The 59,483-nt window shown below is 31.8% G+C and overlaps 6 protein-coding genes and 1 long non-coding RNA gene across 12 annotated transcripts; 2 read left to right on the top strand and 5 right to left on the bottom strand.

Moving 5' to 3' along the window:
* The first annotated feature begins 4,280 nt into the window (after positions 1-4,280).
* On the top strand, positions 4,281-11,404 carry LOC131169206 (uncharacterized). Of its 2 annotated transcripts, none has more exons than XM_058129071.1 (14): positions 4,281-4,646; positions 4,977-5,138; positions 5,205-5,321; positions 5,404-5,488; positions 6,591-6,699; positions 6,815-6,882; positions 7,013-7,138; positions 7,216-8,270; positions 8,576-8,776; positions 8,888-8,948; positions 9,609-9,722; positions 9,924-10,037; positions 10,116-10,205; positions 10,885-11,066. In XM_058129071.1, exons 1-14 carry the CDS (start codon positions 4,549-4,551, stop codon positions 10,909-10,911), a joined length of 2,427 nt encoding a protein of 808 aa, XP_057985054.1. In that variant the 5' UTR covers positions 4,281-4,548; the 3' UTR covers positions 10,912-11,066. The 2 variants fall into 2 exon arrangements, with proteins under 2 accessions (XP_057985054.1, XP_057985053.1); XM_058129070.1 differs by lacking the exon at positions 10,885-11,066 and adding an exon at positions 11,135-11,404 and having other exon boundaries at positions 4,288-4,646.
* Positions 11,405-15,552: 4,148 nt separating this feature from the next.
* LOC131169745 (uncharacterized) lies at positions 15,553-16,450 on the bottom strand. Its single transcript, XM_058129069.1, has 2 exons — positions 16,084-16,450; positions 15,553-15,938 (listed from the first exon to the last, which is right to left on the bottom strand). Exons 1-2 carry the CDS (start codon positions 16,164-16,166, stop codon positions 15,665-15,667), a joined length of 357 nt encoding a protein of 118 aa, XP_057985052.1. The 5' UTR covers positions 16,167-16,450; the 3' UTR covers positions 15,553-15,664.
* A 5,809-nt stretch (positions 16,451-22,259) lies between these two features.
* Positions 22,260-25,945, top strand: LOC110670350 (alcohol dehydrogenase class-3). The gene is made up of 9 exons (XM_058129068.1): positions 22,260-22,427; positions 22,528-22,664; positions 23,287-23,333; positions 23,420-23,745; positions 24,569-24,651; positions 24,776-24,851; positions 25,150-25,307; positions 25,384-25,545; positions 25,648-25,945. The coding sequence occupies exons 1-9, from the start codon at positions 22,394-22,396 to the stop codon at positions 25,762-25,764; spliced, it is 1,140 nt and encodes a 379-aa protein (XP_057985051.1). The 5' UTR covers positions 22,260-22,393; the 3' UTR covers positions 25,765-25,945.
* A 190-nt stretch (positions 25,946-26,135) lies between these two features.
* LOC131169744 (uncharacterized) lies at positions 26,136-26,932 on the bottom strand. Its single transcript, XR_009140654.1, has 2 exons — positions 26,712-26,932; positions 26,136-26,596 (listed from the first exon to the last, which is right to left on the bottom strand). It is a non-coding gene; the product is annotated as an uncharacterized LOC131169744 (long non-coding RNA).
* Positions 26,933-27,531: 599 nt separating this feature from the next.
* On the bottom strand, positions 27,532-30,710 carry LOC110670288 (receptor-like kinase TMK4). Its single transcript, XM_058129063.1, has 2 exons — positions 28,223-30,710; positions 27,532-28,046 (listed from the first exon to the last, which is right to left on the bottom strand). The coding sequence occupies exons 1-2, from the start codon at positions 30,429-30,431 to the stop codon at positions 27,658-27,660; spliced, it is 2,598 nt and encodes an 865-aa protein (XP_057985046.1). The 5' UTR covers positions 30,432-30,710; the 3' UTR covers positions 27,532-27,657.
* Positions 30,711-34,393: 3,683 nt separating this feature from the next.
* On the bottom strand, positions 34,394-37,810 carry LOC131169743 (uncharacterized). 4 transcript variants are annotated; one of them, XM_058129066.1, is made up of 8 exons: positions 37,595-37,810; positions 36,608-36,820; positions 36,320-36,511; positions 36,037-36,237; positions 35,835-35,915; positions 35,390-35,525; positions 34,866-34,977; positions 34,394-34,761 (listed from the first exon to the last, which is right to left on the bottom strand). In XM_058129066.1, the coding sequence occupies exons 1-8, from the start codon at positions 37,697-37,699 to the stop codon at positions 34,743-34,745; spliced, it is 1,059 nt and encodes a 352-aa protein (XP_057985049.1). In that variant the 5' UTR covers positions 37,700-37,810; the 3' UTR covers positions 34,394-34,742. The 4 variants fall into 4 exon arrangements, with proteins under 4 accessions (XP_057985049.1, XP_057985050.1, XP_057985047.1 ...); XM_058129067.1 differs by having other exon boundaries at positions 35,393-35,525; positions 37,595-37,808; XM_058129064.1 differs by having other exon boundaries at positions 34,885-34,977; positions 37,595-37,806.
* Positions 37,811-40,301: 2,491 nt separating this feature from the next.
* LOC131169741 (RPM1 interacting protein 13-like) lies at positions 40,302-44,210 on the bottom strand. Of its 2 annotated transcripts, XM_058129062.1 has the most exons (4): positions 43,352-44,210; positions 41,777-41,863; positions 40,686-41,668; positions 40,302-40,593 (listed from the first exon to the last, which is right to left on the bottom strand). In XM_058129062.1, exons 1-4 carry the CDS (start codon positions 43,676-43,678, stop codon positions 40,572-40,574), a joined length of 1,419 nt encoding a protein of 472 aa, XP_057985045.1. In that variant the 5' UTR covers positions 43,679-44,210; the 3' UTR covers positions 40,302-40,571. The 2 variants fall into 2 exon arrangements, with proteins under 2 accessions (XP_057985045.1, XP_057985044.1); XM_058129061.1 differs by having other exon boundaries at positions 40,302-41,668; positions 43,352-44,209.
* Positions 44,211-59,483: the final 15,273 nt, after the last annotated feature.

The raw sequence follows: 59,483 nt of genomic DNA, 5'->3' as shown, positions 1-59,483 counted from the left end.
ATAAATGTGAGGAAAGCTTCTAGAAGCTTAAGGACTATTTAACTACCGCTCCTATGTTAACTTTGTTATTGAATGGAGAAGGGTATAAGTGTACTGTGATGCTTTTAGAGTTAGGTTGAGGTGTGTCTTGATGCAGCATAGTAAAGTAGTGGCTTATGCTTCAAGATAGTTAAAGAAGCACAAGCAAAACTACCCCACTCATGGTATGGAAATGGAGGCTATAGTCTTTGTATTAAAAATCTAGAGACATTACCTCTATGGTGAAATGTGCGAAATATACACCAACCATAAAAGCTTAAAATATCTTTTTTAATAGAGGAATTTAAATTTGAGGCAGAGGAGATGGATGGAGTTCTACGCAGCTGGTTACATAAGACAGGCCGGAGTTGGTACAATTACCTCATGGCAAAAAGTAGACTAAAAGCTCATAATATCACGAAACTAAAAAGTACATGTGCTTTTATCACAGAGAAAAGTCTTGCTAACGCTTCAATTGTCAAATAGGATAAGCAATGATTTCTGATAAGGTGCATGCAAAGCTAGTTATTTCAGAAGGATGCTTCATGAAATATTATATGACAGAAAGTGTAGATCTCCTTTGTATTGGACAGAAGTTAGAGAGGTGAGAGTACATGATTTAGATCTGGTGTAATACACTTCGGAGATGGTTCCTTTGATCAGGAAACGTTTAAAGACAACTTTTAGTAGGCAAAAAAATTATGTAGATCCCTATGGTTAAAGTCCTATGGAGGAGTCAATTTGTGGAGGATTCACTTATGAGTCAAAGTGGGATATGTACAACAAGTACTCATATTTATTTGATATGTAATTTTGTGTCCTTGTTCTACCTTGTGTAAAATTCGAGAGTGAAATTTTTTATAAGAATGAAAGAATGTAACATCTCAAATTTTTAAATAATTATTTTATATGTAACTATATGATTTTTTACTGTTTTGGAGGGCCCAGGAGGGGCCATATGATGTTGATGAGATGTGGTTATGAGAATTTGAGATTTAGAAGTATTATTTGGATCTTTTTGCTGGTTGGATAGGTCCTAGGTATATGGAAAATTCTGCTGGATTTTCAGCAAAACTTAGGATTGTCCATTGATTCTTTAAGATTTTATTTTAAGTAAATATTGATAAAATTTTTTTATATAATGTTTAGGTGAGCCGGGTCAGCCTTTCTCCTCCGCCCAGCCGCCGCAGTGACTTTTCGGTTAATTTGTGAGTAGATATTGATTTTATTTATAATTTCAATATTATTATATTCAAAACATATTCATGCATCATTTATATATATATATGTATGTAGTAAATATTAGGCACGCTTTATATTGCATTTGTTCTTGATGATATTGCTGTGCTTGCTGTCTTATGGCAATCTGGAGCTCTGTGTGTGAGTGAATGTGTATATGGATATGGGTTGGATGGGTAAACGCAGCTGGAGCTTAACTTGCTGGGACTCGATCCTTATTATGAATAAGTCAAGGTAAGCACGCCTTTGAGTAGATTTCGCTGGCCCCCGCATTTGGATATTAAAGAGAAAGTCCGGCTTTGAGTTGATCTCGCTGATAGAGGTTGAAACTAAAAGAACTATATAGGGGATCAGCTCCCATAAATATATATGTGTGAGTGTGAATGTGAATGTGATACACGGGTGTGTGAGTGTTCCAGATTGCCTTTGATATGATTATGATTTGCTTTGTTTGAAATATGTGAAGATGGTGCATTTCACTCTTAGGATGCACTAGACATAGATAGTTATAGAAATTGTAAGTAAAATCAATATCTTACTCTATGAGTCGAACGCTCACTCCTGTTCATCATATTTTTTCAGGTTACAGGAAAGCTTATTCTTGTGTTTAACCTGCTTCCTACCTTGAAGGTCTACTAGCTGTTATTTCTGTATCATGTATTGTTAAATTTGAAATCTAGATCTTCGCATCTATAGAACCATTTTATTTAGCTTAGGACTGTAAGATTATTTATTTTGGGGTTGTAAACTTATTAATCTATGTATGTATAAATGTGTAGATGGATGACTTGTTGGATGAGGGAGTTGGACTCCCATTTGATTTTATATTGATTGGTGAATGATTGTAAGGGTGAGCTAGGCTCCCCAAATAGTTTTATTTTGATATTACAGGTCGAGTGAGTTAAGAATTCCCTATTGAATGGTCCATGCTATAGCCGGACTCTGTCCTGTTGAATTCTTGGTATTGGGCTCAAAATATGTGTTTGATGGATGGGTTAAAGATTAGTTGGGCTTACTACGGGTTTCGGAGGCCTTATGCTGATCCAAGTCTTAGTGTCGGTCTGGTCCGTGGGATAAAACCGTGACATAGACCTTGGAAGTTAGAACAAAAAAATTGGTAAATCACTTAAAAAAAAATTGTTAGTATTTACTTTGAAAAGTGTTATTTATTACTCCCTTAGTCCATAAATAATAGCTGCATTTGGTCTTTTATTTTGTTTAAAATTATTTACCACATTTAGAAGATTAAGGAGAATTAAATTTTTTTTTTCTGATTTTACCATTTATCTTAATAAAATATAATAAATATTTATACAATTTTCTATAAATAATATTATCATATTTTTTTTAATTAAACCGGCTGTTTGTTACGTTGATATTCATTTTTTCAGATTTTCAAAAAAGAGTAATTAAATAAATTACTATTATTTTTTTTTATAAAAAATGAGATTATTCCATTATTTTTTTAATTACTATAAAAACTCTAAATATAGCTATTATTTATAGACAGAGATAGTAGTTTTCAACTAACTAAAATAAAAAAAATTGCACCTTAATGTTAGGTCAAAATACAAATCCAACATTTCTAAGTTTATAAATTTCAAATTCTAAAATTTAAGTTAAATATTTGAAATCCAAATCCCAAATCTAAATCTTAGAATTTAAACACAAGCATATTGATTTTTATGAAGAAAATACAAACCTTAATAATATAGCAAGTTCTCTTATAAAGTTTATTTTATATGAGCCAATCAATCATTCACACATATTAACATGTATTTATTTCATGAACTTATAACTTTATATAATATAGACATTTTTTTTTTCTTTTGCACTATATTTATACTTTTTAGATCATTACCATTCTTTTTTTTTGCAATAATATTAATAGAATTAAATAAGATAATATTTAATATGTTATATAAATGGATATAAGAAGTTTTGATATTTTAAATGACAAAATAATTATATAATTTAATTAACTTTAAAATAATAAATATAAAAACTAAAATTATTTATATACTAAACTTACATGTGCAAACGTACAAGTAATTTTTTATAACTAAATTCGTAATTTTAAATTCAGAATGATTGATTAGAAGATGAATTAAATTTTAAAATAGTTTAAATTTATAATCTTATCAAAAATATTATATAAATTATCATTAATTTATGTATTAAAAATAAATAAATTATTTTTAATTAATTAAGTAACAAATTAATTTAAAAATTATCATTAAAACAGAAAAAAAAAATTTAATATATATATATATATATAAAGTAAAAAGATATTTGAAAGAGTTTGACACATGATATATTTTTTTTTGCGTATTATAATGTAGCTAATATATGATTATCATTTATAGTACTATCATATAAAATTTTTTATTATATATAAGTTATAAATTATTTAATAATTATTTTATTAATACTTGTAATAAGTAGTTATTATTTTAAAATAATTTATAATATATTAACATATATTAATTACATATATTTATATTTATATTATATATATTAATTATTTTTATTATAAAATATTTATTAAAAAATTTGATGAATACAAGTGATAAAAATAAAGTTTGAAATAATTAATAAAAAATTTAAAAAATTATATTATTTTTATATATTAAAATAAAAAAAAATATATAAATTAAAATTATTAATAATCATATATATTAATACAAGTAATTTCTCAATATATATATATAAACCGTATATAAATAGGCATTTTGTTAGTTATAATAATTATTTTAATAAAAAATTTATATAAAAATACAAAAAAAAATAAAAATAAAAAGCCATCCTATAAAAAAAAAAGTGAGAAATTTGATTTACGTAATGATAAACAAGTTTTATTACAAGTTTCTTTTTTAAAAAAAAAAAAAAAAACTGTTTTATTACAAAATGGATAAAAGGAGATGACGCACACGCACGCGGCAAAAGTGCGTTTAGGAAAGGAAAGGGCATCTTCGCGAAGAGGTATTATGAGAAAAATGCAAAATCATATATTATTAATTTATTATTTTTATTATTATTATCTTTCAATTAATCCTTCTTGCTCTCCGCTGAGCTTTTGGATTTAGGTCTTCTCGCATTTTCAAATCCAAAATTCAATCTCTATCCACACCTGACTTGATCCATCCTTCTTCGTTTTCTTCTTCGTCTTCCGAGGCTTAATCTAAAGCAATCAATTAGGGTTTTCAATAATCTGTTGCTCTTTTCTTCAATTCTCTGCCATTGGCGACCTCGTCTTACAGCTTTTACTAGTTAACTTTAATTCCTAACTTTATGAACTTCAATTGTGAAAACAAGGAAATGACGGGTCGTTCCTTATCGCATGATCGAAATTCTGTTCAATCCCATGCTTCTAGTAATTCGCTTCGAAGGTCAGATATCTAATTTGGTTTTTAGATGCTTTGTTATTCGGCTAATCTTCTTCATTTTGTTAGGATTTTTGAGATTTCTTCTGTATTTTCTATCCGATTGTAGTGATCATTGTGATTAATGGTCTTTTGCTTTGATTATAAGGAGCACTTCAGATCATTTGTAATTTTGTTGATGCTTGATGATAGAGAAAGGGAAATTCAATAGATTCAATCTCAAGTTCTAATATTAGCTTCATTGGAATTATGGAACTTTTTGAATGTTCATTCATTCGATTGTAGTCTGTCTCTGATTTCGTGTTATCTGTTTATTTTTCTTTGTTATCTTTTCAGTGGTAGAAATGCTTTGTGTTTGTTAGTGCGGAGAGAGATTTGTCCCAAGACAAAGCATGTACCCAAAAGGCAGTGGGGAGAAACTTCTCGATGGAATGCTAATTCTTCGTCTCTGCCCAAAAGCGAACCGGCAAGAGATGCAAAACGTGGTCTTATTTCATGGTACTTACTGTGCATCATAAAATTGGTGTTGTTTCATGTTCGTTTATTCACTTGTTTATATTTTAGGGTTGAGGCTGAATCATTGCAGCATTTATCTGCCAAGTATTGCCCCCTAGTGCCTCCTCCAAGGTCAACTATTGCAGCAGCATTTAGTCCTGATGGGAGAAAACTTGCTTCTACTCAGTAAGTTTTCCTACTTTCTGTTGTTTTTTTTATTCACTCGTGAATATGTTTTTGTACCTAGCTTGCTTTTCAATTCTTGCAGTGGTGATCACACTGTGAAGATAATTGATTGTCAAACTGGAAACTGCTTAAAGGTGTTGACTGGTCATCGGAGGACTCCTTGGGTGGTGAGTTGGAAAGTAGATTTTGCCAAGTGAAGCACTTGTTAGTTATCAATTTGCTAGGTCATTTCCATTTCTGATCAGTAACTTAGCTAAATGGATGGTAATTGTGATTTGCTTGAAGATAAGTCTTAATTCAGTTATTTGACATCGGCCAAATATAATTTTTCAATATTTTGCTCCACTTAGGAATATATTGTCCTTAAAAAGCTAAAATAATGGGACATGTCTTTTTTACCTTGCTCCTTCAGCTTTAGAATTTCTAGCATGTGAATTGTGAAAACAATGACCAACAGGCAAGTGGTTATGTAGTTGCCTCGTAGTGCGGATTGGTAGAGGTTCATATTCATGTTTCTCTCTCCACTGTTTTCCTATGGGGGGAAAAGACCACACTAGGTGGCATTTTTTATCATCTGAGGTCTCAGTTTAAAGGTCACGAGTCCATATGCAGTGTCATTTTATGCAGTAGAATTTAGTGGTTGGCTTAATTGTGCATTTTTGCTTATTCTATTTTCAATATATGTTCTTGCTTATGCTGATGTTATTGTATGTACCCTTGAGTTGGTAACTATTGAGCTTAATAATGGTATACTTTGAACTTTCTGTTCTATAATATTTTCTTGCACCTTTTGTTTATTAAATACGTCTAATTTACTCACATATGTTCGGAGGTACCTTTGGGAAAATTTTATAATTTTATCACTTGTGGGTAGCTCCTAGTCAAACGAATGAATAGGTGTTCAATCTTTACTCCCCTTTCAGTAGGTGCTTTTGAACAGTTTTTTGAATACGTGGGAGATTTGCTGGAACTAGAAAATGTTTGTAAATCTTTTCATGAACTGCTTCTGTGGCCTGGCTTTTATAATTGTTCATTTAGTAGGATAGTTGTAATGTCTGACTGTTTGATGATACAAACAGTTTCAATTGTGGCTGAGCCTTCTTTTCTATTTGTCAATCTCTCTCTCTCTCTCTCTCTCTCTCTATATATATATATATATATATATATATTTCTCTCGTTTCCCTCATACTGAGATTTCATTCCTGCTCATCTCAATCCAATGCATTTTTTCCTGTTGGTAAATTACTTATTAAAGTGCTCCTGTTACAGGTTAGGTTCCATCCATTGCAGCCTGAAATTCTTGCTAGTGGGAGCTTGGATTATGAGGTTCGCTTATGGGATGCAAACACATCAGAGTGTATAGGATCTCGTGATTTCTGTAATTTCTACTCCAAATCATGTTTGGTTACTTTTATTTTTTTTTCCTGTATTTATTTTTAAAGCATGTATGACTTGCGGTGAACCTGTTCTTACTGGATTTGTTCCTTTAACAGATCGTCCTATTGCTTCCATTGCTTTCCATGCTGAAGGGGAATTGCTTGCAGTTGCATCAGGTCACAAGGTGTTGAATCTTACTTTGTATTGTAGTTGGTCTTGCTTGCTTCTGTCTTTTCCTTTCCTCCCATTATGTTGAAGATTGGGAGACATTAATTTGTAGATTAACATTGCATTGGCGTTTGATCATGTGTCAGTTGTACATATGGCACTACAATAGGAGAGGGGAGGCTTCCTCACCAGCCATTGTATTGAAGACAAAGCGTTCTCTTCGAGCAGTGCATTTTCACCCACATGCTGCTCCGTTTCTCTTGACTGCTGAGGTAAATAATTCAAAGGGCATTTAATTAATTGTTTATTCTTACTATTATGTATATTACATTATTGGACTGATATGCAGGTCAATGATCTTGACTCTTCAGATTCCACGATGGCACGGGCAACATCTCCAGGCTACCTAAGATATCCTCCTCCTGCTGTTTTTATGACAAATGTTCAGTCTGGTGATCGTGTTAGTTTGGCTGCTGAACTACCTCTCATGTCGTTGCCTTTCTTATTCATGCCTTCATTCTCTATGGATGATAGTAGAACAGATGTAAATAGACATGTTGGTTCGAGCATAATACAAGTTGAATCATCTGGTTCAAGGCAATTGCAAACAGATGCAAATGCAGCTGATAACTATGATACTTCAGTTTCTCCCATGGAGACTTTCCCTGCAGTTCCTTGCAGTTCATATTCCAGTAGAGAAGGTACAGTAATTAATTCTTTTCCTACTGGAACGAGAAGTGGTGTTGCTGACTCCACAGTAGATGCCATGGAGACTGATGAAATGCAGCCTTTAGGAGGAAATTATACTGACCCAGAAACTTCTGCTGGTGCTAATAGTACAGTGGATGGAGTATCTGGAAATATTTCAGTTAAGCAGCATTCCTCAGAGGTTGGGCAACTTCATCAATACTTATCCACTAGAGAACCAACTTGGTGGGAGCTACGCTTTTTGCAAGGATGGTTAATGGGTCAAAGCCAAGCTGGTGTTCCATCAGTGCTTCCTCTTAACAGTGGTGGTCGTGACTATTCATCCCAGTTTACAGGTTCCTCCTCAACATCTTATCTTTCTAATTACAATATGGAGACTGCAGTGGCTACTTTAGCAATGCCTGCCAGCACTAGCCTATCTGGGGTTTCTGGGAGACCCGGCTTGCAACATAACTATTCACCTTTCCGCTTTTCTGGGGAGAATACAGCAGCCGTGAACATGCAACATGATGGCGCTGATACTCAGCCCATATTTAATAGAATCCAGTCTGAAATTGCCACATCACTGGCAGCTGCTGCTGCAGAGTTACCTTGTACGGTAAAGCTCAGGGTTTGGTCACATGATATGCAAAATCCTTGTGCCCCACTCAATGGCGAAAGATGTCGTTTAACCATACCTCATGCTGTCCTATGTAGGTATGTGCAAGGTTATGATTTCCCTTTATAGATCCTTGATTACCTAAAATGTCAGGGTGTTTCAAATTATCTGCTGATTTATATTAAAAGTAGATCTTGTGGTATGCTCTGACATGGCTGGGGTGTACTCTAGGTTCTTTAATGCATTAAAATTTTTGTAATTGCATCTCGTTTTGAATTTGTTTTCAAGACATATAAACCTCAGCATGGCCAAGTATTGTATTGTTATGTTTTACAAATTCTTTTCTGGGTGGACCCTTCAATATGCTTACTTTGTCAGCTCTGGGTTGCAATTGTGTTTGCAGTGAGATGGGTGCTCATTTTTCACCTTGTGGAAGATACTTAGCTGCCTGTGTTGCTTGCATGCTTCCTAATATGGAAGCTGACCCTGGATTACAAACTTTAGTTCAACAAGATACTGGGGCTGCAACTTCCCCTACCCGACACCCAATCTCTGCACGCCAAGTTATGTATGAGCTTCGCATATATTCCCTGGAGGAGGCAACGTAAAATTAATTCCAACTCCAACTCATATTATATGTTCATGCGATTTTGTACTCTTCTTCTGAAGGATAGTTTATCTTATCTATAATTTTTTCTGGTTTTCTTTTATGCAGTTTTGGTTCAGTTCTTGTATCCCGAGCAATCAGAGCTGCTCATTGTTTGACTTCTATCCAGGTCTGTGGCTTGTTGGTAGACGGAAGTTATTGTCCTTGTTTGATTTGTGTGTTGACTAGACTATTCATTTTCATGATATTAACTTCTTGATGTGTTCTGTTATGCTGTCACCACAATAGCCTTTCACCATGATGCAATTTCTTTTTGGCCTTATGTTATTGTGTTCATATATCGTGCATAGTAAGATAAAAGCTTGACCATACTCTTTTTGTTGGCTTATTTCTGACAGTGTATTAGATTCCTCTGCATTTTTACTTTTGTGCTTTCTAAACTCATTTGTATTTAGTTAGAAAAAGGAATGCTGGTGCTGGTGTTAATTCTGGTATATTTGATTGAACTGGTAATCAACTATGGACTTGTCATTTGTGTTAGGTCAAGGAATATTAGCCATGCCTATATATTTGGGGTGTTCTTTTTTGAGGAAGAGGAAAAGCTCAGTATGCTTGACGCTTTGTTGGCTTAGATGCTCTGATTCTGATTTCCAGAAAATATTGGGATGCGTGATGTACTTCTGTGTGCTCAAAAAGTAGCTTTGAATATGTTGTTTTAATTCCTTTGGATTTCACTAATTATGCTTGTGTGAATGTACAGTGTTGTTTTAGTCTTGATTTGTCATTTACTATTTTAGGTTTGTTGTCATTCTTCATGTTGTGTGTGCAGTTTTCACCCACTTCTGAGCATATATTGTTGGCTTACGGCCGACGTCATGGATCCCTTCTTAAAAGCATCGTTATTGATGGGGAAACAACATCTCCTATTTACACAGTTTTAGAGGTGAAAATTCTTTTTCTTGCCCCTTTCCACATAGTTTGTTTTATAACATGGCGATGTGTTCCCCCTCTCTCTGTTGTTTTTTTTTGGGGGGGGTGGGGGGAACCAATGCTTATGCCATGAATGCATCATAGTAGAGTGCTTTAACTTGATACCTTTTTGGCAGACTTGCTTCTCTAATTATATCCGTCTCCAATTGTTCAGGTTTACAGAGTTTCAGATATGGAACTGGTGAGAGTTCTTCCTAGTGCAGAGGACGAGGTCAATGTTGCTTGCTTTCATCCTTTTGCTGGGGGAGGTCTTGTTTATGGAACTAAGGTGCATTTTTTTCTGAGAATTTTCTTTTTCATCATTCTATATTCTTTAATTGCATTTCTCTTTTTGTGTGAATTTCAGGAAGGGAAACTTAGGGTCCTCCAATATGATGGTGCTCATGGTGTGAATTGCACTGGACCAAATTATTCTCCAGAAGATAACTTGGCTGAGGTAGGATAATCTGAAAGGTTGCTGCATTTTATTTATTGTTAATTTTCTTACTGCATTCTATTTTTTTCGTTCCTCAACACATGCACAAACACCAATGCAAGAAAATATTGCATACTTTTTTTATGATAAAAAAATAAATGTATAAAATGCAAGGGAAGTATTTCAGAAACAAGTTGTGTTTGGTTAGGCTGAAGTTCCATGATAACATGTTTAAAATATTGTAAGCAATTCTTTTTTTCTTTTGGAAAAAGAGATAAATATAGACTACAAAGAACATTTATTGGATTATAAAAAAACACTTTCTGAAGATCTGTATTTTATTCATTTCTTGGTAAGGTTGAGGCTAGAGTAGATTAAAAAAAATGCCCCCCACACTTTCCCCAGAAAGGAGGGAAAGAGCAAGATACATGAAAAATGTTCTTTCATGGATATGGAAGTTTTTATTTGACTTGAAAAGTGGACTAGGGTTACCTAATGTGCACCCTCTTGTTTTTATCTTGCTCCCATGCATAGTTTTGTTGTTGATGGTAGAAATATAATAAACATTCAAGCATTTAGATTATCTAACTCTAGCCGACCCCAAATTTTTTGGATAAAGGCTTAGTTGAGTTGAGTTGAGTTAGATTATCTAACTCGAGACGAACTACTAGTTTTAGTTATGATTTGTTACTGATTGCAGGTTCAGACATATGCAGTGGAGGGTTAGAAACCCACTGTCATGCTTCCATTGTGTGAACCGTGAAAATCTAAACCTTGTTTCATACCAAATCCAAATTTGAAATATTGGCGGATTAAATATTGTCAACGTTTGCCATAGTTTCTACACATGCTTCATATGACAGAAAAAGAGTCTTGGCTATGAATGATGCACAAAATTTAACATATGGGCGAGTTTGAGGGCACTTGACCACGGCCTTCGTTACTGACAGGAATCTTGATCATACTGGTTTGAATCAGATGTGACTGGTGGGTTCTTCACTTATTCCCAACCAGTCTCCAACAGCAAACCCTAGAAATGTATTCTAATTTCATGTTCTGAAACTGTAAAATATTGTGGTCCGGTAATGAACTAACTCAAGTTTGCTTGCTTTCCCATTTTCAATCCTACTTTTCATCTTTACCATTGAATTGTTAATTCAATCAGCATTTGGCATTGAATCAAAGTGCTAAAAAATGGGGTGCATGATTATACATCCATATAGATGCGGACTCATTTGTTTGAAGGGAAATTAATATTTAACATTTAGCTAGTATTCGGTGTAATTGAATTTTGTAAAATTTATTTATAAATATAAAGTTTTAATATTTAATTTAAATAAAAATTAATTTAAAATTTTTAATAATTAATTTTATGAAATTTATTATAATTAAATTAAATTTTATTAAAATTATTAAAATTTATAAATAAATTTTAAATTTATGATTATATATATTTTAAGTGATAAAATTATTTTTTTATTATATATTATTTTATTTTATTTTAAATATAAAATTTATTTAATTTAAAGTAAATTTTATATTTAATATAAAATATATTAAAAAAATTATTTATAAATAAATTTTATCATGAAATTTACTTATAAATGAAATAAATTTTATTATAAAATTAAATTAAATAAGATTTTAATTTTTTTATTTTAATGAAATTAAATATTTAATTTTTTTATTTTAAAAAATATATTATTTAATTGTAATTTTGGTTTTGTTCTGATTAATTTAAATCAAAATTTTTTTTAACTAATATATTTATAGGAGAGAAATTAATGTTATGAGGACTATATTTCACTATTTAGAAAATAAAGAGATTAGGGATTGAATGAAATGTAAATCAAAATTGAAAGAATTAAATAATAAATAAAATAAAAAAGTTTATTAATGTATTTTTCAAAAATAAAAATTAAATAATTAATTTTGTAAAATAAAAAATTAAACATCCAATTGAATTGTTTAACCAAAAGCGGATCCTGAGGCCTGAGTTGAGGATTTGAAGAATAGATACGGAATATTCCTCTGCGCCGAACTTACAGTTGGCAGTGTTGAAGCTGACCCCAGTGAGATGGCAACCCCCAACAACTTCTTTTATTCTGTTGTCCTATTTTAAACCCTACGTCGGTACGTCCTTTCGCTTTACCGGGCAATTTTTATAATTAGTCACTAAATTTTATTTGTGTTTTATTTTTATTTTTAATTTATTATTAAAAATATTTTATACTTTATTTTAATTTCACTTTTTCTAATCTATAATAACATATTTTTATATTAAAAATTTTTTCAAACAACAATATAAGGTCTCCAAATGTTATTTTAACATTTTCTGATGAAGATTAAATTCTCATTTTTTTAAAAAAAATAAATTATTATAATAATATTAATATTTTTATAATAGATATATTGTAGTAAATTTTTTTTAGTGTAAAAGAAAATGAGATAAAAAAATAATTTTATTATTTTTTTAATTTATAATTATATTATAGTAAATTAGAGAGATTTATGTAAAATAAAATTTAAATTTTTTAAAAAATAGATTATATTACTACAAAATAAAGTTCAATAATGACAAATTATAAAGCTTACTTGGTCATAGCCCATTATTTCTTTTGTATGACTGTTGAATTAGTGTTTCCCTGCATTCAAGGTCCTGTATTTAATTTTCAACCATAGATAAGTCGTATTTTTTTAATGATTTAATTTAATATATTTAAAAAAAGTTTGAATAATATGACGAAAATTGCTATTAGGAGTATTTCACTCTATAATGAACAATTATAATTCTGTAGACTAAGAGATACCTATTAATTATTAAAAAAAAAATATATGAATAACATTTTATATATAGATAGGCTAAGATGGGAGAATTTAGAGTAATCATTCTCATTCTTTTTTTAAAGATTGAAATTTTTTATGTTATATTTTATTTTTTAATGTACAAATATTTTTTAATATTTTGTCCTTTTTGCTCTCATTATTTAATTAAAAAATCACAAGTAATTAATAAAAAATAAGTTATTTATTTTGTCATAATTATAATTTATTTTCTGTCTTACCCATTTGTATAAAAATAAATTATTTATTTTCCCTTCCCTTTTCTATTTAATTTTTAACATCTAAAATAAGATAAACATTTATCCTTCTCTAATCTCTTCCATGATTATATATATATATATATATATATATATATATATATATATATATATATATATATATATATAAATCAAGAAATTAAATTTAAATATTTTTTTAGATTTCTTTTAAAATAAAAAATTTGTAAAAAAATTTAATTAAATTATAAACAATTAATTTATTTTTTTTTATTTAAACATAAGAATTAATTAAAATTTTTAATTACATTAAATTCTTGCATTTTAAAGTAAGGGATTAAAAAATTTTTAAATATAAATTGAAAAGAAAAATTTCATAATTAATCTCATGCAAGTAAAATAAAAAGTTAGAAAATCAAAGTCATGAGCATTATTCACCTTTTTTTTTTTTTGGTTGCGTTTAAAAAAAAAAAATCCCTCAATTATTTTTTATTTTATACTTAAACGTCATTTGGCTAAGGACAAAAAGCACTTTCCCTCTCTCAATTGAACAAATGGGGTAAGTTATATTGTTAAAGTATGTAACAGTAATATATTTTAATTTTAACTTTTAATATAAATTATATAAAATATTTTAATTTTTAATTTTAATAACATAAAATTTCTTATAATTATTTTTATTAATATGACATTTATTAAATTAAAAATTTATGTTTCCTCAACACTAATGAAAAGAAAAAATTAAATCATTTTCTCTATTCACTGTCGCGATGATTTAAATTATATAAATTGATATTTTAATAATTAATAATTATATATCTAAAGCTACCAACCTATGTAAATATAATTTTTTTTAATTTTATAAATAACATGCGAGTATAAATAATTTAAAGAACAGTACTAAAAATTATAAGAGAGATTTATATTATATAAATTAAAAATTAAAAATTTTATATTATAAATTAAAGTTTACATATCGATAAATTATTACATCTTATATTAAAATTGTTTTCTTGATTTACAATTGTATAGGAAAATGATTTTTTTTTAAATTAATGCAGATTACTTATAAATATTAATATATTTATTAAAAATCTTAAGAATAAAAGTATAATTATTTCGCAAAAAATATATGAAACTGTAATTATTAAAATTGCGAGTTTATTTGTATAATTTCATGATTTTATAAGTTATAATCAAGATGTATAAAAAAAATTAAAATTCAAGTAAAATCATATTTTTAAATAATAAAATTAATATGAAATTAATACACAGGACTTTATATATTTGAAATTTAAAATTTTAAAATATTACTTATTAATTTATTAAAATCATTTTTTATTTATTTTAAATATAACAATAAACTAACACTTATATTACTATATAATTATCATATATGTATTTTGTTTTTTATATTATTTTTGAATAAATTTTACTATATATATATTAATAAATTTCAAATAAATATTACAAATAAATTAAAATAATTTGATTATTAAACTTAACAAATATATTAGAAAGTTCATTTTCATAAGTTTTTATAAGAGTATGAATATTTTAAAATTATTTTATATCATTGAGTTATCATTCTCATCAATTACTTATTTAAGAAATATTTCAAAATTATTCATTTTAAATATTATAAATTAATGTAAATAAAATAAAATTAAAATGGCTTCATACAAAAATTTAATTTTAATATATAAAAAATGATTAAAAATATCACTCACAAAAAGGATACAGTTAGAAAAGTTATTTCTTTTCCTACACTAACATGTGATTAAAAGCAATAGTTAATTATGAAATACTTTAAAAAAAATTTAATTTTATTATTTAATATTAGTAAATTCACATTTTAATTTTTTTGATAAAATTATATTTTTTTTATTATACATCAAGTTTTAAAATAATTATTTAGATTAAATTTAAACTTTAGTTGTATATTAATTTTAAATTATTATTTTATAAAACATTTAAATAAAAAAAATTCTATTTTTTTTTACTATAAATGTATAGAAATAATACTTCTAGGTAAATTTCATGAGAATTTTTTTATAATTATATTTTATAAATAAAGAAAATAGAGAATTGACCAGTCAAAGGAACATTGAAAGATTATTCTAAGGAAAAGAAATATTAATTGGTTTGAATGTGACATGCATTGACTAGGTGTTTTCTTTCCCTTTCTTTGACCAGAGAGAGAGAGAGAGAGATCACTCCTTCCTTCTAAACCAGAAGAGAAGAGAGAAAAAATCTCAACAATACAACTGAGAGAGAGAGAGAGAGAGAGAGAGAGAGAGAGTTGAAGCTTCAGTAATCAAATTCCAAAGAATATAGATTGATAAATAGAAATTAAATCAAGATTGAAGATAAGAATACTACTGCTAGATACTAGCTATACAAAGTCTAGATCAGTACTAGCTATGAAGAGGAAGATGAAGAAGAATACGAAGAAGAAGAAGGTGGTGGCGGTGGTGGTGGTGGTGAAGATGACTCAAATTTGTAGTATTTATCGACAGCAACAGAAACATCCCAAGTGCAACTGAGTCCTTTAGGTATAGTTACAAGATCTCCTGCACCAAACTCCACAATTTCTGATGACCCTTTTGGGTATACTTTCACCTTCCCTTTCAACAGATAGCATGTCTCTTCTGCTTCAAATTTTAGCTGATATCTTCCTGGAGAGCAACCCCATCTTTTTTTCCCCCAAACCCAGAAAAGATAAAAGCTTTTAGATTTAATAATCCCATACCCACATCCACAAAACTCACAAATATATATATAAAAAAGAAATAGAGAGAGAGAGAGAGAGAGAGAGACAGAGAGACAGAGAGACTCACTTGGGCCAGCACTTGATGTTTAATTCATTGAGTTTGGACTCTGAGGGATTCTTTTCAACTACGATTCTTAGGTTTTCAGCCATGACCCAATGCTTCAAAGAAGAAGATAAAGAAGGTTATAACTAGTAAAAAAAGAAATCAAGAAACTGCAGATAGCTTCTTCTGTTCTTCAAAGTTTCTTGAGTTAATATATCAAGAAGAAGATGAAGAGGGCTATGATTTACAAGTAAAAAATTCAAAGTTTTTTGAGTTAATATATATAGAATTGGTGGGTTTTGGAGGAAGCAATATATTAATGTATTTAACTTCTTTCTATGAAATTATAAAAGAAAAAAATAAAAATTGAGAGTGGAAGGATAAGATCACTAAACACACACACACATATATATATATATATATATATATATATATATATAATATAATATAAAGTAAAGAATATTTATATTAATAAGATATGGGTCCTCATTATTAATCATTGACTCATGGCATCAATGCTATGTCATAATCACCATATAGGTTAAACCGACCACGCTGCTCTTAATATTATATTTTTTCTTTGTAGGGTTTATATTACTATTGAAATTATTGGAGATAAATTTTTTTTAAATATATTAATTAAAAATATAAAAAATTAATTTAAATTTAATTTTGATATATTCTGATAACAAGAATTTTAATATAATAAAATTATTTTTTTAACAATATTTAAAATAAATTTTTTTCTAAAAAATACTTGTTTATCCAGAATTTCAAAGCCAAACAGGTTCACTTCTTATAAAATAATTTACTTTCATAAAAGTAAACAAATTGTTTCTTATAAAGTGAAAGAATTAATTTCAAAAATTGATATAATAAAATATCGACTAAACAAATTGAATTTATCAATTTCCTAAGATATTGAAACTTTTAAATTAATTTATTCTCGACCAAATAACACCATAATTTTGATATTTACCTTTTCTTCTAAATAAATGTTAAATATTTAAATTTTAATCTTTTATATCCAAATAAGATAAAGGATAACAAATAAATGTGTTAAATACGAATTTCAACGAGTGGTAAAAATTAAATAAAATAATAAAAATAAATATTTAATAATAATGATAATATAATTATAAAAAATTTATATAATTATACAATTAATTTTTTTTATTGAAAATATTATTCTCCCATTCATTTCTCCATTTTCCCTAGGATGGTAAATATTATCCCTTAATTTTTTACCTTTTAACTCTTAACCTTTTACTAAATGTATTTTAAAGTTTGATAATTTAGATTTTTATTGGTATATTTATTTTGATTTATAATTATTTTTTATTAAAATATATTATATTTATTATTTTTAAATAATTATGGGCATATTTTTATTAGTTTTTTATTAATTAATAATATTATATACATATAATTTTTTAATTAATTCAATTATAACTAATTAATAAAAAAATTAAATATTTTTTATTTTGATTATGTTAAACTTTTTTTAATTTAGATTTGATTTAGTTATTAATTTAGAGATTATTAAAAATTTTAATAAACTACAATTCATTCTAACCCTTAAATTATTCATGAATGTCAAACTTGGAAAGGGTTTCAGAAATTTTCTGTTTAAGTAATTTTATATCTAAAATTTATATTTCATTTTAATTATTTAGAGATATTAATGAACATATGATATTTGAATTTTTTTAATTTAAATTTATTTTATTGTAAATTAAAAATATAAAATATATAATAAAATTTATTTATTAAATACGTTTGAAATAAGATTAATAATTAATTAATTAATTAATTAATTAATTATATGATTATGAAAAATTGAATATTGAATGGAAGCCATACAAGTACAATACAAGAAAGATCGACGAGGAATGGAAAGATCAATAAACCGCCAGTCAAAGGGTTGACCAGAAAATAAATCATGCAAGAACACGTGGCAGATGATAATTGGAGAGAGAAAAGATGAATGATGACCTTGAAGATACCGACAGAGCATTGTTTGTCAGTGTTTGGATGTAACTATGATGTTTTGTTTTTGGTTGGTCCTCTCCTTCCTTCCTGCCTGCCATTAGATTAGAATGTCGCACGTGCATAGCCACGTGCCAAGACTGGATCAGAATTCAGATTTGCCATGTGATCTTCTTCTTGTTCTTCTCTTTGGTTGTTTCTGACTGTGGATGTTTACCTCTACTTTTGGGACATGTGGATGTGGCAGCTTTTGTTACTCTCATGCCTCTTTCCATTCTCCTAAAAGCAGAATCTTTTAACTCTTGAATTTTAGCTTGAAAATGGTTTGATATTCTCTTATAATTTATTTCAAATTTAAATTTTATAAAAATATAATTATTTAATTTATATGATAATAAATATGTAAATAAAAAATATATATATATTTTAATTTTTTATTATATTTAAAGGTAAATTTGGCGAGGATTTAGAGGGTTATACTCCTCAAGTCGCTCCTACTTAGATTTCGTTATTTAGAGATGATAATGAGTTGGATTTTTATAAATATTTGATTGAATCAAATTTCAATAAGATGAGTTTGAGTAGTATATAGTCTAGTTTGATATGATTTTGAGTTTAAAATTTAATACTCATAATGAATTCAGATTTTACATGTTAAGTATTAATTACTCGAACTCATTTATATAAATATTTAATTAAATATAAAATATTTATTTTTGTAAAAATATTTATAAATATTTATATATTTTATTTTATATAAATAATATTGAAATATTTTATGAAATTATTGAATTTTTAAAATATAAATTATTAATAAAAATAATTTTTTTGTGTAAAGTTTTAATTAAAATATATAAAATTAAACGGATTTGGATATTTTTAGGGTAATAATAATCAGATTTAGAATAAATACAGGCAATTAAGAATAAATTTTAATCGAATTTGAGACAGATTTATGTTTTTAAAATATTAACTGGATTTGATTTGTGTATATAATTTTCGCGGGTATCCTACCCTACCCGTTGCCATTTTGACATCCATTAGACCAGTTCCGATCCTTGTCTAGTTCAAGTCCATTGTTTCAAATTTTTAAATTTTTTAGATTTTTAATTTAAAAAGAAATTTGATTTGGTTGTAAACAAACCAAACGATTATGATTCAATTTTAGTCTAATTCATTCACAATTCAAGTTAAATACTGATTTGATCGATTTTGATTCTGAATCAACCCATGATTAAGTCTAATCTAATCTCTTTAATTTTTTTTTAATTATTTTAAAAATATAAATATTTATGAAATATATAAAAATTTATTTATTAGACATTATGAATCTAACTAATAAGTATAAATCACAATTAAATAATATTTATCATCTCATATTAATTTAATTAATAAATACTTTATTTCAATCATTCTCAATTTGAAATAAAAATATTTTATTTTATTTATTTTTTACTTTATTCTAAAATGTATTTCATTCACTTTCACTCCAATCAATCCCCACCGGTATGGTATATCATGAAACTTGACTTTTTATTTTTTTTTTTGTCTCAAGTAAATATTTTATATAGTGTATAAATGAATTTGTAAACACTTATTATTAAAAAATTTATTTTGAAATTAAATATTTCAAAATATGTGAACATTAAAATCGAACCCAATTCAATTTATTATAAAAATCGATGATATTGATTTTATAATTTGATTTGTTGGTTTTGCTTTTTAACACTTTCAAAATCGATTTTGGTCGGTTTGGTTTGAATAAATACATTAAATCCGAGCAAACCAACCCATGTACTCTTTACCCACTAGTACTCATTTCATCCTGAGTCCACTAATTATATATATATATATATATATATATATATATATATATATATATATATATATATATATATTCCGTACATGTAGAGTAGGACCCTTGAAAATCGAAATAAAATAAATTATTTATTATCTCTTATTGATTTAATTAATAAATATTTTACATCAATCATTATCGATTAAAATAAAAATATTTTATGTTATTTATTTTTACTTTATTTTAAAATACATTTTATTAACATTTTTGTTAAGTTAGTAAAAAAAAAAAGATTAAATTAATAACTTGGTTAATTTATTAGCACAATCACATTAGAATTCAAATCTTTTCAACATTTTACATTTTAATCCAATAATTTTAATTTTAATTCAATTAATTAAAATCTCTAAAAATTTAAAATATTATATCCAAATTTCAAATTAGATTCAAGGGTATATGTCCATTTCATGTGGCAAGCTAGCTAACATTTTTATTATTTTAAAAGCATATTATCAAATTAAATATTTTTAAATTTTTATATTGAAATAATTATGATTATAAAAATATTTAATATTTTATAAAATACATAATTATTTAAATATAAAACGAATAATTATTTAATGTATGTTAATAAAATAAAATTTTAAAAATTAAATTATTTTAAATTGAAAAAAATTAATTGAATCAATGGAGTTAGTGATTAATTTAAGCAGTATACATTAATCTATTAATATAATTAAATTATTAAAATTAAATTATATCTTATAAAAAAGGATCGACATGTAATTTTCAACATTCATTAGAAAGTAATTTACAAATTATCTAAAATATATGTGGTAAAACTAAATTTAAAAAGTTGATATTAAATTGAATCATAAAAATAGATTTAGGAAGAGTCTTCAATCTTCGATTTCCTTAAAAAAATTTTGATATTAAAAAAATAAAATAGAATTGGTGGATATGTCGAAAGTTGTCGCCATGGTGTTGCCATTTGTAAGGCAATAAAAAGATGTCGTAACAATGAATCCACAATTCCACAATTCCATCTCCAATTCCACACTTCTTGTGTATCTCTATCTCCATCTTCAACTACTCAATTGTCTTTCCTCCACATTTGATTTGCTGCCTTTCAATCATGTGTAATCTCCTTCTCACTTGCTACGATTGCTACTTGTTTTAAGTGCTCATTTACCCTTTGTTGGCCCAATGTAATAAAACTCCAGCTTTTATCTTCAAAAATATATTCTTGCTAACTCATTAATTTAGTGGTTAAAAATGTTTCTCTTTAAACCCGGGTAGGAGGTGGCTATGTTGTTCTTGGTGATCATATGGGTGGTTGGCTTTGTGATTACACGATTCCGTTGGGCATTTGTAATTCGATGCAAGCTGAATTTCATGCTCTTGTTCATGGTCTCTCTTTGGCATGGGAGTTAGGCTATCGTCGATTGGTTGTGGAGCTCTATTCCAAGGCCGTCCTTCAGTTACCATTTGCCGAGAAGGATCATAATTTGCGATTTCTGAATCTGATTTCTAAGTGCCATAGTTTTTTCAAGAGACCTTGGCATGTTGTTTTGCAACATTGCTATGGAGAAGCTAATGGGGTTGCTGAGGAGTTGGCTAATGAACTAGGCAATCATATCCTTGGTTATTGATCTATTGCGTTGGAACAGTCATGGCATCTCTTGGCCTAGAGTGATTTGATCTTCGGTATAATCCGTTTGTTTGTTTTGAGCTCTCTCCCTCACCTGTATATAAAAAAAAAACCCTCCAAATATTAAAAAAAAAAACTTAATCTTCCTCTCAAACGCTTAAAAAATTATAAAAAACCTTATTTTACATTAACAAAGCGTTAATTAATTCGTTAAAAGTCGACTTTTTTTTCGACTTTTAAGCTTTTTTCGTATGTGAATGTTTAATAAATATTTAAAATTATTTTTATTTATGAATATCATCACTGAACTAAATAGGTTATTTTACGTTTAATGGAACTAAAATGAAAAAAAAAAATCATATTGTGATTAACTCCTATTGTATTGTATTGATCATATTTAACACAATTTCTAATGGTTTCATTTGAAATAAATTATTTATAAGAGAAGAATTCAATTGAGTTTTTATAAAATTATATTTGAATTTTATTTTTTAAATAAAATATTTTAAATTAAGAAAAATTAAATTTGTTCAATTTAAACATGAAAATTAATAAAAAAAATTATGCCTTAAAAATGTGGCAAAGCTATGTGGCAAAGGCAGAGGCTAGGCTAAGTTGCACAACTTTGTTACGGTTTAGGAAGCCCAAACAGGCAGTTATGAGCCCACTAAATATCAGAGAGTCTATGGAGCTAACCAAACCCAAACCCACCGTCACCGTGCCGCACTCACATACGCACGTCCACGTCCATGGAAGGAAACAAGAGCTCCACAATCAATTTTTTTCTCCCATAACATTTCTATAATTGTCGTCACTACCAACCCCCCAATTCTTCTCAAAATCTCCCATTCCACTCCTTTATCATCTCTCTCTCTCTCTCTCTCTCTCTCTCATCCATGGCTACTCAGGGTCAGGTTATCACCTGCAAAGGTACTTACTCTCTCTGTTCTAATGTGTTTTGTGTGTCTTTTTTCTGTTTATACAACCCTAGTGATTTGGTTTGTTTGATCTGTTTGGATTTCGAATGAAGCTGCTGTTGCGTGGGAGCCCACTAAGCCATTGGTCATAGAGGATGTGCAGGTAGCTCCGCCTCAGGCCGGTGAGGTCCGAGTCCAGATTCTCTTCACTGCTCTTTGCCATACCGACGCTTACACTTGGAGTGGAAAGGTATAGATACACACTTAGATATACTTTTATTTATATGTGAATGCTTTTTGTGCTGTATTGGTTTCTTCCTGATTTGTTGGATAACTGAATTCTAATGAATTGTGGTGGTGGTGTTCTATAGTGTTGGATTTTTTTTTTTTTTTTTTTGGTTGGGGGGGGGGGTGTGTGATGCAATTTTATTGGTAACTGGGTCATATTATCAGGCATTGCACTTCATGTTTCTGATAATTTTATTTACTGGCCGATCATTGTCAATTATGGTTCTGTTACAGAAAATGGTGCTCATCATTCTACATTTTTGGGGGTGAAAAAAGAAGAAAAGAAAATCGTTCTTGAATGTTGATCATCTGAGATGTGATTATCTGCGGTGATAGCTTGAAATGCAATTAAGATAAACATTTAGCAATTACTTTGACCTATGGGGAACCCCTACAAGCCTGTACACTACGATGCGTTTTGAGGGCTTTCTTTTTTCTTTTGTATAAATCTGGCCTTTCACTTTGGTTTTGACATGGGAACTTTTTCAACGTAAAAGTAACTGTGTATTTATTTATTTATTTTTAAATTTTGTTCTCAACTTTTTGATTTTGCTACCTGCTGTCTGACTTTATCTGCATTCTAGGATCCCGAGGGCCTTTTCCCTTGTATCCTTGGTCATGAGGCTGCAGGGTATGTATATCATGCAAATCATTTGACATTAAATGGGTTGTACGATCTTTTCCTAAAAGGGAGATATGGTTGAATTTTTGGCTCAGGATTGTAGAAAGTGTTGGTGAAGGCGTGACTGAGGTTCAGCCGGGTGATCATGTCATCCCTTGTTACCAGGCAGAATGCAGAGAATGCAAATTTTGCAGATCAGGGAAGACAAATCTTTGTGGCAAGGTTCGTGCAGCTACAGGTGTTGGAATCATGATGAATGATCGTAAGAGTCGGTTCTCTATAAATGGAAAGCCTATTTACCATTTCATGGGAACCTCAACATTCAGCCAGTACACAGTTGTACATGATGTTAGTGTTGCAAAGATTGATCCCCAAGCTCCTTTGGAGAAAGTTTGTCTTCTTGGCTGTGGTGTTCCTACTGGTAATGATTTCTAATAATTGCTTACTTTACCAAGGTTATTCCACTACTGTATTTAGCATTCTGAATGGGTTACTTTTTACTACAACACAACATCTTATCAATTGGCAAAAAGATTGCTGTCTCAAGCCTAAACTATTTGTACCAAGCTTTTTTCCTCTTTTATTGTCAGAATTTTTTTCCCTTGTCATCATTATCTTCAGAGAAAACTACTCAAGTTACCTATCAAGTATTACCCTAATATTGGTTCATCACTTGCAATCCCGCTGGTCATCAGTTTAGGATTCTATTATTGCTACTTAATTTGAGAATATGGAAGCATTTGATGAAATCAGTTGCTAATATGTTGATTTCTTCAGCTGTAATGTACTGGTATGGTATTTGTGGTTTAAATTTAAAAGTCCTCAACTAAGTTTCTGAAAAGCTTACACACACACACACACACACACACACACACACACACACACACACACACATTATTATCAGTTAATAATATTTAGCACCATTTCAATGTATGGCCTTGTTTGTTTCTGGTTTATGTTATTGCGCTGGTTGAAGCCTCTAAGGGGGTTTTGACTATTGAAGTTTATGAGAGAAATATGACGAGGATGTACCTAAGGATATTCATGATTTATGCACCTTTATATGATTGAGGGGGAAGAAAAGCGAATGCAATTGTAACCTGTAGCTTGTTTCTACTCTTCCATTACATCTTTGCTTCTTCTTGTTTTGTTGTCATTTTCATCTTCAGCTTCCTAGCAAATGAAATTCTTTGAGCAACTTGTGATGTATTTACACGGAAATCTGTAACACTTTTTTTGTTCAGGCCTTGGGGCAGTTTGGAACGCTGCAAAAGTAGAAGCTGGGTCTATTGTTGCTATCTTTGGCCTTGGAACAGTTGGTCTTGCAGTAAGTTGTACACACGGGCATCTAGCTCTCTCTTTCTCTGTGTTTTGTATATTTATGTCCAGATAATAGAACAATCGTCTCTGTGCTGACGTTTTTTTAATTTTGACCATCTGTGATTTGATAGGTTGCTGAGGGAGCAAAAGTAGCTGGTGCTTCACGAATAATTGGAATAGATATTGACAGCAAGAAGTTTGATAGAGGTATATTCTACTTATTACTTCCATTTAATATTCTGCAGTGCCCACATATAAATTTGCAAAACTTCCTCTTTCTTAAACAAATTTTCCATTATAAAAAATGGTGCTTGTCTCTGCTGCATGCTTGGGATGAGGAGATCATAATTCAGTTATTGTTGATTGATCTTCTTCCTTTTTCTGTTACCTTTATTGCTTTTATGTTCTTTTGTTGGTGAGAAGGGAGATGGGGGAAGGGATGGTGCCTGTTCGGAATTTGTCGTATTTATATTGTTTACTTAATTCTGTAAATTTCACTGTGCAGCAAAGAATTTCGGAGTAACTGAATTTGTGAATCCAAAGGACCATGATAAACCAATCCAGCAAGTCATCATTGATCTCACGGATGGTGGTGTTGACTACAGTTTTGAGTGTATTGGAAATGTTTCTGTGATGAGGTCTGCTTTGGAATGTTGTCACAAGGTAAGTAGTGCCTTAACTGGTGGCAAAACCATTTGTGGGTCTGCAGAACACTTTTGATATGCCTGGAAATTTTCAGGGCTGGGGGACCTCGGTTATTGTTGGTGTTGCAGCATCAGGTCAGGAGATATCCACTCGTCCTTTCCAGTTGGTGACTGGCCGTGTTTGGAAAGGAACTGCTTTTGGTGGTTTCAAGAGCCGTTCACAGGTGCCTTGGCTTGTAGACAAATACATGAAAAAGGTAATTCTGTGATGCCTGCACAATATATATATCTTAATTTGTTTTATATCTCCAACAATGTAGCTCACAGAGTTGCCCCTATCCATTCTGCTCATATTACAGGAAATTAAGGTGGATGAGTACATCACCCATAATTTGACTCTTGGGGAGATCAACAAGGCATTTGATCTGATGCATGAAGGGGGTTGCCTCCGGTGTGTGCTTAGTACCCAAGTGTAAGGTTATTGTCTATTAAGGATTGCTCAAGTGTTATCTGTCTAAGGTTATCTATTAAAGCCTCCCTCAAGTGTTTTGTGGAACGGAATGCTTCAATTTCCCCTTTTTGTTGGACACAAAGTGCATAATGTGACTATTGCCCATAAGTGTCTTGTAATAAAGTGCGTGCTTTAACCTATTAAAAGATTGGCCTGATTTTGAGGTTTGGCGTGGAGGTGAGATGGATATGCAGCTGAATGCATGTTCATCATTTGTCACTGTTGTAATAGTGATAAATGAATTCTTTGTCTGATATTTTTTAATGCAGATTCTTGGATATCACAAAGCGGGCTGTGCAATTGATTGGTTCAATTTTGAGCCGGAACTGAATTGAATTATACATAAAAACAAATCAAATCAAATTGATTTGATGTTTATTTATTCAGTTTGGTTCGGTCGGTCGATTCAACCATTCTCTCTGGTATCCAGATTACACAACAGGATGCAAACAATCAGAAAACAAAAGCACAATCAAAACTAACACAATAAAAACCAAAGCTAAGAAATTAAAAGATAAGAAATTCAAAAGTAAAGTTAACAAAATCAAGGAATTTGTTAAATCGAACAATCTTACAAAAGCGGCAGCAATCAACAGGATTTCCATTTCGTCCTGGACCAGCTGTATTCTCTTCCTCTGTGGAGTACTAGAGGCGCATGTGACACTAGAAGAGGGGATAAACCACTGAACTTTGAAAGCCAATCCCAACGTGCATGCGATGGCAGAGGAAGAACACAGAAGCGATCGAAGAACGACTGAAGCTAGGATGATGCATGCCGCGTGATGAGCCCAGAGAGACTAGGGAAGAGGAAAACAGAAGCGAATGACAATTAAATGGAGAAATGAAGATCTTGAGAGAAATGAAGAAATGAGTAAAATGCTATTAAGTGCTGATCTCATTAAATCTAAAAACCTGTTCATGGGAGCTTGACAGCAGGATAATGTTTGAACAGCTGGGATATAGCCATGTCCAATTACGATATTGTTCTTGAAGAAACGAGAGTGGCAATTTGCTGTTTTTGCAGATTTAGGGAGTGATGAATTTACCATGATTAGTGTCATGACCTGTTCTCATCTGAGCTCAGGAGGAGAAGAAGAATAAAAGAATAGATTGATTGGCAACTGAGAAGAAGGAAAGTGTAGGAAAAATAGCAGCTGAGATAGAAAATAAGAACAAGAGAAATGCGGTAATTTTTCTTAAAAATAATTTAATTTTTTATTTAATCAGAAAATTTTATTAATTTTTTTTTAGTGCTAAACACTAAAAAAAATATAGAAAATATTTTAAAAAAAAAATATTTTCTGTTAAATAAACAGAGATTTATACATATGAAAGAAATTATATATACCTTGAAAATACTAAATAATTTATCATAAAATATTAATTAAAAAAAACGAAAGTTATCAATTGAATTTGCAAAAGCTAACTTTTGATATTTATAAGTTATGAAAGTTAGTCGTCATTAAAATATGTCATCAAACTTCAAAATAAATTCGAAAATACTTATTCATAAAAATAAAAACACCCTCTTTATTTGTATTTTTACATTATATATATATATATATATACAAACTTATTAACTCATAAGATTAATAAAAATGATTAATTAAAAAATGAAATTATATTTTATAATTCATAATAAATATGCTAGTGAACTCTTTTAATTTCAATTAAATGATGTAGTAGTTCTCTGAAATGTTTTGAAGTTTCAATCCATTTTGTTTCTTCTGCCTTAGATTAAAATGTGTTTAATAAAAAGTTAAAAAACTAAGAATTAAATGTTATCCTGTAAGTTTTAGTTAATGCCTGAATAGCATTAGCATAAGGGTACTACACTCCTATATGTTGTTTTCCAAGTTCAAGAGATACATTGTGGAACTTCAAAAGTGTGTTGATCCTCTTCTTCCTGGCTGGCAGGTTTCCACGGTTCTACAAGAGGTGCCAAGACATAGACTGCATGGCCCATGTCTGGTCTTTGGTCGCGGTTAGGGGTGGTGCAATGCCCTGCTAATTCAGCCACTACGCAAATGCTCCCTAAGGTCTCCTCGTCTGGATTGATGGCTTGGTCAATTGCATTTGAGATGTTCTCCTTGTTTATCAGGACCTCGCGGAACCATGTCACCAAATGCATATGCATCCACCCTTCCTCTTCCATTGTGTCATCTATTGCTTTTCTACCTGTAATCATCTCCATCAAAATTGCTCCAAATGCATAAACATCCACCTTCCTTGTCACTTTTCCAGTTTCTGTCCAGTAAATAATTTCATATTAGAACAAAGAAAACTGAAAACTTCGTTAGTGCAACATAATTCAAAATTTTTGCAGGCCACAGGAAAATTTTTTATAGAGACTGGAATGGAGAAGCATATAAGGATAAAGGAAGAGAATTCAGCATCTTGAAAATATTTAAGCCTTCGCTTACTAGCATATTCAGGTGCAAGATAGCCAAATGTTCCTGCCACTCTTGTCTCCAAAGAATTCTTTCCATCTGATGCATTTTTAACCAAACCGAAGTCAGAGACCTTAGCCCTCATATCATCCCCAAGAAGTATATTTGAAGGCTTCAGATCTCTATGAATGAAACTTAGACTCTGTTGAGCTAAACTGTGCAGGTATTCCACTCCTCGCGCCACATCCAGTGCAATGCTGACCCTCTGCTTCCAGGTAAGAGGAGGGTATCCGCGTTCACGCCATTCAAACAAATGTTGTGCCAGAGTCCCCCGAGGCATGTACTCATAGACCAAGAAACCCTCAATGCCATGTACACAGTAACCCAAAAGAGAAACCAAGTGCCTGTGCCTTACTTTTGAAAGCACTGCTATCTCAGCTTGAAACTCATTCATTCCTTTCGTGTTAGCCATTGTTGGAGCTTTCATTCTCTTCACAGCAATTTTAGTTCCTTCGTGCAATTCACCTTTATAAACCACACCAAAACCTCCCTTACCCAAAATATTGTTCTCACTAAAATTATCGGTCACTTGTCGAATAAGTTGCATCGAAAAATCAGCATGTCCCCCAATAACATGACAATTCTTTTGCTTGGCTTGTGCAGTCATATTCTCCTGATGGTTCACTTTCCTTGACACCCCATTATACTTGAACAGCACCAACAAACCAAAAGCAATGAAGGAGATAACAGCAATAAAAGCACCAGAAATTACAGATGGCAATACCCAATTACCTCTACTTCCTTTTCCAGTAGAATTCCCACCTGAACCTGTGTCTATCCCAAGGGAGGGATTCCGTGGCCCCCAATTACCTCTACTTCCTTTTCGAGTAGAATTCCCACCTGAACCTGTGTCTATCCCAAGGGAGGGATTCCCTGGCCTTGCAATCAACTTCACTGAAGATGAAAAGGCTGGGATTTTCCCATAAAGATTGTTATTGGAGACATCAAGAACCTTGAGTTGAGTCAATTTTGTCAAGCTATCAGGAATGGAACCTGTCAAATTATTATCGTTCAGATACAAATTCGTCAAAGCTGTAAGATTGACAAATGCTGGAGATATAGTTCCTGAAAAATGTTGCTTTCCAAAGTTGATGGTGCTAATATTCTGTTCCTCGCAGGTAACGAATTCCCAATTACTGCAAGGGTCATTTCCTCGCCAAGAATCGGACAGTATCTCCTGATATCCCACAGCACCTGCAATTTCCAGCATTGTTTTCACCTGTGGATTACAAGGAACACCAGGAGTTGCCACACAAAAATTATTAGCATCGCTATGTAACGAAATATGGCTTGGAAACTTGGGGACAGGACCTTGCAGTTTGTTGTTTGATAAAGAAACATTTAGCAAACGAGGAAGTGTTATCAAGGAGGCTGGCACAATCCCTGTAAACTTGTTTTCTCTTAGCTGTAAATCGAACAAAAACTCGCATTTTGAGAAATCTGGAATTGAGCCAGTAAACTGATTCCCCATGAGCCAAACCTGATTTAACCGTGTCATCGACGATAGAACATCAATGGTACCTGACAACCCCATCTGCTGGTAGTTGAGTCTCAAGTTCTGGATTGCTGAATTTGCAAATGATGCAGGCAAAGTTCCTGTCAAATTGTTGTAAGCTAGGTCCAGATTCTGCAATCCTGGAAGCGAGGCAAACATGTCAGGTATAGTCCCCTCAATGTTAGCTTGAGTTGCCTCGAAAATTATTAGACTTCCAGATTCAGCAAAATGAACAGGGATAGTCCAAGGATCTAAATTTGTATTCTGGCTTATGCGAAAGTCAGTCAAGCTGGTAAGCCCTTGAAAGAAGCCTTGAGGGATAAAACTAAAGCTGTTATCTTCAAGACGTAGTTCTTGGAGCAAGCTTAGATTGGCGAGAGAAAGGAGAGGACCGGAAAGATGGTTCTGCTGGAGATAGAGTATTTGGAGGTGCGAGAGGGTAGAGAGTTCAGATGGGAGGGTGCCATAGAGGTTTTCATTGGAAAGCATGATTTCTACGACGCGGTTGGAGGCGTCGCATCGGACCCCATTCCAGTTGCAGTATTCAGCGTTGTTATCGGTGGCCCAGCTCTTGGGGACGCTGAGGTCGAGGGCAGTGGCTAGCTTTGACATGGCGATGGAGTCATCTGCTATGGTAGTAGAAAAAAGGAGAGACAGGAATGACAGAGAAAAGAATGGGTGAAGCATTGCGTGGGAGAGAAGATGCCAGGTGAAGAACTGAACCAGTGTGTTTTCGAAACACAGAGAGTAACAAGAAAACTTAAAAGGCAGAGGCTGAGCCTGAGGTGGAAGCAGAGAGTCATAGCGTGTTGTTTGAGGTCAAGACTCAACTCTTAAGAAATTTGCAGCAACAAATTGAAAAAGAGAGAAAAACAAAAAGGGTGCAACCAATATTCAAAGTTTGACTAATAAAATACAATATAATATAAGATCGTTATCAAATGAACTGTATACACAAAATGAGTGGACCATAAATCTCATCTATAATGAATATGGCCTGAGCAAAAATTTAATAAGAAAAATTAGTATGTTCATATTCTCTTATGAAGAAGATAAGGATTCCAACTCACTACAGGCGATCAAATCAAATACTTTGGATTAGAATAAGCTACATAGCTGGAAAGATGGTTCTGCTGGAGATAGAGTATTTGGAGGTGCGAGAGGGTAGAGAGTTCAGATGGGAGGGTGCCATAGAGGTTTTCATTGGAAAGCATGATTTCTACGACGCGGTTAGGGGTGTGCAAACGGTCGGTTTAGTTTCGAACCGAACCAAACCGATAAAACTGAAAATCGAAAATAAAAAATTTTAAAAACTGAACCGAACCAATTGATAAAAGAAAATCGAACTGAATCGAACCGATAAATCGGTTTTAAACAGATCAAATCGAAATTTATAAAATTTCATATTTTTAACATTAAATCTAAATAATAAAAACATAAAAACAAAAAAAATTAGAAATCAAAACTCAAAAATCTTAAGGTTCGGTTCGGTTTTCTTTGATTTCGGTTTGATTCGAGTCGATTCGATTCAATTTGGTTCGATTTTTTTATTTCCTATATATATTAATAATTTCGGTTCGGTTCGATTTTTTTTATTTTTTTATGAAAATAACCGAACCAAATCGATTAATCCGAAATTATCAAAATTATAAATCGAACCGAACCGATTGAACCAAATTAATCTGTTTGGTTCGGTTTTTTGGTTAAAACAGAAAACTGCACAACCCTAGACGCGGTTTTCATATTTATGTTTGAAACTCTACGTAGTTGCTTTCCCTTTGATTTCTTAAAGTATTTTGATTAAGAATTAATTTATTTTAAAATTTTATTATTTAAATTAATTTTAAAATATATATAAATTTAAAATTTTTATTTTTGCTTATACTTAAATTATACTTCATTAATTTTTTTTTATTACAATTCAAAATAAAATTTTGTTAAAAAAAACTAAAATGAGAAAATGATATTCTCTTTTTTGTAAAAGAAATCCTTGATTTCATGTTTTCAAATAAATTTACGTCGATTTAAAAAAAAAATTGCCAAAAAAGTGAGAAATGCACATTTTTTTTTAATTTGATAGATTTTTATTTAAAAAATTAACTAAAAAGCCAAAAATTTACCTTTTTGGGTAATTTTTATATTTCAAAAAAAAAAATGAATACTCTATTGAAATTTAAATTTGTTTTTTATAGCCTTTTTTTCTTCTAAGGTTGATTATTAAAATTTATTTCTTTAGTATAATACATGAAAAATATAAATAATAAGAGAATATATTAATAAATAAAATAATATATAATTTAATTTTTTCTATTAACATATTATTTTTGTAATTAATTTATAATATGATATTATAATTGGTATCTGTAATATATAATTAATATATATAACGCATTAATGGGAGGAAATTTATACATATTTTACGTATGAGTAATTCTATTAATAATAATACATAATATTCTTAATTTTCTAAAACATTTTATAATTTAAATTTTAAAGATAATAAAAATAAAAATAAAATTCAAATTCAAATGAATAGCTTTATAAATAAAGTAGATGATCTCTTCTATGATTTTAACTTAGTTTTGAGTAATTTGAAAAAAATCAAATATTTGAGTAATATTAAGATTAAAAATTTAGTTAAATCAAGATTATATAAATATAATTTTATTGGAAAAAGAAAAAAAAAGCTACCTCTTTTTTTTATGAATTTTAAAAAATAAATGATTAATTTTTAACTAATAGAAAATATCTATTTTTTTAGTAATAATAAATTTTAATAACTCTTATATATTACATCATTTTTATATACAGACTTGTTTAGTACTATGATAATGAAAATTAATATATTTTAAGTAAAATAGAAAAATTTTAAAATTAAAAAAAAAAAAAAAAACTTAAACTAATTGATTGAGGAGGACTGCATTTTCCTTCAAACTAAAATAGAGTTATTTATTTTATATTAAAGATTAACGTGAAAATTTAAAAGTTAATTGACATTCATCATCTAATGATTACGTTAGTATTTTTTTTCTTAAAAAAAATGCAAAAATAAAATGGTTAAAATTGTATTATAATTAATATAATATAGAAGAGATTGCAATCATCATCTACTAATTTATGGTAAATTTTTTTCTTCAAAAAATTGTGCAAAGATAATAATAATAATTGCTCTTGTTATTTTTTTTTTTTTATTTTAGAGAAACAAGCTAAATATATAAAAATTAGGACATGAATTAAACGTGCATATAAAAAAATAAAAAATACAAATAAATTTTCATTAGAAACAAAATAGGGAAACCAATTTAGTATTATAACAATGAAAATTAAACTTTAATATTTATTAAAATTAATATATTATAATAATATTATGATAATATTGTGTTATTGTTATATATAAAAAAATTACATATAAAAAAAATAAATTATGAGTATGTATATAAATAATATGCAATAAAAAACGATGTCTTTTTCTTTTGTTTTTTTTTAACTTGGGTACATCTAATATAAGTCCAAACTCATATGAGAACGAGTTTAACTATTATTAGATTGAATATTTGTGTCAAGATATGTGCAAAATTAATTAAAATATATATAGAGAGAGAGAGAATTCACAAATCTATATGTAAAAAGTCAATCTAATAGTGAATAAACTCATCCTCATATGAGTTTAAGCTTTATATAGACACCCCTTTAACTTTAACCTTTTGTTAAAAAAAATATATTTATTTTTATTTTGTTATGTACTTTATTGAAGCTTATTTTAATATGTACTTATTATTCACGATCATTTCATTTATTATACTTATTATATAACATTGAATTGAATACAAGAAAGTATCCCTTGGTGCATGATGTTTGCGGATGATATAGTCAATAAAAAGTTAGAGCTTTGGAGAAGTACTCTAGAGTCCTTAAGTTAAGTTGAATGAAGACAGAATACATACATTGCAAATTGATAGGGAAATAGTTAGTTTAGATGGAGTAGTACTGTCCCAAAGTAATCACTTTAAATATCTCGACTCAATCATTCAAGTAGATTGGGGATGTGAAGAGGATGTTAGTCATAGGATTAAAGCCAGATGGTTGAAGTATAAACATGCCATGGGAGTTTTATGTGATCGCAAGATTCCCAATAAGTTGAAAGGAAAATTTTACCATACAGCCATACGACTGGCCATGTTATACGGTAGTGTGTTGGGTATTGAAAAAGTCATATATGTCTAAAATAAAAGTTGCGGAGATGAGAATGTTAAGGTAGATGAGTGGCCATACTAAACTAGATAAAGTCCGTAATGAGAGTATTAGAGAAAGGTAGGAGTGGTGCCAATTGAGGATAAATCGAGAAAAGGGAGATTGAGGTGATTTGGTCATGTGAAACGCAGACATACGGAGATTCCAATTAGACAAGTAGAGCAGATTAGGTTAGAGGATAGAAAGAAAAAAAGGAAGGGGTATACCTAAACTGACTTGGAGGAGAGTAGTACAACATGACCTAGAAGCATTACACATTTCCAAGAATTTAACTCAAAATCGTTTAGAGTGGAGAGAGAGAATCCATATAGCCAACTCCAAATTTTTGGGATAAAGGCTTAGTTGAATTGAGTTGAGTATATAACATTGAATTTACGGTACAAAGTGCTAACATGTGATAATACTACTCTTTAAACTCTCTTCATATAAACAATAGAGAAGGAAACTGAATCAACTACATAAACCCAAAAAATATAGAATTTTCCTTTTTTTTGTAACACAAAAACAGTGGATCATAATAAAAAATTAAAAAGAAAAAAAGTTGCTTTAATAAATTTGCTTTTCCTTCCCAACAGATGCACACGGGTGCTTCAGGTACTTAACATTTGGTTTCTATGTATTCAGGTGCTGTCAAGAAAGCTTGCCTGGAAGAGAACCAAGCTGCACTACTTACGCTATTGAACACAACCTTCTCATGGTGGAAGAGCCCATTTACCAGCTTTGAACTTTTTATAGAAGTTGGAGGTTTTAGAAACGACATAAAAAACTGCATATGTGCCAATTTGTAAAAGAAAAACAACCAATAAGGCATATAAAAGAATTTTCCAATAAGGCATATAAAAGAATCTTACACCTGCATAAAAACTTTACCAAGGAACTGAATGCAGACCTGGAATTCCTGGGATAACAAAGTCGCGTTCCTTCAGAACTTCATGAAGTGTTCTCTTTTCATTTACTTTTACCCATTTTGAAGAGCCTGTGCCTAAGAATATAAATACAGGAAGTTCAGGTTAATAAGCATGTAATACATTCTGTTAGCACGCCCAAGATCTCAATTTTTTTGCTTACCAGAAGTGATTAGCTCATAGCATACCAAAACTAATTAGTAACTATAAAATCATAACAAAGAGAGGGAGAGAGTGAGAGAGAATAAAAATATAAACAGCTGTCCCAAATCTTATGTATAGAGGCAGAGTAGAACTTCAGAAGCAAAGGCCAGCAGCAAAATAAATGGCTATGACTTGGGGAAAAAGAAAAGAAAAGAAAAGAAAAGAACAAGATGCATTTCACTCTCCAACATGGATTGCCAGAGTATAAGTGATAAAAAAGATAATTTAAAATTTAAAAAAAAAGTGATAAAAGTTGCTTGACATGGAGGATATTAGAAAACATACTACCAGTAGAGTTGCCATCAGTAGAATCCTCAAATGCTTCCTTCTCTTCTCCAACACTTGCTGCATTAGCACCTGCAGTCCCTTCTAGTAAACAATGAAGAATTTTCGACTTGGATAGACATATTGTAGAACCAGCCTGATTAATCAAGAACAAGGGAGTTAGAAATGAAGAGGAAATATGAAAGAGATAATGGTACAAACTGCTGCTTGGCAATGACAACACAATAGGTATTGTAGTAACTTACCAAACAGGAAGGTAAATTAACAATATTCTAGGTAACTTGACTACACTTTTGGGTAACTTACCGAGAAATCAAGGGAACTTGTTTGCATTAATGTTGACACAATATACCCTTCAGAGTTCAGAGTGCTCTTTTCTAAATTTTATAGATTACATATTTAGAAACAAAAGCCAACCAAATAAGGAAAATATATCAAAGCTTACCTCATAGTAGAGTTCAACAGCTTCACGAGTATAATTGTTTTCTGTATCCCACGGTAATGGTGGACAGCCTTCTGAAAACATGTAAGAAAGTTAAGGACATCATACAAGCAATGAATTATGGCCACAGCACGTCAAATGTCGAATTAATTAACAAACAGGATTTAAGAGCTAAAATAATCACATTGGGGGGAAAAAAGGATATCATGTCAAGATGAGTTGAAAACATGTCCGTTTCACAGAAGTCTTCAATAAAGTCACTGGACATAACCTCCGCATATAGAAGAAGAACTGGCCAGTGAATAATTTTATTTTTATTGATTACCGGTTTCCTTAATCCAATAAGCTCTTGAAAGATAGCCTTCCCAATCTTCAAGCCTCTAGCTTCAATTGCAGAAAGAAGGTCCTGACAGTTTCATCAAAGCAAAAGATGTGAATCTCTACATCAATATAAATAGACATTTGTTTCCAAACTACAAGTATCAAACCTTAGCATCTGATACAGCCTTGGAAACTTCAGCTTCATGCTTATCATGTTCCATCTTCAATGAATTTATCTGCTTAGCAAGTTTTTTAAGTTCTTCATTATTTGGATCTTGCTTTAGTCCATTTTCACAATAAGATTTTGCCTCATCCAACATATTCAAGGACAAAGATGCTTTGGAAGCTCGATATAGTGCCTTTTTGAACCAACAGACACACAATAGAACAAAAGATCATAAGACTTTAATTTACAAATTAAGCGTGGCTAAGAACATGAGGAAAGAAATAACTACCTTGATATTAGTTGCACACAGTTTAATTGCCTCCTCAGCATCTGTAAGACCACGTCTATAATTGCCTAGCAATAGATTCACATGCGCTCTATTTGAATAAATAATCGAATTTTCAGAATCACTTAAAACTTTCTGATTTATTGCCCTTGTGTAACAATCAATAGCATCAGAATAATGCTTTTTACCCATCTTGACATACTTATTACCTTGCTCCTGTAAGATAGACAGGAAAATCATGAAAGGCACAATGACTTGAAGAAAAAACAAGTAAATTAAAAATGATGGGTAATTTCAATTATTCCAAAACATGATCCAAGGTGAATTCTCAGCCAAATAACAAACATTTCCAGATTACCCATTAAGGATATGTAATGAATACTAGTAAGGAGAATCAGGGCTGTAATTGTATGTGGAAGGAATAAAATAGTCAGGGTGGCCTGTGATAGTTGAGCAGTTGAAAGATGTTAGCTGGTTCTATTTCTTTTCTCATCCAATCTATTTCTTCTCTGGTTATCTTGAGTTTCAAAGGTGTGCAGGTCTGATGTGTAACAGGATACCCCCCAAAATACCAAAATATAAACGGTGCAAAGAATGTAAAAGCATTCTACTTGTGGCAGTCACTCAAATTATTACTACACGTCCAACCAGTACAAGCATTGGCCCTATAGCAATTTTGCTTTAAATTTTGATAAAGCAAAAAAAAAAAAAAAAAAAAAAAGCTTTCAGATCAAATTGATTACATAAAGCAAAGCAAAGACCAACAGGACCAATTTTTTAATCCTCCGGATGTTGAACTTCTAAGCATGACTATCTATTAACCTATAATGATGAATTGCTGTGTTCCTTCGAATAGAGAAAAAGAATAATAAAAATTTCATCGTAAACAAACTCAAACCCAGAAATAGTACTGGACAATGGTAGGCTTGAATTGAGAATATATCTATAGCCGATGGGGAGAGAAGAGGGAGAGAGAGAGAGAGAGATGACCTTAAGTTCAAGAGCAGCAGACTCTTTAATGGCGGCGATAGCTTGAAGGTCAGCAATCTCGCTTTCCGTTTTGGGTTCAGACCCAGTTTCCAGCCACAGCGCCATTTCTCTTCTGCTCTTCTTTTTCGCTGTCCGCCAACGCCACGAACTCGGAGCGGCTGCTCTGCACTGAAAATATAATTTTTTTTTAGAAAATATAAATATATTATATTAAAACCAATTAACTGCTAAAAATTTTATATTAAAATATACCATATTCCACTTCAAAATTAATATTTTTAATCCCAAAACTAATCACTAATCTAAAATTTAATCATAATTTACTCTTTATTTAACAAAAAAATAATTTATATAAAAAAATATTTTTTATAAAAAATATTTTCAATAAAAATTTTTAAAAATAATATTAAATTATATATATATAAATATATATATATATATATATATATATATATATATATATATATTAATGATTTTTCTTTTAGAAAGAAATAGTTATTTAAAAAAAATGATTTGGTTTTTCCTCCAATAAGAAAAATATATTTTTCATTAATTAATTTTGATAATGTCTTAAAACTGTAAAAAATATAAAAAAATATTTTTTGCAAAATAAATGAATATAATATATTTTAATTTATCAAAACCTTCTAATTTTCAAATACAAGAATTAAAAGTATTAATTTTTAAAATAATAAGGTCCAAAGTGTTTTAAAAATAAATCTTTAGAGGTATTTTTATAATTAACCCAAGAGGTTTTTATGCTTACTTTGTTAAAATGAAAGCATATCTTATTTTGTCAATAACTATATTTAAATATTATTAAATTTTAATTTAATAATATTAAAACTATTTCTAAAACCTTAAAATTTTAAATTTTCATTATTAAAATCAAATAAAAAATAAATGCCCTTAAATGATAAAAACAATTCATATATTGTAGAAAGAAAAATAAAGTAATAAAGTAATTATAGAAGAAAATCTTAATTCAGTATATTACTGTGATTATTAAAAAATGTATAAGTTATGGTATTTTTTAAAAGGAAAAATAAAGAATTTAAGTATTTTGTGAAAGAAATTTTACAAATTCTTTTAGTATTATGAACATATATTTTCCCCTTCTTCTCAATTAGTTGTTTGTAAATACAGCTAATTTTTTTATAGTTTATCATTGAATTTTACTCTATATTTTATTTTTTTCTTATAATTTTAATTTATTATTAAAAAAATTATAAATTTTAATTTTATTTCACAATAATCACTATAATTTACTATAGTAAGTTTTTAATTTTAAAAAATAATAAAATTATATTTTTCTCTTTTTTTCTTACATTCAAAAAAACGATCATTTCAATTACTATTTAAACTTATTTCAAAAAATAAAAATGTCATCACAATGAAGAAAGTTAAAATTTAAAAATTTTTTATTAATTCATTGAAATTAAAAAATAGAAATAAAATATAAGATAAAATTTAGAGATAAATTATAAAAATTAATCGTGTAATTACTATACTGTTACATGCAAATGGAGATTTAATTTTTTTTTTTAATTTTACATATAAATGAATCTAATTTAATTGTCATTGTACCGAAGTCGAAGTTGAAAGCATGACAACTTCTATTTGTTTTTTTCTTTTAAAAAAATTGAAATATAAAACAACTTATATAATCATAATGATAGATATGCGACCTTAAAATTTAAATATCAAAATTTTATTAATTGATTTTTTTTTCTTTTCTTCTCTCCATCCTACCCTATCCCTCCCTCTCTAGTCTCTCCACATGTCTCAATAGTGATGAAGTGTGAAAAATTAAAATGAAGGAAAATTTTATATTCATTTTTTTCAGAAACAAGAGAAAAGCAAAAATACATGGTTCTATATTTTACCAGTCATTATTTTTATAAAAATTTTAACTTTTTATTAAAATTATTTTTAAAACAAAAAATTTATGTCTCCTAATCCTCCACCTCAAGAGATGGCCATTTCAGTCAAAATGCCTGATTTAACAGAAGATGAGACGAATTACTCATCTGAGTCTAATTCTGAACAAAATTTAGCAGATATAACAAATTTGCTCATGACAACCTCAACAGGTTATAATGAACAGGTTATAATGAAGGAGTCACAGAACCTATTCATCTAATTATGAACAAAATTCTAATTCTAAACAAAATTTAACACACATAACAAATCTGGTCATAGGAACATCTACAGTTTCTAATGAAGGAGTCACGAAATTGTCTATTGGAATAGTGCATTAGGAATGAGAATGCGGTTTTAGGCCACATATGTAGTATGCTAGTTTAGAACTTCTTCAACTTGAGATGATAGTTTTGATTTACCATCAGCATCAACTATAGATGGCTTGACAAATGTTCGGGTGGTCAATTTTTGTACAAGATCACCAATATCAAGGAATCCAATGATAGGAATTGTCCTATCAGAAGCCAAATAAATTAATTATGCTTTAGATGACTTCTGTAACTTTCAAGTTTTGAATCAACTCAAGGGCGAAAAGAATGAAATATACTTGATTGCGATGAGTAAAACCATAAGATCAATCTACTTCCAAAACAATACTGGAATTCTGGAAAGGTCTCTCTAACACTTGCTTAACCTCATTTATCAGAATTATATATATATATGTGTGTGCGATCACAGAAATGTGTGTGTGTGTGTGTGGGGTGGGGCGCTGGGTGGCGGGCAATTGAGCAGTGACCAACACATGATTTCTGTATCCATAAAAATACAAGACTACAAAACAGTCATCCTCTCTAGTCTCTACAAAATCATTTGTCTCATGGATAATTTGTGCACTTGTAGTCTAAAATGATTGTACAGTTTAAAAGCTCCTTTTTTTTTTTCAGTACCCAACAGTGATTTTGTTGTCAAAACGCAAAAGGCCCAGCTTTAACAACTTTCAATAAGCACAATTAGCAATTGTGGCTACACATTTGCCAGACCATTCCAATATGTTTCAAAATCGAAACAAAGCATACCTGCATCAAAAGCAAAAGGTTCAGAAGAAAAGACATTCAGATCAGCAGGAACACAATCTTCAGAGACTACTGCATCAGATTGGCCGAACAACCAGCTCTCATAATCATGGTCCTTCTGGTGTAGTTCGGTGTTTTCAGCATAGTAGGAACTAAACTGCTCGACTGATGTGGGCTCTTTGTTGGACCCTGTGGCATGTGGATGGATATTTTCAGCTGAAACTTGCTCATTGCTTTCACTCAAGTTGCTAATCCAATTATAGTCAAAATCAGGAAAACTCGAATTGACGACATTTTGACTTTGATTCTGATAAATGTTTTGGCCATGGTTTGACTGCGGAAAAGGCTGGCTATACACTTCAGGTCGAGGAGGCACCATGTTTAAAGTGGCACTGCCCATGTTGGGCTGGGAGGGGCTTGGATGAGCATACGCATGTGGAACCATGTTGGGTAAAGCATCCTGCCACCCAGAAGGATTTTTAGCATTTGTTCTGGCCATTGAAACACTATTCCTAGTATAATGTGATGCTGGAGCACAATTCATTTTGTTTACAGAACCATACATAGACTGGTTCATTGCAGAAGCACCCCTGATGATTCCTGGCCTTTTAAACATTGTATTAGAGGAGACAGATTGTTGGCCTCTATTTCGTACAACGGCAGTATTATGTATACTGACTGGCTGCCGTGAAACTGAGTGAGGCAGGAATCCATTTCTACCCTGAGCACATCCTGGTCGTCTGTTTCTACTCTGGCTTATAAAATTTGGAGCATTCAATCGGGCAGAGGAGCAAGCACGAATTGCAGTGGGCCTGGAGATCTGATTTTGTGTCACTGAGTTGGGTGCCAATTGTATAATATCAAGAGGTGCAACTTGGTTAAATTGGGGCGGTGCCACAGGAAGCCGAGCATCAGGAAATTTTGAAACTAGTACTGAAGCATTTTTCCCTAGCCTGAAACTTTGCCGCTGACTTTTCCATATCTCCTGTTTATCAGTGGCATGACAGTGGTCAACAATGGAGACACCTGTACCCCAGTGAGCACATGGCGCAATTGAGTCACAGACATAACAGTGGCACTGCAATTCAGGAATGAAGGAAATCAGAGTAGGACAATGTTAACCATTAGATGGTAAACAACAAATGCTATATCTTTAAAGGACCCAAGTTTAAACAAGTGAAATTACCAAATCACAGTGTCTTTCATGTGGGGTTGAACCAAAAGGAAATTTAGCACAAAGATGCCGCGGATGAGGATAGTCTCTACATGCAATCTGCAACAAAAAATAAAAATAAAATTAGAAAAAGCATCAGAGACATAAGTACTAGATCTTTCAATCCCAAACAGATGAGATGAAGTGAGAAACATGAAAGGTAGAAGAAAACAAGAACAGGAGCTTAAGAGTCATATGAGGCCAAAAGATTATCAGTCTGAAGTGGAATATAAGAAAAGGTTTAGCATCGATTATTATAAAGCAAAGCATTCAAAACCATATAAACTAGTACTCCTCAAATATCCTTAAGCATTCCATATCTTGCGTATAATATCAATCGCACGTGCACTACTAATATCAAAGATTTGGAACAATATCAAGGTAAGAATATCTGATTATGCTTCAGCCACATGATCACCTTTTTCTGAGGTTTTAAAAGTGGGTCATCAATAGAACAGTAGTTGAGATTGGCAGATTCGAACTGTTTAAAAAACATGACAGACTAACATAAAATTTATCCATATAATGTAAATTTCAAAGATTTGTCCTTCCAACTTGTCATCCAAACTGAACGATGCTACCAATTCTAACTAAACTGGTTTGTTTGCCTATTCACTGCAGAAAATCCAAGCCAATTGACAGAACAACAAACCTATAACATGTAGCACTTCACAAATAATTGGATAGAACAGCGCAAATCATGCCATATACCAACACCTTGCAAAGGAGCTGCATATAAAACTCCCAGCATACAATGGAAGTTGAAGGTTTAGCCAAATATCATCCTTGATATCTGGATGCACCACGTAACAGCTCACATATTAATGTTGCATTTCAAAAAAAAATGAAAAGGCAAATAAAAAAAATCTTGAATTGGATTCCCTATATAAAATAAGCAAACAAAATGCGGTACTCAAAAGAAGAAGAATAGGAACAAGTGCTTCAGATGGTAAAAAACCTTCCCAGCAGGACACTCAATTGATCACATAACTAAATATCATGGAATGGAACAGCATCAAGAAACAGAAATCAACAAGAAGAAAGCTTAAAATCTTAATAAAGCGCTCTAACATACATTCCCTAAACTAGCCATACCAACTAATATGCACATGTCATATTACAAAAAAAGGAACACAAATGCCATAAATAAAATTCTAAAACACATCTCAGCAAAACATAGCAAAACCCGTGCCAAACAAACTTTATGGTCTCGTGTAAGTGACTTGAAACAAAAAGGTGGAGGGGACCTATAATTCATCAGCAATCTATTAAAACATGGACTTACAGTAAACTACTAAAAAGTTTCTCATAACTCAATATAACAAATCAACTTTCTTTCTACTCTGCAATTATATATCCTAGGAATGAAAATCAACACCAAAGAGCTCGACCAGAAGTTCAATTTTCCATTACTTCACTTTGTAAGCAACCAAGATTGCAAAATTCAATCAGAAAAGAAAATTCGCACCACCCAAATAACCATAAAACACAAACACCGAACGTGGTAAAAATTTAAAATCCAGTTCACAATAATGTGCATATATACACCTGTCCCTTTTGTCCAACAACAAGCACATCATCACCATCGCTGGCTGCATCATCAACGACATCAACTGGCTTATCTGGGTCACCGTCCAAAACCACACAATCATCATCGTCAACATCTTTCACCGGTTTCGATGACTTAGACTTTGACTTGGGTTTCGTAGGATTATACTCGCCCACTACCAGAACCTCATCAGAATCGGCGTTTTCTTTATCGACGGTCTCGAGGAGTTCAGTCAACCATTCATGGTCATCATCCCCACCTCTGGGGTCATTAAAGGCCGGCTCCTCATCAGAGCTGATATCGAAAATCACGGGATTCGACTCCATGAGAAATACAGAAACGGCCTCAGATACCCGAGCTTTATCATGCGGGTTTCTATTGAGCCTGCGCAGAATTTGCTAAACTCCCCCAAGAAAATCTACCTAGGGTTTGAATTCGTTCAAAATGAGGGAGCACAAATAGGGGAATAGACAATTCTTGAGCAGAAATTGAAGAATTCTTTTCGTCGGAAAATTTTCTACAAAGGCAAAAAAAAAAAAACTATGGCTTTACGGAGATTTTGGAGGCTAGTCAAGTAATCATACAAGAGGGGGAAATTAGGGTTCTGAATGGAAAATAAATTAGGGTTAATTGAGAGAAATTAAGGAGACGAGAGTGAGAATGTGAATTTGAGAGAGAGTGGGGGAGCGAGTGTAAGGGTATAGGCAAACAGGTCATAAGGCAGGACGTGGTAGAGAAAAACGGTCTGGCGGGATAGGGATGAAATTGTAGGGATTGTGCAGGGGTAATATGGAATACAATGAAATTTTGAGGGAATTAGACTGGAAAATATACGGGTGATGGGCACTTTGGTGGGCGCGAGTTGAAAGTTGTAAAGGTTGCACTTTTGCAGTCCGCGTGGCGCGTGGTGTACTGGTTGTGTCGGAATCAGTGAAATTATAAAATATAGAATAATTTTATGTAAAATAAAATAATAAAAAATGCATGTATTCATTAAATAATTTTTAAATTTAATAATTATATAAATTTAAATTTCTTATTTTCAATATATTTTTAAATACATTAGAAAAAGATATTATTTAAAAAAAAAATTTCAATTCTCAACTTCAACTCCAAGGGGGGCCTCCGTGTATTTGAAAAAAAGATTGTGTATCTTTTTGTTCAATGAAATGGTTGTCGTCTCTGGACGTTTCAAAGTCGTCCGTTACCATTATAATTAACTTCGTTGACAAGTTAGTTTAGCCTTTTTTTTTTTTTTTTTTTTTTAAATATGAATTTTAGACTGCATTAACAATGTTTACGATTTTTTTGGCATTGAATTTTGAAGATTGAAATTACTTTTTTGAATAAAAATATTATTTTAGATATTATTAAAAAAAATAATTTAAAAAAAATTATTTTATTATTTTAATATTTTTATAATTATTTTTATTAGCATTTTGAGAATTATTGAATTTTAAACTTGAGAAATTGATTGAAATGATTGTGGAGTTATTGAAATGGATTGAGTTTGATTGTGAAATTGAAGTGGTGGTTGAGAAGAATTTTTAGAAGTACTTTTTACATGTATTGAAGAACTGTTTTCTCAAAATACAGACAGAATTCTGTCAAAATTTTTATAAAATTTATGAAAAAAAATAAAATGGGCCAAAATTTTCAACTAGTTTCAACTTAATTACATGTTTTAAATACTTATTAGAAATGCTCACCACTTATCAAAAATAAGAAAATTGTTTTAAAATCCCTTGTAGGGTACTTAATGAGTTATCGGTAGGTGAAGTTCGGTAGTTCATTAGGCATTCTATGGGATCATGTTATGCTTTACAGAGGGATAAGGTATGACATGTTTTAGTGGTATCAGAGCAAATTTTTGAAGTATGTTTTAACTTGTGAATTTGTATTTTTCTTTGGTAAGTACAACTGCTCAACGTCCATAATTATTACATACAGTGCATTACATCATGAATATGAACTAACGGAGGGAAATCTCCATGTGTTACTTGTTCAGGAGATACCCTAACTTTAGACTGAAATGGAAGAAGGGGATCGCTCAGTTGAGCAGTCTGTTGAAGCTGAGGCACAAGAGGAAGCCCCAGCTTTACCGAATGTCAGTGGATCAGTAGCACCAGCCTCGCAAATGCCGCAGTTTCCTACACAGTTCGCACAGCAGATGGCTGCGATGTTTCAACAAATGGCTGGGGGTATGCCTGCTCAAGCTCCACCCCAAACACCTGTGGCACAATCACTGCCTCCAGCCAGACAATATGATAAATTACTGAAGTATGGGGCTGCAGAATTTAAGGGTACAGTGGACCCTTTAGAGGCAGAGCAATGGCTTAAAAGAATAGACAGAGTATTTAAGAAGCTGCACTGTCAAGATGAGCTGAAGTTTGAGTATTCTGTGTCGTTACTACAAGGGGATGCGTATGATTGGTGGAAGACCATCCCCCACAGCTTGGCTGAACCACCAGTGCTGACCTAGGATGACTTCATTAAAGAATTCAGACAAAAATATATCCCAGATGCATATGTTAATCAGAAACTGTAAGAATTTTTAAGTTTGAAACAAGGGAACCGATCGGTGGCAGAGTATGAGAGGGAGTTCTCCCGCTTAAGTCATTATGCTGGGAGTCTCCTTACTACCAGCAAGGCAAGATGCAAAGATTTGAGACGGGTTTGAAGCCTAGCATAAGGATGCAAGTTGTGGGATTTCGACACAGCAACTTCTCAGAGCTTATGTCTCAAGCACTTGAACTGGAGAGAATTGAATTAGAAGCAACCCCAGTGAAAGAAAAATCAGAAAAGTCGAGAAATCGAAAAAGACAAGGGGGAAAAATCGGTTGAACAGTTACGTGCTACCTAAAAGAGAAAGAAGTTTAGTGGACCCAAACAGGGTCGAGGTGGAAGATTTGGTAGGAACCGATTCTACGGACAAAGATCCCCTAGGTGTGGTCAACAGTCGAGCAGGGGTTCACATTCTGCCCGCCCCTGTGAGACTTGTGGCAAGATTCATGGGGGAGAGTGTTATTGGGCCACTGGAGCTTGCTTTAACTGTGGAGGCAAGGGTCATTTAGCAAGAGACTGCACTAGTGCTCCGTCTTCGAGATTTGGTCCAGCTCCTACTACTGCCGAGGGATCTATTTAGAGTCCTACTCCCAGAGGCTCACAATCTATTGGCAGAGGAAGAGGCAGATGTAGAGGTAATGCTTCAGGCAGTCAGGGCACAGTTGGTCAGTCGGCACAAGGGAGTGCTTTGGTCAGGGTTTATTCAATGAGACAGCGAGAAGAGGCTGAGACTTCTGATGTTGTAGCCGGTACATTCTCTATCTCTGATCAAGATGTATTTGTGTTGTTTGATCCGGGTTCAACCCATTCATATGTTAGTGCTAGCATAGTCAGTTCACTTGCTGTTCTATGTGTGCAAATGGGTTTTGAAGTGCTAGTAACTAGTCCATTAGGACAGGAGGTCCGGGTCAACAGAATTTATAGAGACTGTCCTTTGGTGATCCAAGGACATGTTTTCCTGTCAGACTTGATTGAAATGCCCTTCAGAGAGTATGATATCATCTTGGGCATGGATTGGTTAGCCAGGCATCATGCCATGATTGACTGTAGACTGAAGACAGTCACTTTTGATCTTCCTTTGTACGGTGATGTGGTAATACATGGGGAGAGGCATTTACTGCCATCAAACATCATTTCACCAGACCGGCGGAAAAATGATTAGGAAAGGGTGTGAGACATACTTGGCACATGTGATAGACACCCAAGTGGGTAGTCCAGCATTGAAGGACATCCCTACTGTATGTGACTTTCCGGATGTGTTTCTTGATGAATTGCCAGGATTACCTCCAGAAAAAGAGATGCAGTTTGATATTGATATTATGCCTGGTGTGGACCCAATCTCCATAACGCCATATAGAATGGCACCTGCAGAATTAAAAGAGTTGAAAGTACAATTGCAAGAATTGCTTGATAAGGGCTTTATCCGCCCTAGTGTGTCACCTTGGGGAGCGCGATTGTTTGTAAAGAAGAAGGATGGCACTCTCGGTTATGCATTGATTATCGGCGATTGAATAAGGTGACAATAAAGAAGATATCCATTGCCCCGCTTTGATGACTTGTTTGATCGATTGAGGGTGCATTTTGTTCTCCAAAATAGACTTGCGATCAAGTTATTATCAGTTGAAAGTACAAGAGCGAGTATTGCTAAAGCGCCTTGAACCCGTTATGGCCATTATGAGTTTTGGTTATGCCATTCGGGTTAACTAATGCTCCGGCTGCTTTTATGGATCTGATGAACACTATCTTCAGACCATACCTCGACCAGTTTGTTGTGATATTCATAGATGATATATTGGTCTATTCGAGGAATGCAGAAGAGCATGATAGACATCTCATGGATTGTATCGCGGACTTTGAGGAGAAATTGACTATATGCCAAATTGTCGAAGTGTGAATTTTGGCTAAAGGAAATATCTTTCTTGGGGCATGTAGTATCAGAAGAGGGCATTAAAGTAGATCCAAGTAAGATTGAAGCTGTCCTTAATTGGAGGCCACCCAGAAATGTCACAGAAATTCGTAGTTTTCTGGGTTTAGCTGGATACTACCGTAGATTTGTGAAGGGATTCTCCATGTTAGCATCTCTATTGACCAAGCTGCTTAGAAAAGATGTAAAATTTCAGTGGACGGACAAATGCCAGCAGAGTTTTGATGAATTGAAGAGATATTTGACTGAAGCTGCAGTCCTGACTTTACCTACTATGGGTAAAGAATATATAGTATATAGTGATGCTTATCACAATGGGTTAGGCTGTGTATTGATGCAAGATCGAATGTCATTGCCTATGCATCACGCCAGCTAAAACCGCATGAGAGGAATTATCCAATACATGATTTGGAGCTTGCAGCTATTGTGTTTGCTCTTAAGATCTGGAGACACTATTTGTATGGGAAAAGTGTTACATCTACACGGATCATAAGAGTTTGAAGTATTTGGGCACCCAGAAAGAGCTGAATTTGAGACAGAGGAGATGGTTAGAGTTGATAAAAGACTATGATTGTCTGATAGACTATCAGCCAGGGAAAGCTAATGTTGTGGCTGAAGTCGCAAGACTATGGCAAGTCTACGGGTTACTCCTTTGTCTATGGTACATGAGTTGAAATCATTGCATGCCAGCTTAGAGATTAATGATGATGGGTAGACAGCAGTTGCATGGCATGTATAGCCAGTGTTGATTGATCAGATTAGAATGGCTACTCAGAATGATCAGAAATATCAGAAGCTGATGGAAGAAGTCCGAAAGGGCAAGAAACCAGAATTCTCAATCAGAGATGATGGTCTATTGCTACACCAGGGCAGAATGTGTGTTCCTAATGATGTTAATTTGAGGCAGATCATTTTGAAGGAAGCACATGAGTCTCCTTTTGCCATGCACCCTGGTGGCACAAAAATGTATAGGGGGCTAAAGGAGCATTACTGGTGGATGGGTATGAAAAGAGATGTGGCAGAGTTTATTTCTAAATGCCTAACTTGTCAGCAAGTAAAGGCAGAGCATCAAGTACCAGCTGGATTGTTGCATCCACTACCAGTACCAGAGTGGAAATGGGAGAGAATAGCGATGGATTTTGTGATGGGAAGTCCGATGACACAGAAGAGTCATGATGCAGTTTGGGTCATTATTGTCAGACTGACTATATCTGCTCATTTTCTGCCAGTTCGGATGTACTATAGTTTAGAAAGATTGGCCAAGTTATACATTGATGAGATTGTGAGGCTGCATGGAGTGCCAGTATCCATCGTGTCAGACAGAGATCCTAGGTTCACTTCTAGATTCTGGGGTAGTCTTCAGAGAGCCCTAGGAACTAGATTGAACTTCAAGATCGCATTCCATCCACGCACGCATGGCGACCCGAGAGGGTAATTCAAATCTTGGAGGACATGCTACGGGCTTGTGTGATTGAATTTGAGGGCAGTTGGGACACACACTTGCCTTTGATTGAGTTTGCTTACAACAACAGCTACCAATCAAGCATTGGGATGCTTCCATATGAAGCTTTATATGGCATAAAATGTAGAAGCCCATTGTGTTGGGATGAAGTGGGTGAAAGAAAGATGATTGGACCCGAAATTGTTCAACAAACTAAAGAGAAAATCAGGGTGATCCGAGATCGACTTAAGACTGTATCAGACCGTCAGAAGTCCTACATTGATCTGAAAAGAAGGGATATTGAGTATGCAGTGGGTGAGAAAGTTTTCCTCAAGGTTTCTCCTTGGAAGAGAATTATGAGATTCGGCAGAAAGGGGAAACTGAGTCCTCGTTTCATTGGGCCATATGAGGTTCTGGAAAGAGTGGATCCTTTGGCATATCGGTTGGCACTACCTCCAGAGTTGGAGAAGATACATAATGTTTTCCATGTGTTTATGTTGAGGAGGTACCGATCAGACCCATCTCATGTACTATCAGTAGAGGAAATTGAAGTGAATTCAGACCCCACATATAAAGAAGAACCCATAGGGATTCTGGCTTATGAGATGAACGACACGAACAAGCAAATACCATTGGTAAAAGTGCTGTGGAACCATCATTCGGGCCAGGAGGCTACTTGGGAACGAGAAGAGGACATGAGGAGACAGCACCCACAGCTATTCAAAGATTAGTACCAGGTAAAATTTCGAGACAAAATTTATTTTAAGGGGGGGAGATTTGTAACACTCCCGTTTGCATAGCCTGGTATATTTCACTGTTCCGGTGACCGGTGTCGGTCCGAGCAATTAATGGGATTATAACCATACTTAAGACAACTAGATAACCCATAAACACAAATAATTAGTAATGTCCAATTAGTTAAGTATAAATAAGAAAAACAGAACATAAGAAGTTAAACGAGCCGAGAGTCACAGCGATAGGTGACCGTCTCAGGAATGACTGCAAAGCCATTTTAAACTCAAATTTCGAACCGTAAAATGTGACTCTGCGGTCCTTAGGACCATTACGAACACAGTGGAAAAGAGAAAATCACAAAAAAGAACTGTTAAGCCAGTCAAATAATTAGGTCAAGGAGCCAGAAGAAATATAGAATTAATTGCAAATCGAGATGAACCGGCGAAGGGCAATTTGGTCAATTGACCCCGAGAGCTGACTCATGACCTAACTGTCAAATAAAATCGGAGAAAAGAAAACTTTGGGATCGAGAATTAAATTAAAGAACTAATAGAAAAAAAAGAAGAGAAAATTAAAAAGTTAAAAAGGTGTAAGAAGATGACATCATGCATGATATCATGCATGATGCCATAAGTCATATAATTAATAAATTAATTAAATGAATTTTTGGGGTCTTCCATAAGACAAAATAAATAAAAGAAAGGAAAAAAAAAATTTCATTGTCTTCTTCTTCCCTTCCAAGACGTTTTCTCTCTCCCTTAGCTCTCTCTCTTAAACTCCATTAGAGCTCTTAAGTCAAGCTTCATAAACCTTCAATCCCACCATAAAAACCTTACTCTCCAACATTAAATCTTGTAGTTAGACCTAGATAAGGAGCTTGACAACAAAAAGAAAAAGAAAGGAAGGAGTTTTGAAGAGGGAGAAATTCAAAAAAAAAAAGGTTAGTAAGCAAACTTGATGATTTTAGTTTGATTTCTACATTTTTAACTTATTGAACTTGTAAATAAATTTTAAATAAAAGAAAAATTTATTGAGGGACCATGAGTGAAATTCGGCCAGCATGTGTATAGGGGTATATTTGCATGGTTTGATAGATTTAAATACATATGTAAGCTTGTTTGAGATGAAGAAACATGTATGTATGCATGGAATCAATCAAATGCAACAATTTAGTGTGGTTAGGGTTTGGATACTTAGGGTTTAGAGACCAAAAATGTGAAGAAGTGCTAAATGATGTCTTTGACATAGTTTAAGGAAAGAAATAGTCATTTGTGACCTAATTAAGTGTGTTAGAAGTGTTTGAATCAAAGTCAAATTCGGATTGGGTATGTACCATAACTAAAAGTCAACTTTGAGGGACCAAAAATGAAATTTAACAAGTCCAATGGATAAAGGACCAATTGGTGATGATAATAGGCACTAAATGACACAATTTTCATTTAGGAAGCCTGCTCAAAAGTGACTAAAACCTAGTGAACAAAGTGGCCAAGTTGGAAAATCGCAGCTACCTCAAGATAACCGACCAAATGAACAGAGTTTGTTCATTTGGTCATAACTCGAGCTAGGCAGGTCAAAATGACCTGAAATTTTACCAATGGTTAGATGAAATATAGACCTAAAACTTTCATGAAGAACACCAACCCAAATTATGCCAATAACCTAATCAAATTACTGAGCAAAATTGGTGACCTGAATCTGCAGACTGCAGATTTGCTATTTGAACAGTAAAGTTTCAATGGCTATAACTCACTCTAAAAAACTCTGATTTAGGTGATTCTTGAACCGATGGAAACCTAAGGCATAGTAGAGCATTTCATATGAAGAAATTTAGACCAAATTATGGACCTAACTTAATCAAATTACTGAATGAAATTGGATCAACAAATCTACAGAACCAAATTCTACAGCATGAATAGTAAATGTAATTTGCTTATAACTTGAGCTAAAAAACTCCAATTGGGGTGATTCAAAAAGGATAATAAACTTAAGACAATCAGGAACATTTTCTATGAAGAAAGTTTTGCGAAATTCTAGCAGTGAACTGACTCAATGAAACAAAGATAATTAGGAACAGCAAAACTGAAAATTTGGCAATTTTGCCTAAAAGGCCTAAGTTTTGAGAAAATGACCAAAACCAACAAGTTTAGTGACCAAAATGTGGTATGTGGGTGAAGTTGGAATTCCCATACCTATTAAGCCTTAGAAAGTCAATAATTTGACTTGAATAGTGCAGTGAATAGTAACCCGAAACACAAAATTTCAAGAACGTCGAATTTAGCACGTTAGAGCTAGGTAAAAGTGAAGTTAAATTTATTATTGATTTATGTTGTTATGGTACTGAAACACTGTGAAATTGTGTGTTTCAGTGGAAAAGAATACCGATGTAACTCGAGGAGTCGAGTCAAGGCCAACAGTGACTGCTTGAGGTTTGTGTACAACGATACTTTTTATAATCATCTTTGCATACCGCTTTTGAGTAATGTGAAATATTGAATTATGGCATTCTTATGATGTTTTGATTTAAATTGTTGAAAGTTATTATGTATATTGAAATGATATAACAATGTTTAGCAAATTGTTAAGATAAGTTTTGAAACCAGATGTCATGCCCATATATTTGAACACCTCACTAGCACGATTAGTGGAGGTAATTAGTTTCAAATTTTGATTCCTTCTTTGGAGAAGTGTTGAGGTGTGCCAGTAGAAGAGGATGTGAATGGATATCCATATATTTGAGCTAGCTAGCCTTGTGATGTGATTTCTCTTAGCCTCTGGCTATTGAGATTCTATTTGTTTCAATGGCATGATCTAACTGTGGGTTTTATGAAACGTGTTTTGATACTTCGAAATGAACTTGGTTTGCATTAAAACCTCATAATTCATGTTTTGTGTTTAATGCTCATGTTTAGTCAAATTTTTGAATAAATGTGATTTATATTTTGCATAAAGATTATTTTAGTATGTTGTGCACCACTGAGTCCTAGTACTCTGATGGCTTTTATTGTCACATACAGAGACTAGAGGAGAGCAGATCGAAACTGAGGTGTGAGGAGCTATCAGCTTAAAGTTATCAGGTATAATTTATACCATAATTGTAAATATTTCTTTTCTTGTATGTATTGCATATAAATGTATGGACATGCAAATGGATCTTGAGCAGCTTGTACAAAAATTTGTATGAAGTTTGTAATAAAGTTTAGTTTATTTTTTTTTATTTTAAGTTTATTTACAAGTAATTCAAGCTAAAAACACAACAATTAATCTCAAACTTTCAATTTGATGTGCTTACCTCAACTTTGATATCTAATCTTCAAATTTTCTCCTCTTTTCTTCTTTCTTTCTTGTTAAATTTCTTTCTCAAGGGAAGGGAATAAGGTTTTATGGAGTGATTATGGAAAAAGTTGGGATTTGGTAAGGGTTTCAAAGCTTGAAGACAAGCTTTAATGGAGGTTTAACTATGGAGATATGAGGGAGAGGGAAAGTGACGTTTTGAAGAAGAAGACTTTGTGTTTTATTTTTTTTTTTCCTTTCTTTTATTTATTTTGTCTTATGGAAGACCCCAAAAATTCATTTAATTAATTTATTAATTATATGACTTATGGCATCATGCATGATATCATGCATGATGTCATCTTCCTACACCTTTTTAATTTTTTCATTTTCTCTTCTTTTTTTTTTTCTATTAGTTCTTTAATTTAATTCTCGATCCCAAAGTTTTCTTTTCTCCAATTTTATTTGACATTTAGGTCAGGAGTCAGCTCTCGGGGTCAATTGATCAAATTGCCCCTCGCCGGTTCATCTCGGTTTGCAATTAATTCTATATTTCTTCCAGCTCCCTGACCTAATTATTTGACTGGCTTAACAGTTCTTTTTCGTGATTTTCTCTTTTCCACTGTGTTCGTAATGGTCCTAAGGACCGTGGCGCCACATTTGCAACGAAATTTGAGTTTAAAATGGCTTCGTCATTCCGAGACGGCCACCATCGATGTGACTCTCGGCTCGTTTAACTTCTTATGTTCTGTTTTTCTTATTTATACTTAACTAATTGGACATTACTAATTATTTGTGTTTATGGGTTATCTAGTTGTCTTAAGTATGGTTCTAATCCCCTTAATTGCTCGGACCGATACCGGTCACCGGAACAATGAAATATACCAGGCTATGCAAACGGGGTGTTACAATAATTATCCTTTTACAATCACCATTGCTCATTTTCCAAAACTATTATTATTCTCACTAACTTCATACAAGACTAATCCGTGAGGGCCATCTTCAAAGTGATTATCACTCCCTATGGTAGGAGAGATCGAATCGTGCACATTCCATCCATTACACCATAACAATTTAATTTCCGAAAAGGGCCATCTTCAAAGTATATCTAACCTCTTATATGAGGAAGATCAAATCATCAATGTGCACACACCATGGTAATTAAAACAAAGTTAACACCAGTGTCTCCTCAACAAATGAGGGACGAATAATAACCATGTCGAGCATTAATAGTGAGATACAAACTAATATCCGAATATTCATTACCCATTTTTGTGAGCATAAAATCATAACATAAATAATTTCCATGCCATTCTCAGTAATCAAAGTTTTTCCATGCAAGTCACAATTCAAATTAAATTTCTATTTTCCATGCAAACCCCATTTAAATCACAATTTCTCAAAATCAAATTCATTGACACCATAATAATATTCAATAATTATTGAAATAAAAATCAATATTTAATGAACATAATACACGAAGAAAATCAAACCATTTAATCAATTGAATATGTAAAACAATTAATATTTAAGAACTAATTGTACACTAACCTCTTTAGCTTATCTTAATTCAAACTTCTCTAATTCCTTCATTGGAAAGCTCTTTTCTCACTGAAACACAAAATTAAAGTGTTTCAATATCTATTCAATTTATTTTTAACTAATAAATCCAATAATTAAATTTTGTACACTTAATTTATCTACTAAGATTTATACACTTTTGGGTCATTTGCAATTGTTGTATTTGTGGTTATTATTTATTTCACTATTCAAGTCAAAATGTTGACTTTTTCATCTTTAATAGGTATGTTAGTTCTAGTTACACCCACATACCATATTTGGGATCACAATTTTGTTGGCATTGGTTGTCAATTGGAATTCAAAGCTCCCTTAGAATATTTCGAAAATTTCAGTTTTTGTGTCCTATATTTACTGTTCCATTGGACCTCTATACAGTGAAAATTTGGTCAACTTTGCTTCATCAAAGTTGTTCTTTAGTGTGTCTAGTTTAATTTCCTTTTTAAATTACTTCATTTGGAGTTTTGTAACTCAAGTTACGGCCATTTAACTATAACTGGCCGGATTGGCCAAAGTCTAGATTTCTGGGCACTTTTAGGGTTCTGGCAGTTTTTGTGACCCAATTCTGGTTGGCAATTTAATTTGGTTCTGGTCAGAATTTGGATTTGTGTCCTTCATGAAAGTTGTTCTACTATGTCTAAACTTTCTATGGCCACAAAAATCAGGTCATTTGGACCTCTTTAGACAAGGTTATGACCATTTGAACATGTACTGTTCATATGATCAGTTTTGTCCAGTGACAGGGTACCTAATCCAGATTTGACCAAATTTTACACCAACTTATGGTCAGTTTTAGGGCAAGGTTTCTACATGAAAATTGTTGCTTTGGGTCTTAATTTTTATCTTCAATTAGCCTTTCACCAATAGGAGCAACAAAATTCTAGTTCTAGCCATTTAAATGGGCAAGGGTTAAGCTGTCTAGATTGGGGCAGCATCACATTCAATTCCAATTCAATTTTCATGTATTCACATACACTCATAAGAACACCAATTGATCAATTTAAACCTCAATTAGGTAAATTTACATCAATTCACTAATTCTCCAAATTTTTCCCCAAAGCCCTAAGTGCCATAAACTCTAATTTCCAATTTATCAAAATTCATCAAATCAAAGTGTGCCAATCACATCCACATGCTCAATTAGGCTTGTATACACATTTAATTGAACTAAAACACACCAACACTTCACAACCCTATGGCTGACCGAAATTTACACCTTTGTTTTCATGCATAATTTTCTCAATTTTTCATGTTATCTCTACTCAATTTCACTCAAAATCGATTAATATACAATTAATCATGCTTAGAAGAACTTACCTTTACTTGAGCTTTCCAATCTTCAAATTCTTCTCCAATTTCTTCACTTTTCTTCTCCCAATCTTCCAATCTAGAGTTAATTAAAGGTTTTCTATGGAGTTTGGTTAGGGTTTAGAAGACAAAATCAAGCTTTAAAAGCTTGAAAATGTGTAACAATGGTGGAAAGAAAACAAAATGAAAGAGAGAGGTGAGAGAGGTGGGTGGCAACTTTTTGGGAAGAAGAAGACCAATTTTTTTTTGTCTTATTTTTGTAATATTTATCCTCACTTTTTCATATTTTAAAATTATAATATTAATGTGGTCATGCTTGCATCACCATGATGATGTCATAATTTCTTTTGATTTAATTTTCTTTTCCTTTTTTTTTCCACCAACCTCTTCATTTCTAATATATTTTTTATAATTTTAATTTCCTATATTTTATTGGACATTTAGGCCAAGAGTCACCTCTAAGAGTGAATTAATAAAATTATCCCTTATCAGTCTGATACGATTTTCCAATAACACTGTATTGCTTCCTGAACCATGATCCAATTATTTGAGTTTGTTCTCACTTCTTTTCTGTGGTTTTCACATTTCCCTTAACTTCACAATTATTCCTAGGCTTGCAGTGTCATAGGGTCCCACACGAAATCTGGGTAACGACTGAGCTCACAGTCACTTCCCGATATGGTCACCCATCGCCGTGGCCTTGGCTCATTTAACCCATTATGCTTTATTTTTTTCATTTCCTTTTTACCTTCATATAATTGCTATTTATTTTTATCTATGGCTTTTCTAGATGACTTAATCATGGTTCTGAACATCCTGACTGTCCGGACAGAAATTAGTCGTCGAAACAGTAGACTGTACTGGACTGTTTAATGTAAGGGTGTTACAGATATTATTTCAATATGAATAAACTCAAATTGAAGCCTTTTAATTACTAGAAAAATTACTATTTAGTCCTAGTATTTTAACAATACTAATTATTTAATCTTTTTATTTTAAAAAATATACTAATAATCCTTGTAGTTTGCTTCCATGAAAATATTTAGTTCATCCATCAAATTTTCCATTAGTTAATACGATTTAAATTATTACTTAGTCCTTTTATTTCAAATAAACTAATTAATTGATCCTGTATTTTGAAAAATGCTATTATTTAGTCTCTCTATTTTAGTAAAACTAATTTGTTAGTCATTATGTTTTAAAAAAACATATTTTTTTTAGTAAAAGTGAAAATCTTGTTATATCACTATAAGAAAAAACAATTTAGAAACGGAATTTTCTGTTTCTAAATTGAAAATTTCCATTTGTAATTTGGATTAGAAACGGAAAAAAAAAAAACTATTTCTAATTAGTTTGTTGCTAATAACTATAAAAAGGCAAATTTCTATCTTTTTTCAAATTGGAAATGTCACACCCCGGCTTAGGGGGCCCCAGCTCAAGCCCCTCTATGGGTGGCCTTCTTGCCAGCGTACCCTTCTAGAGGCCGGACCTGCGACTCACAAGGTACTGTCCGCTTTGTGGAAATTAAATCCCTTCGCCCTGCAGAGCTAGGATTCGAACCCTTATCACTCACGGGTTTGCTTCGCCTCTCCCCAATTGCATTGGGATTTAATTTCCACAAAGCGAAGACTGTGAGTCGCAAGTCCGAGCCTCTAAGCCGGTGTGTGACAATAAAAAGGCGCCTTTTATTGTCACACCCCGGCTTAGGGGGCCCCAGCCCCTCTAGTGAGCCTTCTTGCAGTGCCCTTCTAGAGGCACGCAACTCAAATCGATCTTGTCGCTTTGGTGGAGTTAATCCCTTGGCAGAGCTAGTATTCGAACCCATATCACCTCACGGTTTTACTCGCCTCTTACCAATTGAGCTGCAGAGCTAGGATTCGAACCCATATCACCTCACGGTTTTACTCGCCTCTTACCAATTGAGCTGCAGCTCAATTGGTAAGAGGCGAGTAAAACCGTGAGGTGATATGGGTTCGAATCCTAGCTCTGCAGGGCCAAGGGATTAACTCCACCAAAGCGGAAGATCGATTTGAGTTGCGTGCCCACTTTCTAGAAGAATGCTGGCAAGAAGGCTCACTAGAGGGGCTTGAGCTGGGGCCCCCTAAGCCGGGGTGTGACAGGAAATGGATTAGAAACATATATCATTCTGTTTCTAAATAAATTAAAAGCAGAAATAATTTTGTTTTAAAATTTTTCTACTTTTTCCTTGTCTCTAGTTGGTAATGGATTATAAATAGAATATATTCCATTTCTAATTCAGAAAAAGAAATTAAACCATTCCAAATTAGAAATGATTCTTATATGTTTCTAATCCGTTTTTATTTCGAAACAGAATTTCATTTCTGATAAGACAAAATTATTTAAAAACTTTAGAAATGGATTTTTTTTTGTTTCTAATTAATAAAGGCGAAAATTAAAAAAAATTATTATTAAATTATTTATTTTGAAGTCATTTTAAAAGTAAATTTTTTAAAAAATGATAAATTACTAATGAAAAATACAATATAAACACTTTTACTAACATTATAAAATAAATATAAAAATATTAAAAACAAAATTACTAATAAAAATGACAAATGGAATATTATCATTATATGTTATAATAAAAATATTAGAGAATAAATTACTAAAAAATTTATTAATATATTACTAATAAAAATACATTAATACTAAAAACAATATAAAAATATTATTAAAAAATTACAAATAAAAATAAATTAAACAGAAAATTACCATGATTATATTATAATAAAAATTGCTAAAAATTAAATTACTAATAAAAATTAAAATGGGAGAAAGAGTTATGAATAAAAAAAAAAGATAAGATAAAAATGAAATAAAAGAATATGAAATAAAATGAGAAAAATGAAATAAAAAATTATTAATAAAAAAAGAGGAAAATGAAATAAAAGATAAAAAGAAGAAAATGAAATACAATTGAAGAAATAATGAAATGAGAGAAAATGAAATGGAAAAAAAATATAAATGAAAAGGAAAAAATAAGAGAAAAATGATATGAAAGATAAATAAAGAGAATGAGGAAGAGATGAAAGGAAATGGAAGAAAGAAAAATGAAAAGAAGTGAAAGAAATAGTGAAATGAGAGAAAAGAAAATAAAAAAATGAATAAAATAGGAAGAAGAAGATTTTTAACAGGCGATTTAGAAATAGATTAGAAAAAGATTGCAAAGTTTATTTCTAATTAAAAAAATAGTGGGGATTTTGCTTCAAAAAATTAGAAACAGATTTTTAAATCCGTTTTTAAATTTGAAACGGAATAGAAATGGATTTTCATGTCTGTTTCTAAATTT

This window comes from Hevea brasiliensis, chromosome 10 (assembly GCF_030052815.1).
Source record: "Hevea brasiliensis isolate MT/VB/25A 57/8 chromosome 10, ASM3005281v1, whole genome shotgun sequence".
NCBI lineage: Eukaryota > Viridiplantae > Streptophyta > Magnoliopsida > Malpighiales > Euphorbiaceae > Hevea > Hevea brasiliensis.
This window is presented reverse-complemented; position numbering and strand designations above follow the sequence as displayed.

What these genes read in the sequence shown, in the direction of transcription:
- LOC131169743 (XM_058129064.1), bottom strand. Translation starts at nt 37,699, where the DNA reads ATGGCGCTGTGGCTGGAAACTGGGTCTGAACCCAAAACGGAAAGCGAG. An exon ending in CTGCTGCTCTTGAACTTAAG is followed by an intron (nt 36,821 to 37,594) that starts GTCATCTCTCTC and finishes TCTATCTTACAG; the next exon opens with GAGCAAGGTAATAAGTATGT. An exon ending in TGTTATCCCAGGAATTCCAG is followed by an intron (nt 34,762 to 34,884) that starts GTCTGCATTCAG and finishes GCACATATGCAG; the next exon opens with TTTTTTATGTCGTTTCTAAA.
- LOC110670288 (XM_058129063.1), bottom strand. Translation starts at nt 30,431, where the DNA reads ATGCTTCACCCATTCTTTTCTCTGTCATTCCTGTCTCTCCTTTTTTCT. An exon ending in TCTTGCACCTGAATATGCTA is followed by an intron (nt 28,047 to 28,222) that starts GTAAGCGAAGGC and finishes TTTACTGGACAG; the next exon opens with AAACTGGAAAAGTGACAAGG.
- LOC131169206 (XM_058129071.1), top strand. Translation starts at nt 4,549, where the DNA reads ATGAACTTCAATTGTGAAAACAAGGAAATGACGGGTCGTTCCTTATCG. An exon ending in TCTAGTAATTCGCTTCGAAG is followed by an intron (nt 4,647 to 4,976) that starts GTCAGATATCTA and finishes TTATCTTTTCAG; the next exon opens with TGGTAGAAATGCTTTGTGTT. An exon ending in AGAAAACTTGCTTCTACTCA is followed by an intron (nt 5,322 to 5,403) that starts GTAAGTTTTCCT and finishes CAATTCTTGCAG; the next exon opens with TGGTGATCACACTGTGAAGA.
- LOC131169745 (XM_058129069.1), bottom strand. Translation starts at nt 16,166, where the DNA reads ATGGCTGAAAACCTAAGAATCGTAGTTGAAAAGAATCCCTCAGAGTCC. An exon ending in AACATCAAGTGCTGGCCCAA is followed by an intron (nt 15,939 to 16,083) that starts GTGAGTCTCTCT and finishes GGGGAAAAAAAG; the next exon opens with ATGGGGTTGCTCTCCAGGAA.
- LOC131169741 (XM_058129061.1), bottom strand. Translation starts at nt 43,678, where the DNA reads ATGGAGTCGAATCCCGTGATTTTCGATATCAGCTCTGATGAGGAGCCG. An exon ending in TTGTTGGACAAAAGGGACAG is followed by an intron (nt 41,864 to 43,351) that starts GTGTATATATGC and finishes TTTTTGTTGCAG; the next exon opens with ATTGCATGTAGAGACTATCC. An exon ending in ATGAAAGACACTGTGATTTG is followed by an intron (nt 41,669 to 41,776) that starts GTAATTTCACTT and finishes CCTGAATTGCAG; the next exon opens with TGCCACTGTTATGTCTGTGA.
- LOC110670350 (XM_058129068.1), top strand. Translation starts at nt 22,394, where the DNA reads ATGGCTACTCAGGGTCAGGTTATCACCTGCAAAG. An exon ending in TGGCTGTGGTGTTCCTACTG is followed by an intron (nt 23,746 to 24,568) that starts GTAATGATTTCT and finishes TTTTTTGTTCAG; the next exon opens with GCCTTGGGGCAGTTTGGAAC. An exon ending in TAGACAAATACATGAAAAAG is followed by an intron (nt 25,546 to 25,647) that starts GTAATTCTGTGA and finishes CTCATATTACAG; the next exon opens with GAAATTAAGGTGGATGAGTA.